Source organism: Protopterus annectens, chromosome 14.part0 (genome assembly GCF_019279795.1).
Source record: "Protopterus annectens isolate FY-2018-M chromosome 14.part0, PAN1.0, whole genome shotgun sequence".
Lineage (NCBI taxonomy): Eukaryota > Metazoa > Chordata > Ceratodontiformes > Protopteridae > Protopterus > Protopterus annectens.
Window position 1 is genome coordinate 101352771 of NC_056748.1, and position 72089 is coordinate 101424859.

The following is a 72089-nucleotide window of genomic DNA, read 5'->3' on the forward strand; positions in this document are numbered from 1 at the left end:
CCAGAGTTCCGCTGTGGCAACCCCTAACCGGGAAAAGCTGAAAGACACAAACATAGCTGGAGGTCATTATGTTGAGCTTAGCACAATACTAGCAGCCCAGGATGCATATACTTAAAGTGACATTATTTCTACAGTTTGAATCATTCTGGTATTCTTCTCTTTATTTTGGTAAGTATATTTGGAAATCTATTTGTTGTTATTTCCATCAACTATTAGACCCTCACAATATGCAACCATTACGGTATTCTACAGCATCACAAACAGATTAATTACTGAGCCAATTGTAATACATTATCAGTTATGTAGCCACTTCATATACAGTGAAATGTGAAGCTGCAAGGCATCTGAGTCTACACAATGTCTTTTCTATTCACTTGAAGTCCCTTTTAATGATTTTAATAGTTCGAATCCTACTTTCTATGTACTTTTTAAATATTTTAAAGATTGTGTAGCTATTTGTTTTTAATTTTACTAATCATTATAGCGTAAATGTGCAAAACATAAGCACTAAGGAAATTGATTGACATCACAGGTCAATTAATTACTATTAAATACTACATGTATTACCAGATACACATCCTTTTCAGAAAAAATGAGAGAGAGGCTTATAATTGCATGTCCCTGAAATGACTTCACTTCTTCTTCTTTTGGCTTTTCCCGGTTAGGGGTCACTACAGCGGATCACTTGTAGGGAAGTAACATAAAAAAATAATGATGAAACTAGAACAAGGAAAATAGCAAATAAGAGTCAAAAAAGAAAAGAAATGAATGTCATGGTGCAGTATAGTGCTTGTGGAACAGTAACTAACAATATGAAAGACATTTTAAATGCTGGTTTTTTGTCCTGTCCCACTAACTGACATACGTCTTGGGTGAGAAAGAAAGTCAGCCAGAGCAGGACCTACTTCTCTGACATTAGTTAAGAACAGGAGGAAGATGAAGACCAGCAGAGGCTTAAAGCAAGTGACTCAAATGGTAATGTCTAGACATGTGCTAAATGTTAAGCACATGATATTCACCAAATAACTGAGCATTGAATACAGAACAAAGGATGCTGGCTTCCATGTTGACTGGGCATTAATATAAGGTTGCAGCAACATGGTAATCTGCATGTATTTGGGATGAAAATCAGGATCTTCGTGGGTGTGTTTTAGGTTTCATAATAATTAGAAAGTCTACCTTATGACCTTACAATTTTCATGGGACGCACTAGTTCCCAGATGAATATAATAACTTACATTTTGGTGAAGTGTATCACCAGTGACAAATAAGGGGTCATGGTTCATAGACAGAATTGCCTGACCTGCCTGTGATCCCATGCACTCCCATTTGTCAGTATAACAGTAAGTGGCTCGTTGTCTCCCTAGAAAATCACCAAAGCATTGCTAAGGCTCCTGCCATTAAACTGGTGATGTTGTAATGGGCTTCAGTTCTAGGAAAATAATGTCGTTCAGACACATCAGTGTGTTAAACTCCTACAACCAAGGAACAGCAAGTCAGCTGTCCCTGAGTTACAGCCCCTTTCCAATTCCTTTAGTTACATCTCTGTATAGCTATATTCAGCTGTGTGCCTAAATGAACTGAAAGCATGACAGACAAACTAAAACCACATTAAAATGTCTTGAGAATTTTTAACACACTTTTGAGTTCTCATTCATGTTCACAATCAGTTTTACCTAGTGATGCACTCTGTGTTTGTTGATTACTGGCACAATATAACTTTTTAGTCAAAGATCTTTCTGGTCAGATTTCATTTTTGTCCTACACATATGTTTATGTATTTATTTACTTATGTATGCATGTACGTATGCATGTAAATATGAATTTCTGTATGTATGTATTTTATTTAGTGGAATTCTAAAGCAGCTCCCTGTCAGAACTAGTATGAGCCCCAAAAATTTCAAGAGTCCTTAATGGACCTATTATCATGCTCTTGCATAAGATAAATGATAGTATCCTATCCAAGTCCTTGAAATGCTATAATTTCTTCCTTCCTATACCTGTTCATTACACCCACCCAGAAGCACAGAGTTATTCAACTAACTCATGGGTCATAGAACCGTGTTATTAAGTCACACACTGTTTTCCACTGCACTACTAAACTTTTCAAAAATGTACACATTATCATGAACCTAATATCAACATTACCAATCCATGTCATAACTCTGAAAAGCAGCAAAGTGCAAAAACACTAGTTTACCATCATGTCTTGTAGACGTCTGAATGCAGATTCACCATCTATTTTCCAAAACTTGTACCCCTTTCTCACATATAATAGCCAACACAACATCAAGAGAAGTGCACTCAAACTGTAGCCTACTGATGTTGACAAAAGCTTCCTCAAGAAGATATGAATGGTGAAACTCTTTCAGTTTACTTGTCCCATTCTTTGAAACTAGGCCTAGAGGAGAAGCACAAAACTTTGTATTTGGTGGCTCAGAAAAAGGGCTTAACAAATTTCACTTCCTCATGATATGTTTCTGGGGTGTGTAGGCTATATGTAACACAGAACTGTACAATGCACCAGGAGACTGCCTTTATTTCTACAAAACTAACTAAAGGGTAACACAGTTCGTAGTGTGTGTGTGTGTGTGTGTGTGTGTGTGTGTGTGTGTGTGTGTGTGTGTGTGTGTGTGTGTGTGTGTGTGTGTGTGTGTTCACATATGTACACATGCATGCCTGCTTGAGTGTGTTGCTGTATTTATGATGATTCCCTCATTTCACTGATGTTAAATTCATTGTAATTTCAGTCAGACAGAGCACCCTGGTTGCAACTTCACATTAATGAAACATGTAACAAAGGAAAAAAAATTAAACATCAGCTCCATAAGGGGGAACGTACTCCGCCACACCTTTCTTACTAACTCCATAGTCATACAACTGCAGAAAAAAGAAGAAAAAAAACCCACACAGACTAATTCAGTTCCTGTATGAAACAAGAAACTGTACCTTCACTGATTTCTTATGGGGAGCAGTGGCTGAGGACTGCATTTTCTGGTAACTGAACACAGTAAACTGTAAATGTACAGAAAGAGGGAGAAAGAGAGAGAAAGAGTGGTGACTCCACATATCTATATATATATTCATTTTTCCACTGAACCATTGTACTGCACTATGCACATACACACACACACATGCACACACACACACACACACACACACACACACACACACACACACACACACACACACACACACACACGCACACACACATGCACACACGTCACAGAATACACAGAATATTCTAGCCTCAAATGTAACAAATTAAAAAAAAAGTGCAAGATTTCTGGTATGTTAAAACCGTTTTTTTTTGTTTTGTTTTTTTATTATTAAGTTTAGTTAGCCATTTACATCCCAGGCATGAGTTTCATCCCCTACTTTTGTCTGTAGTTTTGTTGTGAAACCAATTAAGGCAATTGATAAGCATGTTGGCAGTATACCTCTCAATCTCTTACTGCAGGAATCAGTGATGAAATACAACAATAATAAATAAATTAAATTAAATTAAATTAAATAAATTCCAAGCAAAACCACATCTAGTAACAGGCAGAAAGGCAAGGCTCAGCAGTTGCACGGGGAAAGTATGCATCCACAATGCATTTTTAGTAATATCATTAAGGGACAGACTATGAGGACCTCACATTTATCCTATGATGACCAGGACTTTTGTGAGGAACTATGCCATCCACGGGATGACTTTATGGGTAGAGGGTATGGACATGTGGAAATTGACAAGGCATATAGTAAAACAAATGAGGAAAGAGGAGGGGGGACTAAGCCCTATTTTTTCACAATAAAATGATGCAGTTAAGTACACTGAAAGCAGTTCTATGAAAATGCCCATGGTTATTACCTATGCGTCAGAGGTGAATAGGATTAGGGAAGTGGTCAGAAGTAACTGGCATATCTTACACACTGATGAGAAGGTAAAAGAGCTGGTAGGCCAATAGCCTATTTTTGTGTATAAAAACATAAAGAACCTTAAACAACATTTATGCTATCCTAGATTATATCATAATTTAGGGGTAAGATAATGGGGTACATGTAAGTGTCAGGAATGTGCATACTGTGATTATATTGATCAGTCTATGTATTTTAAGCATCCAGAGACAGGCTATTTATGGACACTTAGGGTTTCAGCAGACTGCAATACACAGAATGTTATTTATTTATTTATTTTATTTTATTTTTATTTATTTTACATTTGTTGACCGGGCTAGTCTAACTGGATATATGTCCATTTTCAGTAGAGGCCCGGGGAGATAAGCTCCCAGAGAATTTAGTAACAAAAAAATGCTAGTACAACACATTAACAAAGGGTGGAAGCTCAATTACATAATTATCTAACAAACTTGTTTTCTGCTTCAAATTTTACATAGGTAAAACTAACCAGAAATTGAAAGAGAGAATGTGGGATCATTTATATGTACGAGAAGAGGGAATGACTGTAGTGCTTTAGCAAAACACACACTAACAAATGGCAACACACATACATTTGTATTTCAAGATTTGCAAGTTGTGACTGAGAGTGTGAGGGGGAGGGACTTGGTAAATTTGACAGAAAATGCAGAATTAAAGTGGATGCTAAGGTTAGGAGTGCATAGGTGAATGGGTCTGAATGACCATTTACCCCTAAAACCAGTCTTAAAGGCAAAGAAAAAAAGATGTATTATTCTGCATTTTTCTGTTTTTACTTGTTACTTTTTTATGTGCTGTTTTTAGATGTTGTTGCTTTAAAAGTAAATGCCTTGTGGATCAGTTAGGATTCTGCATTGTTATGTTAATTGATACTAAAATTTAGTATAAAAGAAGTTAATTTGCTTTACTTTTTTGTCTGATGAAGTGGTGGTGAACACTGCGAAAGTGCTAACTTTTAATAAAACCTATGGATTTTACAACTGCAAAATCCCTTGCCTTTCTGCCTGTTACTAGCTGTGGTTTTGCTTGGAATTCTGTTTGGGTCTGCTGCTGGAATACACTCACTGTCTTTGGGTTTTCTTGCTGCTAAATTAAATAAATAATGAGAAAAAAAATACCTTTCCTGAAACTAGTGTAGTCCAGATTCAGATTTGCTGTATCCAGGCCTGTGTGTAAGCTTCTGAGCCCCCCACCCCCCCACCAAGCTTTCTGTGTTGGAGGGAAGCCTTCTAGCTTATCAGTGCTTAAGCACTAAGTTACCTATCTACCACATATGGAGTGGTTCTGGCCCAGAAATTGTAGTTATTGGCCATTTGGGCAGTTTTTTTCATCTCTCTCAACTTTCTGATTTAAAAGCCCGCGTTTGCACTTGTTTTCCCACTTTCCTGTAACTAGTTTAGTCCAGATACAGATTCTTAGTTTTAGCACTTGAATTTGCTTATTTGTGATCAGCACTTGTTCAGAACTTGTAAGCACTAAATAACCTATTAATTACTACAGCACTCAACCTTCCTCATTACCTAGAGGAAAACAGTTTTGGTACTTACTTTCCTCACTTGCTTAGAGAAAAACAGCTTTTGTACTCACTTTCCTCACTTATCTAGAGGAAAATAGTTTTTTTTTATTCAGGCATGTCCAGGGGACAGCTCCCAGTGTTCTCTCCTGTCTATCTGATGAATCTGGGCATCTTGGGGCAATGTAGAAATTGCCTCATGTACACAGACAACCCTCTCCTCCTACCACCCAACACTACAACCTGTGAGAGATGCACTTATCTAGCCAAACTGGAGGTAAAGCTCTCTCCAATCAAGACTGAACTTGACAGTCAAGAGGACTTGCATAAAGGAGTAAACACTTGCACCACACCACACTCATCACATAGTCTAACTAAATCTACACCACCAAAATCCACACATAGAAACACAAAAACATTCACAGAGGCTCTCAATTATAATCTGCTCAAGCAACAGAGACCTCTGAAGCAGAAATGCAAGCAACCTCCACCCCCCAACACAACCAAAATGACACATAGCCCACAGACTCAGTGTGCCACTCAACCACAGCCAATAAGGCAAAACAACGTACCCAACACACTAGTCATAGGTGACTCTATAGTCAGGCACATTGATGTCCCACTCACCAGGCTAAACAAGGAGAAGGTTACTGTCAGCTGCCTGTCAGGTGCCAGGATCCACCACATAACTCATGCATTCAGGTCACTCCACAACAAGTACAAATATAACTCTGTCATTGTCCATATTGGTGTGAATGACCTGAGATGTCCCTCCCTGGACTACATGAAAAGAGACATGGAAGAGCTCTCCGATCTTGTAGCCCAGGCAGGTATGACCCTAGCCCTGAGTAGCATTCTGCCATCAACCAGAATGATGCCGCAGTACAAGGACAAAATGATTGACTTCAACAATTGTCTAAGCTTCTGGTGCCATTCTAAAGGGATCCAGTATCTGTCTGCCTGGGATGACATGGTCGACAGACCATGATGCTTTGCCAGAGATGGCCTGCACCTGTCAACCCTGGGATTCTGGATATTTGCTAAGGTTCTTGCCGCCCCATATAGTGCCTTTTTTAGGCAAGGTTCAAATGACAAATTCACCACCATAACAGGAACAGGCAAGCAAAAACTGAGGGTGATGCTACTCAATGCTAGAAGTCTAAATCTCAAAATGCACTCACTCGAGGCACTCCTTAAAATGGAGAAGATTGATATCTGTGCAGTGACTGAGACCTGGTTCAAGGCTCCAGAGAGCACCCCTGCACTACCAGGCTATAACTCATACCACACTTTTCAGCCATGTAACCTGGACCGGAACACCAAAGGAGGAAGTGTGTCCATATTCATTAAGGATATCCACACCTCCAGGCTAGCTGCTCAGCATAATGCAGCCGAGGTTATCCAAGTGCAACTAACTCTGGGCAAAACTGCAATCCAAGTTGCAGCTTGCTACAGATCACCCACCATGCCCCAGGATTCCCACTCCTCTTTTCTTGATATACTGGAAAATATTAGGGTTCAACCAAACACCCTAATAATGGGTGATTTCAACTACCCTGCCATTAACTGGGAAAACTACTTATGTACCAACTCCTTCGCTCAACATTTTCTGGAATTCATAAACTCCAATGCCTTGGATCAACTTATCCACACCCCCACCAGGGGCAACAATATCCTAGATCTAGTCATTACCAACATGAGTGACTGGTGTTCCACACCTGAAGTCAACACCTCATTGGTCTGATCTGACCATAAGCTAATTACCCTAGATATCCACATCCTGCCCCCACCCCCTATTAAGGAAACCATGGTAAAACATTTCTCCAAAGCAAACTTCATGCTTTTTAAGACAGAAGTGGTGAACTTCATGACACCCATGCAAATAGACAATACAGTTACGACTACTGAATCCTACACAATTGCACTTTATAAACACTTACGTGAGTGCATGGATCGTGCTATCCCAAACAGAACCAAAATGCTATCCTCCAAAAAAAGGAAGCCAATCTGGTGGTCCCCTGCCATAAACAAACTGTACAACAGAAGGAAGAAACTGTTGCACAAGAGAGTAAAATCCCATGAGTGGAGGAGCTCCCTGGTCAGCCTCAGTAAGAAGCTGTGATCCCTGATAAAATCCTCCAAAGCTAGTTATGAAAACAAAATCGCCACTGATTCTAAAGACAACCACAAAGCATTTTATAGCTATGTCAAGAATCTCAATGACAACACTCAGATCTGCTCTGAGTTACAGCACAATGGCACTAAATATACAGACCCAGCTGATATTGCCAACATCCTGGCAGATAGGTTTAGTGCTAACTTTACCCCCCCCTCTCACCCCATAAAGAGCCCATCTCTATACTGGAAGAATGCAAAGTTCCTGTAATCACAGCTGCACAGGTAAAAACCACACTCTTCAAAGCCAAGAACACAGCATCCATGGGACCAGACAACATCCCAGGCTGCATTCTACATGACCTACAGAACGAACTGGCACCCCACCTAAGTACCATGTTCAGTCATAGCCTCACCTCAGGCTTTGTGCCTGCTGAATGGCACACAGCGACGGTTATCCCACTCCACAAGGGGGGAGCCACCACGGACCCTGGGAATTACTGCCCCATTAGCCTGATGAGCCTGGTCTGTAAGGCCATGGAATGTATCATCAGGGAACTTATAAACAAAGACATTGGTAATCTCCAAACTCTGGAACCCACCCAGTTCGGGTTTGTAAAAGGCAGATCATGTCTCCTAAACCTGATAGACTTCTTTGAAGCAGTCACCAAAGCCATAGACAAGGGTAAGGTGGTTCACACAGCCTATCTAGATCTTGCCAAGGCTTTCAACACCATCCCCCACTCTGGAATTATAGAGAAACTCACTAAACTAGGTATAAATCCTTATGTCACAAGATGGGTTGTGAACTGGCTCACTGACAGAACCCACACTGTGAAAGTAGCAGACTCCAAATCTGACTTCAGACCAGTGACAAGTGGAGTACCACAGGGTTCAGTCCTGGGTCCTCTCCTGTTTGGTATCTACTTTTCTGAAGTACAGGCTAACATAGAAGGTCTTTGGCTAACAAAGTTTGCAGATGACTGCAAACTAGGAGCCATAATCGAAACTCCTAACGATGTGGACATCCTACAAAAGGGCCTCACTGAGACAGATGCCTGGTGTCAAAGCCATGGCCTCAAGCTCAATGCCAAAAAGTGCATTGTCATCCCCTTTGGTAAAAACTCTGTACCCATGAACTACAACATAGGCGGTAGTATACTTAACAACGAAAGTGTGATAAGAGACCTTGAGACACAGGTGGACAGTAGTCTCTCCTTTGATAATCACATCGCCACAGTAGTCAGGAAATCCTTCTACGTGGCACACCTCATCACAAAAGGTTTCTCATCCAGAAAAAAAGAGTTCATTGTTCCCCTCTACACATCACTCATTAGACCCATTATAGAGTACAATGCCCCTTTTAGTATGCACCTCACAAGACATCTACAACAACTGGAAAGGCTGCAGAAATACCTCACAAAGAGGATTACCAGCCTCAAACAGGTGCTCTATGCAGACCTTCTCAAAAAACTCCAGCTTTACTACGTCGCATATCGCCTACTCAGAGGTTATCTCTGCCTAACATACAAAGCTATGTCAAACCCAGAGCTGTTGGATATGCTCCACATAAAAAAATCCCAATCCGTCTGAGCTACACACTCTAGGGACCTAAACCTTGTCACCACAATAAACAGAACATGCCAGAGGGATAGATTCCTGTCCCAGAGACTTCCCATACTCTGGAATAAACTACCTATCTATAGCAAACAAATCTCCTCATTAGCACTCTTCAAGAAAAATCTTGATGATTGGATGGGAAATAGGAAATTTACCCCGGGGATCACCTCTGTGGCTCTGCTCGACAGTGGCAAAGGAAAATAATTTTCTTGGGTAGCAAAAGCCAGGGTACCTTTTTGGCTGGGCTTGTGTAGGCCCCAGGGCTGATAGCCTAGTACCTACCTATGAAGCTATGAACCTAAGATACAAAGCCCAGCCCCACAATCAGGAACAAATTTATACAATTGCTAAAATGACAGGTTTTGCTGTAGTATGCATTTTCTAAAAGATATGGAATCTACAACTCAAATGTCTGTGTTATTTAATGACTGCCATCCTCAGGGTTTTGCCAAAAAAGCCCACAAATTTTACATAAAGGAGAATAAATGTTCAAGGAAACATCATGGAAATTCTGAAAACTCAAGGCTGATCGAGAAAGATGGAGTTGCATTCATGAAGGCACTGTGCTATATACTCAGCCGTGTACACATCGTAGTACCTTTTTGCTATTTGGCAAATACCATTAGATGGTGCTACATGGTCCTCCAACATTTATTTATTTATTTGTTTATTTTACATTTCTTATCCAGGAAAGTCCGACTGGATACATGTCCATTTTCAGCGGAGGCCCGGGGAGAAAAGCTCCACATTGCAAATAAGTGACACTTAAGGATGTGGTTACATAGAAATCTAAACATTTAACAAATCACTAACAATTTATAGTCAAGGTTCCATTTAAATGAAGCAAACTTTAAGGGTTTATGGTACAAATATACAGAGATAACATTATACATCTTTGAAGTGTGTAAAAAAGAAAGAAAAGTATTTTAAGGTTGAATGTAAGGATGATAGTTAAGATAAAAGGTGGTTAGCTAAGAAGGAAAGTTATTGTGAATAGAATGTAGAGGGGAAGAAGAGCATATGCTCAGAATGGGTAGTAAACAAGTGATCTTCCTGAAAATAGAATTCTAAAGATTATAGAGAAGTGAATGTTGTCTGGGTGAGGAATGGTTATTAATGGGTATTTCACCTCTGTGAGATATGTTTATCTTACCTTTGTCTTTCTATTTTTGGGTTAGTCTGGGTGTAGACATGGACATAGCCAATCCCTGTTTAGATACATCTTTAGGGATATTTTGAATAGGGGCAAGTAGGATATAGTGGTTAGTTCAGCAGGAAGTAGGTTCCATTTTTCCAGCAGAGTTGGAGAATAATGATTTACCAGCTGAGCTTGCAGCACAGAACAGGGCTGGCCTTGTGGCTCTACTGAATGGTAGTGAGGTATTCAAGTGGGACAGCCATGTGCAAATTACTGATGTGCTCTCTCCATGGAACCATCTTTAGGAAGGCAGCTATATAGCTGGACAATTCAACAAAGTGCTCAGCAGTGTAGATCACCATGGCCATTCCCACATTGTGGTATCAAACATGGCCAAAAGGCTGTGCTCATCTGATTGATATGAATGGGGGTAGGGAGGACCCACTAGACACCAGTACTAATTTTAAAAGTGGCATAACAGCACTGACATCAAAACAAGGATGGGTGGTGGTGGGGGAACAATGGACACCAGGAATTAATGTATATGTTGCTGTACCAGCAGCAAAATGTGGTGGATACAAACTTTAAAGTGATGTAACAGCACCAATGCACAAATGTTACTAAAGGGTCCAGGGGTGGGAGGATATGGTAGACACCAGGGAAATCTCCAGAAATTGACATAAAGCACAGAACACCATAACAAGGATAGGAGGGGTGACCAGTGGACACACTCTAAAGTTGTCTAATTGCACCAACTGCAATACTGCAATCAGGAGGTGGAAGAATGATTGAACACCATTGATGACACATTAAAGTGATGTAATGGCACCAACATTAAGAGGGCCTAAAGCATAAACATCACAATAGGAATCAGGTCATGGGAGATGCACTAGACACCAGGTAAAGTGCCATACTGGCACCAACATCATAACAAGGATTAACGTGGGGGGTACACTAGACCACCACACACTCATACATACATACTGTAATGGCAGTAAAGTATTATGAGATGAGGGAAATGCATCCCTGGCTTGGCACCTAAGTCTCTAATGGACACAGGCAGCCTATAAATAGTTAATCTCCCAGGCCCCTGTTTGTAAATATTTCATCTCCCAAGCCCCTGCTTACACTTATCAAGGGTACCCGAACTTGTCAGAGATTTGGGATGCACGGCTAGGCTTAAAATGGCCTTTGTGATCATTAGCTTAGTAAACACCTATGAAGTTATGAAACAATAAAAGGGTTAATCCAGATGAAACTTCAGTTCACTCTATGTTCACTTTATTAATAGATGTTACTCTGTATGTATCCTGCTCCAATATTTCTTCCATCCTACTAACATAAACAGCTTGGACCCTTATGTTAGAAGTTCTTAACCTATTTAAGTGATCCTTCTCTGTTACACTAATATTATACTTTAGTTTCCTACCTAAGTATTTATTTTAATTGTTTGTGACAGTGCTTATTTTAACTGTTGGTGAGAAACATTTCATTTTGTGGTGTTCAGATGAGGTCTGTGGCATTTTTTGTGGATTCTGAAACCACAGAATGGTATTTGGGAAAGGTAGGTACAGGGACTGTGGTGTTAATGTGCATGTGTGTGTGTGTGTGTGTGTGTGTGTGTGTGTGTGTGTGTGTGTGTGTGTGTGTGTGTGTGTGTGTGTGTGTGTGTGTTTGTGTGTGTGCGTGCATATGTTCATGTTTGTGCACTTGTGTGTGTGAGAAAGCAATGGGGGACCCACCTGTCTACATGAACAGCAGGTTACTACCACAACATGCAGATTAGCCATAAGCCACATGTCATGGTAGTAACTGCAATTCAGGAAACATGCAGATTAGCCAATAATTGGTCGCCTCCCTCTTTAATATTCTCGCCAACACCTTCCAAACATTCAAACAACAGGCCACTCAAATGCAGTATACAGATAACTCCACACTCATTTGCACATCTGACAACATAGCACACTTCCAAAAAGTTACTCAGAACGCTTTAACAGCAACTGAAAAATGGCTTTGTAACTCAAGCTCAAACTAAAAAAAAAAAAAAAAAAACAAACTACTCCTTTTTTCCTAAACTCCTTCTCTCATGAAAAAAATAAATAAAGTCCTCTTTCTTGATAATATAACCACTGAAGTCACTTCTCATAACAAATTATTAGGGATGATAGTGGATGATTATCTTAAACTCAACCTGCATATCAAAAACTAGGGATGCTTCATGGAGCCATGGACTTTCTCACTGACACAACTAAACCTACATTTGCCACTACTTTTCTCCTCCCCACACTACTTTACGGTACTCCCATCCATACTAACCTTCAGGCATCACAAAAATTAAAACTTGAACAGTGCTATAACAAAGTCATTGTACTTGCCACAAATAACCCTTTTAAAACCCACCACTATATAGCATAAAAAAGCCTAAATTGGTTAGAACTACCCCATCAATTAACATATACACAGCTTCTTACCACATATAAAATTAACCAGAATCCATTTCCTTGTCCAGCACTAAATAACATTCTACACAACTATATTCCTAGTTGGTCATTACAAACCAATGACCACAAACTCATACCATGTTGCTAAGGCCTGGAACTCCTTAGGTCTATCCATCAGGTAAATACTCTCCATACCATCCTTCAAAACCATTCTGAAAGACTTCCCAGCCAAAAGCTGGGTCTCCTCTTGCTTAATACCAGAATAATCTATATCCATAAATGTGGACAGATACCTATTCATACCTTAAATCTCCTTAGTCTCCTTCCTTTACTCACCCTCTTACTACTATCAGTGTCTGTCCCCCAGATTTCTCTCCAAATATACCATAACCATGCTTTTCTCCCACTTTGTATTGCAGTTTCTGTTTGTATTGTACTAACTTAACATTAATTTCTCTTTAAAATGGTTAACATTAAATCACTGTTGTATCACATGCCTCTATTCATAACCAATGTTTTCCACATTATGTCAAATTTGGTTTAATTATTTAAACTGTATTTTTTGTCTGTTTAAAGACGGAAAATGTATTATTCTTAAAATGTTTTGTAATAATTTGGAGATTTTCTTCTCAGGCCTCCAGTGAACATATGCTCCAGTCAGACATTTTTAACCAATGCTTTCACATTGCGTCTAATTTTGCATAATTATTTAAATTGCATTTGTTTTTTGTTTGTTTGTTTAAAGACTTAAACTTTATTATTGTTAAAATGTTTGGTAATACGTTGAAGCTTTTCTCCTCAGTTCTCCACTGAAAACAAGCTCCAGTCAGACTTTCCCAGTAATCAAATGTCAGTAAATAAATAAATAAATAAATCTTATCTCATCATGGCTAACATGTTTCTGAATCAAAAATGGGCACACCTTGCTGGAATGCCATTTCTAGCGTGAGACTTATGACATGTTAGGAACTTCAACAAATTCCTGGGATGTTCTACAACATAAGAAATTACTTTTGAGATGCATTTTTTTTTAGTTATTTGTGTACTTTAAATTATCTTTCATTTTCAACAACCAAAAAGACACAACAATCTGAATATTAAGTTTTACTGTTACAAAATCCAGCATCTCTGAGGATCAGGTATAGCAGAGAAATTAAGACACAAATGCGGATGTTTTAGAGTTGACTCTGAATATATTCAACAAAGGGCCATTCACAAGGCTTCTGCCCCAGCAAACCTTACTCGCCATATACCTTGATTTATCATGTTTACTAAAATGTTATAACGATAATGTTATTAAATTCATACTCCCATAAGAACTAGAGTGAACTTTCATATCAAAACATAGTCCATCCAGTTTTTCAAGAAGGGGTAAGTCATTAGTGTTCCAGAGAGTTTAATAAATAATATGAATAGATTATTTTTTATTAAGTGAAATACAGTTGTTAACCTTCAAGTTCTTAAAACATGTTCTTATTCCAAGCTAGATTAAAAACCATTACCAGAAATGGGCCAAACCAATCGTCAATGCCACCTTGCATTGCTTGAAGACTTATGAATTAATTTCAGCTGCAGTACTTTCACTATAACTAAATCAGTATACCTAAAACATACTGTTATGCAATTGTGGCCACATATATCCACAGCTAAGGTCCAGCAATGTCCAAGTCCTGGTTGTTGCAAACCAAATATATAAGAAATAATTAATTTTTGACTGAAAATGTTGCAATAATATTAACTATAAAAAGCCACATAAGTAAAATTTGTGAATTCAAAGAATTATATAGAAGAGTTGATCGATCTTGATAATCAGTAGTTGCTTAAATAAAATGAATTTAATTGAACAATAATGCATGCAGATTGTAAACACTTCAATATTTAGTTAGCACACCTTTAAAATGGTAACATTTCCAGGTTCTTTAAGACCAGGGCTGTATTTGAGATTGTAATCATCAAGTTCGTGTACACATAGTGGTAACCTTCTGGAATTCAGAGACAGGCCTAACATGTTTTTTTATGGTGCTCTAACATGAAGACATGCAGCACAATGCAGATCTAGAACCCAGATCATGCTGCTTGCTAATGAGGCAATGCAGGGGGACAGGCATATGCTAATTGGCCATGTACCCTTTCTTATGGAACTACCTCCAGGAAGGCATCTACACGCCAAGTGATTTGGGAACTTGTTCAGAACAGCACAGTTGGCCCAGCCATCTTTCACTAGTTAACATGTTCAAAGGTTGTGTTCATATACTGAAAACTAATGTAGTATAGGGATCAGTGGACCCACTAACCACCAGGGATAATACAATTGTGCCTTAATGGCACCAACAGCAGTAAGGAGTTCAGTTGTGTGTGGAGGGGATACTAGACTCTGACAATAATACAATTATGTAGTAATGGCACTTAAAGTACTATGGGGATTAGGGATGGGGGAAACACAAAACACCAGGGAATACTCTACACTGTTTTGCCTTAACAGTACTTCAACTTTATGGAAATTGGGGAGTGGGACCACTAGACACTAGGGATTCCACACTCACAGCATAATGTCACTTCAAGTACAACAGAGATTGGAGGGTGAGAATAAACAATAGCTACCGGGCATACTACACTTGGCACTGTGATGCCAGTGCACTGGCCCAGTAATCAATGAGCCTCAATCCTCACCACTAGCACTAGTGAGGGGCGTCCACATTGGGAGGATAACAAGTACACATACAGTAAAGTACAATTTCCCTTAAGAGCACACAGAGATCACATTCAGTCTGGGGCTGGTTTCTCCCTTTCTCTCCAGATCCCCAATAAGACTCCCCACTGGCACAGCTATAAGGTCAAGATCTCAGCTGAGTGGTCAAGCCAAAATCTCCAGTACATTGTCTGTCCAACCAGTGCTTCGTGTCCCTGCCCAAGTAGCTGACACAAACACACTTTGTGATTTGAGTTATATACAAACACTTCCTGGGGAAGGCTGGCACAGGTTCACTAGCTATGCCCCCTTCTGCCCAGACCATAAGGTAGTACTAACTGCCACCAACCAGCCTTATCAGCTACTATAAAGGCCCTTACCTAAGGGTGTTCAATTCTACTGTGCAATGTTACTGTTACCCAAATAGTTGTCTGAAGGCCAGATAATTACCTACATATGTTTCCTGATCCCTAATAAGTGGAGCAACTCTTCAGGGTGTTTTATTGATGGAATAATTAGTTTGGGTTGATGATTTCTCAAAGGACACTATACTGCATTTCTTTGCATTCAGATTTAACCTGTGTCTTTGGCACCAGCCATTTGTTTTTGTTAGACCCTCTTGAAGGATGCTGGTGTTGTAGATGGAATCAATGATAGCTCCAAATTTACAGTCATCTGCAAATGTGGTAAGTCAGAGGCCTTTGAAATTAGTCTTAACTTCCAAAAGGTAGATGCCAAACAGGAGCAGGCCCATTATGAAGCAGTGGTGTACTCTGCTGGTGACTGGTCTGCTAACAGAGGTGATCTCACCAATCCTGACTTCTTGGGTCCTGTCTATGAGGCAGCCAGCAATCCAGCAAATTATGTAAAGATGTATGCCTAGTTCTGAGAATGTGCCAATAATACCTCAGTGAGATATTTTATCAAATGCCTAGGCCAGGTCAAGGTAGGTGGCATGCATAGTTTTCCCCTCATCCATAACCCTGGTGACCTTCTTGAAGAAGTCCATCTGGTTGAAAAGGCAAAACCTTCTCTTAATAAAGCCAAGCTGAGATGGATCACCAATTTCTTTGTTGATCATTTCCATGATAATTAATTCCATATCTTTGCATATTAGACTTATCAGACTGACGAATCTGTAGTTTTCGGGTCAGTTGATGGTCCACCCTTATGAAATGGGATGATGGTTGTGGCCCTCCATTCACCTGACACGTAACCTGTCTTGAGGCTGTAGTTGAAGAGTGCCTCAAGTGGTCATTATAGGTCTTGTTTTAGGCTATTTAGAAAGCAACCAGTTGTATTGTTGAGGTCCTTTGAAGAAGAGTTTTGGCCTTAGCAAGTGCTGCCAGGACCTTTGCCATGTGGATAGTTGGGAGGGATATGCTAGAAGGGATTTTACTTGAGGTAGTGAAAGGGAGTAGGATGATGAATTTACTGCTAAATTTATCAGCCAGTAGATTTGCTATATCAATCTGGTCAGAGAAGGTTGTCTCACATATGACCAGTTCTGCACAGTGCTGAGTATTACCTTCAAGGTTTCTGACATATCTGAAGAAAGCCTTGTGATTATCCTTAGCCTGGGAGACTACCCTTCCCTTGAAATTGATCTGGTATTCTTTATTCACTCTCTTAGTTTCTTGTTTAATTGAATCAGTGATCTTCTGTCTCGATGAGAGTTAATCTTTCTGATTTTGACAATTACTTTTTTCTTTTCTTTTATACCCTGTTAAGGTAAAGATTCCACCAGTGGGAGGGGTTGTTTTTGGTATTAGATCTGGGATTATTTCTGGTACGTATGGCAGCCTCAACACAGCCATTTCCATGTTTGTATTGGTTTCTGTGAATAATTCTACATATGTAGCTGTGTTCCTGTGCTTTGGGAGATCCATGAATTTTGACAAACTGTCTCTTAATGTGATGTAATTTGCTTTAGAATAATTCTCAACTCTTACAAGTTCAGTTAGGTTTTCTGAATTGAATTTTATTCCACAGGAAACAGCTTTTTTGTCCAACCTCACCAATAAGGACATTACACAAGGTTGGTTGCAATGCTCTCCCATGTTGGTGAGTACTAGTTCCAGTATGTTTTATCCTCTGGATAGAGTGTACACTGTTTTGTCCAGTGTGTTCATGTTGATAAGTCCAAGAAACATTATGTCTGTGGGTTAGAGGCACTGTACATTTCCCAGGCTTTAGAAGATTAGTTAAGTCTCCCATGTATTGGTATTCAGTTGGATGCTGAGTGCATCTAGTAGGTCTAGGTAAGAGTTGTGAGCTTCATGGGTCAGAGAGGGTGACCTGCAGCTGGCCAGGACATAGTTTGGAACCTTGTCTATGAAGACTTGGATGTGGTTTAATTCCAGGGCATCATCCTGTTTAACCAAGTTGGATCTGTATTTGTTGTTAATGTAGATCAAGACACCTCCGCCTTTAGCCACTGTCTGTGCCACTGTTGGCCTACATGTGTTGAATGCACTTTAGCCTTGTGGAGCTGGAGTACTTTTTGTGACTTTAAACCACGTCCTGGGAACAATACAGATGTCCACATTTTCCAGAGTGAGAAGATCTGGTAGGGTGTGGAGTTCATAGGTGTTTACTAGGCTAACTACCACAAGGGCCTTTTTAAGCCTAGCCATGCATCCCAAATCTCTGACAAGTTCTGATACCCTTGATAAGTGTAAGCATGGGTCTGGGAGATGAACTATTTACAGGTTACCTGTTTGCATCAGAGACATAGGTGCCAAACTTGGGATGAATTTCCTGTTTCCCATCCAATTGTGCAAGTTGCACTTGAATTGGATTAGGGAGGAACTCTGCTTAACATGGATGGGGAGCCTGTTCCATAGATGGGGTAGTCTCTGGGATAGATACCTCTCTCTCCAGTAGGTCCTCTTTATATCACACACAAGGTTTAAGTCTTTAGAATGGGTAATTCTGGTATTGTTTATTTTGTGGATATGCATGAGATCCACCAGAGTGGGGTCTGACAATCCCCCTGTCTGCCAGGTATAGATCTCCGCTCAAAATCCTGTAGGAGATAGAATACAGAGACAGGTACTTGAGGCGGTCTGCATAGGACATATTACTTATGCCCTGTATTCTTTTAGTGAGGAACCTCTGTGAACGTTCCAGTTGCTGGATATGCCTGGTTAGTTACATACCAAAGGGGGTACTGTACGCAATAATAGGTCTGATGAATGATGAATACAGTGGGACAATGACCTCCTTGGACTTGAATGCCATACCTTTGTTTATAAGTTGCGCAACATAGAATAATTTCCTCACCACTGTAGACATGTGATGATCAAAGGCTAGATTACTATGTGTGTCCATAAGTCCCTGACTACTGGGTCAACTCTTAGGGGTGTGTTGTCAATATGGTAGTTACCAGGGATGGATGACTTCCCAAAGGATACTATTATGCATTTCATAGCATTTAGTTTTAGTCCATGACTCCGACACTAGTTGTTTGTCTGTGTCAGCCCCTCCTGGAGAACATTTGTGCCAGTGTGAGATTTAATGACAGCTCCTAATTTGCAATCATCTTCAAATTTAGTCAGCCAGAGACAACTGACATTGACCTTGACTTCTGAGAAGTAAATACCAAAAATGAGTAGTCAAAGAACTGATCCCTGAGGGACTCCACTTGTGACTGGCCTCTTTGTAGAGGTGGACTACCCAATTCTAACTTCCTGGGTCCTGTCTTAGAGCCAGTTGGCTATCCACCAGGTGATATATGAGTTTGTACCTAACCTGACTTTGTCAACAATGCCCGAGTGGAGTATTGTGTCAAATGCCTTGGCCAGGTCAAGGTAGGCAGTGTGAACAATTTTGCCCTCATCATTTGGTTTAATGACCTTCTCAAAGAAGTCCACCAGGTTGAGTAGGCATGATCTGTGTTTGACAAAATCAAACTAGGTTGTGTCCAGTGTCTGGAGGTATACTATATCTGTATTAATCATCTCCATGATAATTTTGTCCATGGCTTTACATATAAGACTAGTGATACTTGTGGGTCTATAGTTTCCAGGGTCTGCAGATGGCCCAACTTAGTGGAGAGGGATGACTGTTGCCTTTCTCCATTCATGAGGCACGGAGCCTGTTTGGAGGTTACAGTGAAATAGTAATTCCAGAGGCCCTGATAGGTCATGTTACATGCTATTTAGAAGGCATCCTGGGATATTGTCTGCATCCATTGGTGCAGTGTTTTTGGTCTTAGAGAGAGCATTAAGGACCTGCTCTCTAGTGATAGTAGGTGGGAGTTATATTTGATGATATTTCCTGAGGGAAGGTTGAGGGGAAGAGAGGAGTAAAGTTGGAGCTGAATTTATTAGCCAGGAGGTTTGCTTTATCTTCTGGCTCAGTATAGGTGGCTCCATTTACAATGAGCTCTGCACACAATTGTGTATTGCCTTTGAGGTTGCAGACATAGATAAAGAATGCTTTGTGGTTGTCCTTGGCCTGGAAGATCAAACTTACCTTAAATTTAGCTTTGGTAGACTTTATTTGTCCTCTGAGTTGTTTGCTTAGTTTGATGAGAGTGCTTTTATCCTGCTGGGTGCTGTACCTCCTAATTTTTGCCATGATATTCTCCCTCCTGTTATACATCCAATTGATTCTGTGATTCCACAGGGGAGGCTTGTTTTTTGAGTTAGTTCTATACTTCTTCCAGATGGGTACAGCTGTATCTATGCAGCTATTAATATGCTTGTATAGGGTTTATGTGAACAGTTCTGTCTAGAGCTTCCAGGACGTGGAGTGTTTTGTTTAGGCTCCTAGCATTGAGCAGTAATACCTTTAGATTTTCTTGGTTTTGATTTGCTATGTCAGAAGTACTTTAGGTTTGGCATTGCCAGAAAAAGGCACTATGGGGGAAGACAATGTTTTAACTAATATTCAAAATCTTAGAGAAGAGAGGTGCAGACCATCCCTGGCAAAGCAGCATGGTCTGTTGACCATCTCCTTCCATGCTGACAAATATTGCACCTCCTTAGAATGATACCAGAAACTAAGGCAATTATTAAAGTCAATCATCTTTTGTTCATATTTTGGCATCATCCTTGGAGAAGGTAAACTGCTGCTCAATGCCAGGCTCATACCAGCCTGAGACACATATTCCGAGAGCTCTATGATGTCTCTCTTCAACATAGCCTAGGGAGGTCTGTCTCAGGTCATTTACTCCCACACGGACTATGACTGAGTCATATTGGTAATTGTGGTCCAATGACCTGAGTGCATGCGTAATGTGGCGGATCCTATCCCCTGATAAACAACAGACCATAATGTTCTCCTTACTCAGCCTGTTGAGAGGGACTTCAGTGTGTCTCACAATGGAGTCCCAATGACTAGAATGTTGGATTGTGTGGTGACTTGCCTTATGGGCTTAGAGGTAGAGGCTCCATGAAATATAGCTCATTGTGTGCTGATGTGGGCGTTGTTTTGAAAGAGTGCATTTGGGGCTGCTGCTGGTAATTCTTATGTGTACTTTGTCTAGGAGGTCTTTGCGATTTAGGAAGGTTACATGTAAGTGCCTCAGTATATGTGGGTCTACATGTCTGCTTTGAATTGTGCATGATGCTTGCAGCATGTGTACTACTGACAATCTTTTTGACATTAGGAGCACTTTTATGTTTCTTGCTTAATGTCTTAGCATTGAGCAGTGCTACCTTAAGGTTGCTTTGAGTTTTTGTTTCTATTTTGGTAACTTTGCCATTCCCTAAAAATGCCTCTAAGGGGTTAAAAAAAGTTTTTGGAAATATCCAAGAGTCCAAGGGGCAGGTGCAGACCATGCTTTGCAAAGCAACATGGTTTGTTAATCATGTCTTGCCATGCTGGTAGATATTGGATCTGCCTGAAGCAACATCAGAAACTAAGCAAATTATTAAAATCAATCATTTTCTGTTCATATTATGGCATCATCGTTGGTGAAGACAGAATGCTGCTGACAGCAGTGCATGTTTTGGTCTGTGACACATTTTCAGAAAGATCCATAATGTCTCTTTTCATATAGTCTAGTGAGGAATATTTCAGGTCATTTACACTCATGTGGACGAAGACAGAATAATATCACTACCTGTGGTCCAGTGACTTGAGTGTGTATGTGATATTGCAGATTCTAGCTCCAGATATGCAATTAATTGTTATTTTCTCCCTGTCCAGCCAGCTAAGGTGCATCTGTGTGTCATAAATAGAATCCTCTATGATAAAATTAGTAGGTAAATGTTTTGCTTGTTTTTGTTCCTGGGGGTTTCCTGGATATAGGCTTGAGTGTGGTGTTAGGTTTTGCTTTTGATCTGTGCTTTAGTGGCTGCTGAGAACAGGTGTTGCCATTTAATGACTTAGCATGTTTTTTTTTGAGGTTTGAGAATGATTCTTTTGTATGTCTCAGCACACAAAGGTCGATGTGTGTGGTGAGCAGTATGTGCGAAGGATGTAGTATGTATGTTCTTGACAACCTTATTTGTAGTGAGATTTTTGCTTTTAAGGAAGTTATGTATGTACATCTCTTGCATTCCTGTGTTATTTTCTTTAGGAATTAAACTGGTTGTCTGAATACATGAGATAATTGTTATGGTGTCTCTGGATGCTCATATTTACCAAACTGGCCACAGAGACATCAGGAAATTGCATATCCATGTTGTCAGGGCATGTAGTAGGGCTGGACTCTTACAGTTTAGGGACATGGTTTTACAGGATTCAATTGAGTAGCATCTAGGGTTAAAGCTAGATGTTATATAGTGCTATGATCTGGTATTAGAGCTGTTTGACATGCTAACTGGCTGCCCTAATACCAGATCATAGCACTATATAACATCTAGCTTTAACCCTAGATGTTATGTAGTGCTAGATTTTATATAGTGCTATGATCTGGTATTAGGGCTGTTTGACATGCTAACTAGCTGTCCTAAGCTTAACTTTGCACAAAACCTTTCTGTGTTACAATTTAAAATAAAAAAATGCTAGATTTTTAGGTAATTTATACAAACTAAGCATTTGATACTATACAGGGCATTGCTAACCACCACTGCACAGTGAACAACTCAGGACAAGCATGCTTAATTTATAGCATACAAACCTTAAGACTCTGACTGACCAGGTAAATACCTTATTTTACTATTAGATCAATTACTTATCATTATTAATCATTTGATTAGTGCTTTAGCTGACATCAGAATTTTAGCTTTCTTCTGCTTACTTGTATCTTCTATACTAGATTTGTAGTGAAAAATCCACTGGTAAAATTAATTTTAGTAACTTTGTAGTAAGGTTAAGTGATTTTTAGCCACTCTTGCATCTATTCCAGTCATCCAGTACACATTAGCTAGTGTATGGAGTTTGCCATTATATTTAATTATTACAAATAAGGTTTGGTAACAAACCAATTTGTCCAGGGACATCTTAAAGTGTGGGTCAGATAAAAATAGTAATGGGAATTAAGAGGATAGGGGAAGGAAGCTAATTTGGGGGGGGGGGGGTGAAAGGGTTAAACAAGAATGTAGGAAGATTGGGACGGAATGAGGTAAGGGTAGGGAGGGGCTTAATGGGTCCAAGAGTCCAAGGGGCAGGTGCAGACCATGCTTTGCAAAGCAACATGGTCTGTTAATCATGTCTTGCCATGCTGGTAGATATTGGATCTGCCTGAAGCAACATCAGAAACTAAGCAAATTATTAAAATCAATCATTTTCTGTTCATATTATGGCATCATCGTTGGTGAAGACAGAATGCTGCTGACAGCAGTGCATGTTTTGGTCTGTGACACATTTTCAGAAAGATCCATAATGTTTCTTTTCATATAGTCTAGTGAGGAATATTTCAGGTCATTTACACTCATGTGGACGAAGACAGAATAATATCGCTACCTGTGGTCCAGTGACTTGAGTGTGTATGTGATATTGCAGATTCTAGCTCCAGATATGCAATTAATTGTTATTTTCTCCCTGTCCAGCCAGCTAAGGTGCATCTGTGTGTCATAAATAGAATCCTCTATGATAAAATTAGTAGGTAAATGTTTTGCTTGTTTTTTGTTCCTGGGGGTTTCCTGGATATAGGCTTGAGTGTGGTGTTAGGTTTTGCTTTTGATCTGTGCTTTAGTGGCTGCTGAGAACAGGTGTTGCCATTTAATGACTTAGCATGTTTTTTTTTGAGGTTTGAGAATGATTCTTTTGTATGTCTCAGCACACAAAGGTCGATGTGTGTGGTGAGCAGTATGTGCGAAGGATGTAGTATGTATGTTCTTGACAACCTTATTTGTAGTGAGATTTTTGCTTTTAAGGAAGTTATGTATGTACATCTCTTGCATTCCTGTGTTATTTTCTTTAGGAATTAAACTGGTTGTCTGAATACATGAGATAATTGCTGTGGTGTCTCTGGATGCTCATATTTACCAAACTGGCCACAGAGACATCAGGAAATTGCATATCCATGTTGTCAGGGCATGTAGTAGGGCTGGCTCTTACAGTTTAGGACATGGTTTTACAGGATTCAATTGAGTGGCATCTAGGGTTAAAGCTAGATGTTATATAGTGCTATGATCTGGTATTAGAGCTGTTTGACATGCTAACTGGCTGCCCTAATACCAGATCATAGCACTATATAACATCTAGCTTTAACCCTAGATGTTATGTAGTGCTAGATTTTATATAGTGCTATGATCTGGTATTAGGGCTGTTTGACATGCTAACTAGCTGTCCTAAGCTTAACTTTGCACAAAACCTTTCTGTGTTACAATTTAAAATAAAAAATGCTAGATTTTTAGGTAATTTATACAAACTAAGCATTTGATACTATACAGGGCATTGCTAACCACCACTGCACAGTGAACAACTCAAGACAAGCATGCTTAATTTATAGCATAGAAAACTTAAGACTCTGACTGACCAGGTAAATACCTTCTTTTACTATTAGATCAATTAATTATCATTATTAATCATTTGTTTAGTGCTTTAGCTGACATCAGAATTTTAGCTTTCTTCTGCTTACTTGTATCTTCTATACTAGATTTGCAGTGAAAAATCCACGGGTAAAAGTAATTTTAGTAACTTTGTAGTAAGGTTAAGTGATTTTTAGCCACTCTTGCATCTATTCCAGTCATCCAGTACACATTAGCTAGTGTATGGAGTTTGCCATTATATTTAATTATTACAAATAAGGTTTGGTAACAAACCAATTTGTCCAGGGACATCTTAAAGTGTGGGTCAGATAAAAATAGTAATGGGAATTAAGAGGGTAGGGGAAGGAAGCTAATTTGGGGGGGTGAAAAGGTTAAATGAGAATGTAGGAAGACTGGGACGGAATGAGGTAAGGGTAGGGAGGGGCTTAATGGGTGTTATTGTAACTGGTTAAGGAATCACATTTTGCTGTGAACTTGCTACCCTACCTCCCTCCCCAATTTTTTTTTTTTTTTTGAGCATTGGGGATTGTGGTTATTTTATAAGTTTAGGTAGGCGGAGAAGATGGGCAGGCTGGTCCCTCTTCTGTTCCCCCCTCTGGTGTTGGATGTTCATTTCAATGAGTTGGGAAAAGAGAGTGAGGAGTTGCATGCTACACGATAAGCAAAATAAGAGAGTGGAAGTAAGGACACGGCTTATTTCATTTATGTGTAATTCAATAAGTGGGAAATGAAAGTTAGCAATGGGATGCTGCTTGATAAGTAAAATAAGCAAGCAGAGGTATGAACGCTACTTATTTAGTCAGGGTAAGTGAGGTCACACTTCCCTATTTAACAGTAATATGGATGTTTATGGTGTGATTAGTAACCATATATGGATGTTTGTATGCTGTGATTAATAAATAATATTGGTCAATAAAGTTACCTTCATCAAAGTTTAATAAAGGTCATCAAATGTCATTCAGTGTGATGTGTTTATTGAAGGGGCCTGGGACAAATATATACATTTCTTTGAGATCATTAATGTATTCCATGACCTTACTCATTACAGTAGATTTTCTCCAAAGTATAGCAGTTCCTCTCCTTTTTTTTGTTAAAAGGAAACAATAGCATTTCATAACTTAATTAAATATTGTATATCTTTATCTATCAAGTGAGTCTCTTGCAAGAATATAATGTCTCCTTTATTTAATTTTAGATATCCCATTAATGATTTCCTTCTGTTGCCATTATTTAATCCATTTTCATTAATAGATAATACACTAAAACTATATATTCTGTGTATTTAAATAGATTTCTTTTAAAAGATAATATGACACATTTATCCATCATATTAATTTAATTGTATATACAATTGTAATGCATTCCTCCAACACTATCTTAAAATTCTACATATTTTGAATTCTTCCTTTCTATAAGCTGAACAACTAAAACACATAAATAAAAGCAAAAACAAGTCTGCAATTGTAACTATATATATATATATATATATATATTGGTAATAAAACACAGCCTGCCATGGATACCAAAGTTCCTAGCTTGAATATAAAATAGACCAACTCCTATACTATCTCTCTATATACTAATGCTTAAAACATCATCAAAAACTAGCCAAAAGCTGCTGTGGCTTACCAATAATTAATACAGTATTATAAATTAGTTAAAAATAATAAGAAACTATTAATTTAGTTATATATTTTGCCCTTTAAAACTATTCCCCATACTACATAAAAGTTTACTAATCCTTTTCTATTATTCACAAATATTAAATAATCCAGAAATGTAGTTATTTTATTTATTTATTTATTCCAGTTTGATTACCGGGGAGGTAATCAAATAAATATTAATGAACAGAAGTAAAGTTAGATGTTTGTTACTGATTACAGCTGTTTAAAAGAATTAAGAAGAACAAGAAACTTACAACTTATAATAAACAAGAAATAGTTTATTATATATCTATTTATATAATAATAGTATAAATTATGAATTAAATATTCCTCAATTATTTACACATTCAGCATTATTATAACTAAATCTCTAAACAAATAATTAGAACAAAGTGGGACCTGATGAGATAAAAATTTCTTTAAATGCACAGGTGACAGGTAATCTTATCTTGCTGTACTATTATACAAAAGGAAAATCAATACACATATATATTCATCAAGCTAAAAGATCTACTCATGTTTTCTTGATGTAACAAAAGCTCTGAATTAATGTTAAAAGTACAAGTATCTATATCATAAAATTTTGTAACACTCTTAATATGATAAATATCAAATATTTAAAAATCCTTTAGCTTATTAAACAAATACATATGTACATTACTGAGGTGCAAGAGAATGTCTTGCTATTTCTTTGGTGTCAAAACAAATTGCAGTCCGCAGTCTATTCAGAATGTTACAATGTGCTTAATTCAAATCCCTTCTCCCCTCCCAGCTTCAAACATATTGAACAATCTACTGTGCTTTCTATCAAAATAGATGTACTGATTAGGCAATATAACATTCATACAACACTCAGATTTCAGCTCTGACCTATGAAATTAGTTATTTCAGAAAGTATTAGTGAATCTAATAACATGCAATATGTAAAAAGCTACAGAGTTCACATGACCAAGCTTCATATTTCAGCTTTCAGGATATTTCTAAACATTTTTATATGATGTTCTATGCAAATTATATGAGATCTTGTGCATTCATATTCCTGTCACATGTAGGTATATGTAATACATATCTTTCTTATAAGCAGTTTGTTATTTAAATACAACTTTTCTGTCTTATTTGTCCATTAATGTTCTACCTTATTCTATATAACTTGTGCTTCTAAAATCTCCCATCAAAGAGATGTTTAATCATCAACTCTTTATTAGATATCACAGTATGTATATACATTTTTTAACTTACCAATACTGCTCTTGTATTAACCTTACATAGTAGATACTTCATTCCTTGTTCTTTTATTAATCTTACATGGTAGATATTTCATTCCTTGTGAATATGCATATTATTCATAAGACGTTTATTCTTCTTACTAATTCTAGTATTACATGCAATCTTGACTCTGTATAAAAGAATTCCTGTTTGTTTAATTTGAATGTTTTTTTTTAGTCCTTATGAACTGCTGTTCTCATCTAAGTTTCACATCCTAACATTAGAATTTGATCACAGCATGTGAAAATGACAACTCACAGCACACAGTAATTGCTTATTTCCTTTGTAAGTTTCTTGTTCTTCTTAATTCTTTTAAACTGCTGCAATTAGTAACAAATATCTAACTTTACTTCTGTTCATTAATATGTACAGTTAAAGTTAATAATACTACAGCATAATATATTAATATTCAGCAAAATATATGCAAATTATATGTCAGCAACAGCTTAATATAAAACATTACTATAGGTTTTGTTTTCCCAATTCTTCACTTCTAAGAAAAGTAAAAATAAAAATATGTTATTTTAAGAGCTTAATTGCATATATACTTAAAAACAAAGAAAACTAAGTTCCTTTCCTGTTTTTACAGACATCAGTGATGCAGTTTGACCTAGATTTTCTTTCAGAACAGAAGCAAAGAAAACAAGAATCCAGCATACTGACACAACTGGGCCATTCTGTTGTTCTTAAGGTTTCTTTAAGTGTTATTTGCTTCATAAACAACTTGCAAAGGCATGTGTTACATAGGAACAAAGAAAACAAAATTGCAAGCACTTTAACATTTCTAGTTAGCATATTGCTTAGATCTGACATTCAGTTAACCGAGCAATACATATAATAAGCAAAGTTAAACAAATTAAAAAAAAAAATCTTAACTTATATAGGCCTAAATTTACCAATTTCACTGCTTATAATTTAATGGCATTCTTTTACAAGAAGTATTTGTTTAACATTTATAAACATGTTTATAAGTTCAGTTAAATGAAATGTATTAAGTCTTTCACAGTAAACCTAATCATGTATATTCCTTATCATGAAAAATTTTTTACTTAAAATATATATACTTACATATATTTTGAAGCTTAAAGTCCAATACAAATATTTTACTTAAAGGGAAACTTAATTGTTTCAGAAAATAAAAAGTCCTGCAATCAGAAAAAAGTCACTTGTTTTTAAGCTTTTTAATTTTAGAAGCAGTTTTCCAAGAATTCAGCTAACTCTCACTCTTTAAGGAATATATTGTTTCCATCCATTTATTCAGTATTATAAAGGATTTTGTTATTGCTGGCAGAATTAGATATCTCCTCTAGCGTGTTACATATTTTACTTTCTTCAGAAAGAAATAATTTGATCTTTTCAGAAAACACCAACTTGGTTTTAATATTGTTCTTTTTAAGTTTATTTATGAGTGGTAAGCAGAATTGTCTTTTACTCCTTGCTTCACTGGAATAATCATTGCCAAATCTGACTAGATGTTCTCCTATTTTAATAGGTGGTCTGGACCATGCTATTTTTAATATATATATTTCTAAGCTAGACATAAACTGAAGTATAATTGAATACAGTGGTGAATATTTTCTTTCTTCAAAGGTGCTTCTAGGGATCAATGTGACTTTTCAATTCCAAAAGATAAAGTTTCAAGTAAATATAATGTGTTATGTAGCATGGTTGTTAAGTTTATTATATTGTCTCCCTCATACTTTCCAGGTATACCATAAATTCTAATGTTATTTCATCTCAGTCTATTTACTAAATCATCTGCTTTATTTATGAGCTAGTTATTTTGCTTAAAAAGAAAGGCAGCCTGAGACTCACCTTCAGTTATTCTCCATTCATAATTATTTAAAGTTTCTTCCACACTACTGATTTGTACACTTTGCTGTTTTATAAGAATTTCTAAATGTTTCATCTCCTGTCTGGTCTCTTCTTTGAAATTTTTTATTTTGGTAACCAGTTTGCCTGCTTTAAGTAATATATTATGCAAACTAGATAATAGTGATTGGATGTCTTTATAAAACAAGAATGCTGAGTACCATTTCTTGAGTGGCTTATGTTGAAGTCTCTTCTCTCTTAATCAAACAGTTGAAATATTGACAGGAAAATTACAGCTTTTGAAGGGCTTGAAGCTATAAATCATTTCTCTATTACTGAATAAAATTAGCTAACAAGTATCTTCAAATTTTATTTTTTTTATTATATTTTCTGTCAGAGAAAAGTTTTCAGTGACAGACATTTCATCAGTTGTTGCTCTCAGGTAGCCATCTTGGTCATACCCTCAAGCATGCACAGCTATCCTTATGTGTTCTGACTGAGCAGAAGAAAAATATTCTTGTAAGTCATTGTACTGATTATCACAAAATAAGCATGATGTTCTCTGAAAAAAAATATTATATATATATATATATATATATATATATATATATATATATATATATATATAGCTGCATCGAAATCCATTTGAAAAAAAAAAAACTTCAAAGACAAAGTTTTTTATAAACTTGGATAATTTTCCACTTATGTCATCAGATTTTATTTCCCTTCTTAGCATGGCCCAGCACTTGAGCAGACCTTGTTCCTGTGTAAGAATTTGAGAGGTATCAGTAATGTAAGTTTTCTTCATAAACTCATCCTTTAATAGGAGTTGGCTCTCTACTCATTGATGTTTTAATGCATTACAGACTTAAAATGCAAAGCATGTCTTTTGAGAATACATTATGTATTTAGTATCTACAGAGAAACAATAATTGTGCAAAATGAATAGAGGTTGAGGTATTTGATGAATAGCTGAGCAACGTTTTCATTAATGAGAAAGAAAATGGTGCCATATTCAAATTATTATGTATGAGCAAATAGATTTAGTGCAGTATTGGCCTGCGTGTATGTGCAAGTATACATGTTGCTTTAGAGGGTTGCTGTAGTTGGTCATTATACAAATGAATAAACAATCATAAAAAGCTTCCACAATAGTCTTGTGTTTGCATGGCTGAATTCCACATTCATTCAAAGATAAAAAGGTACAAGTACAGCAGAATCTGGTGACTATGCTAACTGAGCCATACAGTCAGTAAAGTTGTATTTTTTTCTGTTTTGTCAACAGCAAAATACTGGCAAAATTTTAAAAATGCATGCCAGACACCCTAGTGTGTAGGGATAAAGCACTGACCACACCATCAGCACCAATTATATATTGATGTTTTACTTTTTTCTACAAGGCAAAATAAAAAGACTGGTTCTTGCAACTGCTACTTACTGCTTCAGTATATGTATATTTTGTTTTATTTTATATCATTTGTTGACCAGGTTAGTCCCAGTAGGCAAGTAGCCTCTTTTCAGGGGAGACCCCAAGGTGGTATTTATAGTACTGGGGGGATTTTAGCTGGTGCATTGGGGAATGTCTCCTACTCTTTGGTGCTGATACATGGTGCAAAAGCATTCCTACAACAGAGAGGAAGAGGCTTAATGGAATCAGCAGCATGGAGGAGAAGAAAAAATGGCTGGAGAGTTCGGAGGTGGAAAGTGAGAATTTTGAGAAAGATTTGTTCAGTATAGAGCTTTAGAATATAAACAAAGATTCCTGTGCATTGGATCTTAAAAATTAGCAGTGTTTACCTGTCTCCACAGAGAAAGAAGTAAGCTCTTGAAGCAGTGCAGATAAAAAAAATGGCATCAGGAGGGCTTGCATATAGAGCACTGTTAGAAATAATCAGGCAGGATGATGCATGTGACAGTTCTGGTGTTTTATTTAGTAAAATGGAAGATAACTTTTTCACTAGTGCTGAGGATAGATTTATTTACAGTGTGTTGCTACTCTTTTTCTTTTTTTTCCTGCTATCAATACAGTTAAACCTTATGCAGCAGTGATAACACGCAAAAAAACAAAAAAACAAAAAACAAAACAGCAACAAAAAAACCCCACCATAATAGACAGATATTGTATCCAGGACAATGTGGTAACTGTTTGGGTTTTAAAGCTCAAGAAATTTGGTCTTTTATCCATATTGAGACAGAGATGTTTTGTGAATTTGAAACTGAGGGATTTTTGGAATTGTATAGCAAAAAAAAAATGTATTTGTTTCCTGGTAGCATTTAAATGTTAAAAAATGTTACTTTACAGTTTAGAACTAATGAACTGGAAGACAACAATGTAAAGAAGCAGTCGTAGCTTTCAACTCCACCTTCCTTAGCATCTTAGACTCACTTGCTCCCCCTTGCAAAGTCCAAATTAAGTCCACAATATCTCCATGGCTTTCAAAAGCCACTTGTACCCTTATGATAACTAGAGACAAATTATGGAAAAAATGGTCACAAACTAAGCTCCCTGCAGACTTGCAAAAATATAAAGAATTCAGAAATTTGACAAAAAACACATAAACAAAGATAAAAAGGACTTCTATAACAAACCTCCCACAGCCCTAAAATTTAATCCTAAAAAATTCTGGAACTCTATTAACCAAATATTACATCCCAGTAATCTTAGCTCCCCCAATCCATGCCCAGACAAGACATCAGAAGAAACTGCCACTATCTTCAAGACCTATTTTATAGATTCAATATCTAAGCTACTGAACCCTAACCCAAACTCCTGTACTACTAACATCTCCAACTTTTCTGAACCTACTCCTAATACTATCTCCTCAAATACCTTTTCCCTCAAACCTGTACTTACTAGCTACATCAAAACTCTACTCTCTAAATTAAAACCACGATCAGCATCAGCTGACAATATTCATTCCAGTTTTCTTCTACTAGCAGCTGACTCTCTTCCTCTCCCTGTATCTATCTTAATTGCTCTATCTCTGAATCTAAAGTCCCTTCCATATGGAAACAATGCTACACTTTACCTATACACAAAGGAGGTAACTCTTCTGATATCTCCAACTTTAGATCTATCGCAATCCTCTCCCCTCTCTCTAAAGTACTAGAAAAATGTATTCATAAACAAGTTATGCAGTATCTAATGCAGGACAATCTGCTTATACCCACTGAATACGGCTTCAGACCCAAACAAAGCACCGCTACAGCTGTATTATCCCTCCTCAACACTATTGCTATAGCCATGGATGACCTTAAACTTATTTCTTGCTTATTCTTGGACCTCTCAAAAGCTTTCAACACTGTTTCACACTATCTTCTGCTGCACAAACTGCATAACCTCAACTTCTCCTCTGATACTGTTGCATGGTTCTCCAGCTACCTCACCTACAGATCTCAATCAGTGAGATGGCACTCTGCACTCTCCCCTCCTCTCCCTGTAAAAATGGGTGTACCTCAAGGGTCTAGCCTAGGGCCTTTACTTTTTAATATATTTACTAATCACCTCTATACCTCATGTCCTCAGTCATCTTAAGTGCAATATGCAGATGACTCTACAGTCATCACCACAGCCAACTCTCCCTCTAAGCTCTTCTCAGCTACTCAGGCATCTTTTAACTTAGTTGAAACATGGCTCTCCAACAACCAGCTCACCATTAACCCTAAAAAACAAAGCTATTACTCTTTCTACCTCAAAAGTTCAACAATATTAAACCCTCCTTCTCCATACAGTCCCTTAATAACACTCCCATTCAGGTAGAATCCAGCACTAAGCTCTTAGGCGTAACCATCGATGATCAGCTTAAATTGACTTGCATGTTAATAACTGTATCAAAAAGACTCATTCAGAACTAGGGCTCCTTTACCGTAACAAAAGATTCCTTACCGCTGAAGCCAAGATTATTCTATCTCTTACCTACCTTCAACCCAGTCTAATGTACAATTTTCAAATTCTCATAAATTTCAACCCAGCACTCCTGACCAAACTCGAATATACCTACAACAAGGTAGCTAGATTTTCTGTCCAACAGTCCTGCAAATCCCATCACTGTCTCTCTCTAAAACACCTAAACTGGCTTGAATTACCCCACCAACTTCTTCTTTCTCAGCCCCAGATAATCCATTCTATCCTATACCAGTCTTCCTACTGCCCAGCACTATCCCCTGTCATCTCCCATTATTCTCCCTCCAGATCTCTCTGAAGCTCTAACCAAGACCTGCTACAAATCTACAAACCCAAGTTTAAATTTGGATGCAGCTATCACCCCACTATTGCCTGGAATAGGCTCCCACTAGAAATCAGTACCCTTACACATCCTAAACAATTTAAGACAGTCATCAAAGAGCACTTTAAAAGTCACTGGTCCTGCCACTGAACTCTCCCTCCGTAAACATCTCCTACTTCTCATACCACAATCTACTTTCTGCCCTTAACTCACTCTTCTCACTAACTCTCTCTCTCTCTTTAATCTCCCTTGACAACTCTTTCTACTGTCTTCTAAAATCTATTAAGCAAATCACCTCAGAGAAACACTCTATTGTAATTGTCTTGCCTTCATACATCTACATTATGATAAAACTGGGTTTTTGTAACCACTTACCCCCAAAACTATATTCATCTTAATGACATATTTATTTTTATACATCTTGAAATAGTTTTGCTATACTCCTGATTATTGACACTGTATAACACTGTATTGCTACTTAATGCCTTCTAATAATCCTGTAACATTGATGTTTAACGCTAATTTATAATGAAAATTGTATAATATGTTGAAGCTTTTCTCCCTGGGCCTCTGCTGAAAAAGGGCTCTTCAGTTCAGTCAGGCAATCCTGGTCAACAAATGTAAACTAACTAACTAAATAAATAAATAATGCATATAAGGTCTGTGTGAAACTGTGAAACTGTTGATATTATTATGAAAATTAAAGATGTGAGCAACTTATGGAACTGGGGTGGAGGCTTGAAGCTGTTTTTAATTGTGAAAAAAAAATATGGTGAAACACATATCAAGGATTATTTTTGTGGCTAGGCATAGAGAAACATTAAGATATACTGACCAGCCTAAATTATGTTTCCTTTGTGTGAACTTTTCTCATTTAATTAATAATTGTAACAAGATGCAACATAACCAGTGAGTGAAGAAAGGATATACAGCAAGAAAAGGTATGCAGGCTGTGTAAAAAAAAAAAAAAAAAAAGGACATGTTTGAATATTTTGTCATTTTGTCAAGAACAAACAGTAAATAATGAAAAAAGAAGGGGAAAGGGAAGAAATCATGCATGATAAAGGACAACAAGAGGTTGGGAGGAAGATGAACTACATGGAAACAAAATTGTAGAAGAAGAAAAAATATGGAGGGGAAAATGAGGACATGTGCATGCAGGAAGAGAGATCAGGAAAAGGAAGTTACAGTAATATTTTTTTAAGTTCTGGCCAGTGATAAATCTCATTCTGAGGATCAAGAATTATATATATATATATATATATATATATATATATATATATATATATAAAACATTCATCTGGGGAAAGAGTAAAAAGTAAGGAAATAAAAAATTAAAAATATTTCCTATACATTTAAAAAAAAGGAAACACAACAATTTTAGAGTACTTTCAATAAATGTGTGCAGTATTATTAACACTGTAAGAATGATAGGGATTCTGGAATGGTTGGCTAAATGTAATGTGGATGTTATTCTGTTAAAGGATGTAAGATTCCTGACAAATGAAAAAAGATTGAAAACAGAAAAATTGGGAGTGGAAATATAATGGGGGACTTAGGAAATGAACATTGTTCTGCAGTGGCTGTGTTGTGCAGAAAATACTAGATGTAATGTTATGAAAAGTTGGGAAGGTTAATAGTTCTGGATGTGAGGTGGAGACAACATTTTATACAATTATAGCATTATGTGCATATATATATATATATATATATATATATATATATAGCAAGGAAAGAGAGAACCACTTTCATCAAATATTAGACTATGTGGACTTAGCATAAAAATAATAATTGTAGGGGACTTTGATTGTGATTTGGGGGGAAATGTAATAAGAAATATTAAGATATAAAAAAAAAAAACAGGAAGTGATAAAATGTGGCAAATTAGCTGTATAGAAAAAATGTCAATGAACTTATAGAAGGGGTGTCTTGGATCTGAAGTTTATTATTATGAATTATCAGATGGCTTGGGGGGTAGCAGATGATTACAGAGTTATGGTTTTCTTCAGACCATTTAGTAACATGGATGGAAGTTATGGAAGAAAGGGAATATATTAACATAGGAAAGGTAATAAAAAGAGTAAATGAGAAATTATGGGATGAATTTGGAAAGTGAAAATTACTGCAGTTATGGAAGGATCATAAAACAAAGAAGGACTTCTATAAATCTGCTATGAATGTGGTATTGAATTAATAAAGAAGTATAAAAAGTGCTTGATTTTCACTGTCAGGATAATGTAAGTAAAGAAGAGAAAATGAAATATGGGAACATATACAGGCATGTATTACAGAATTTGGAGAATTACATAAGAGAGTATTATAATATATAAAAAAGAAATATATAAAAGAAATCAATAAAAATTAAGGCTTTACTGTTTAGGTGGAGAAATTATTTGCAAGGGAGGCAGGAAAGTTATTTACAAGGGAGAAGGGATGAGGTATCTGCATACTTAGGTAAAATGGCAAATGAGTATATTGATATAATGAGGGAAAGAAAAATGTAAAATGAACAGTAAAAAGAACACACTAGCAAATTATGACTATTGTAGTACAGCATGTAGAAAATATGTATAAAAGTAAAAAGAGAGAAAATAAGAGAGAATGGCAAGTAAAAAAAATCCAGAACAAGTTAAGGAAGAATTTGAAAAAGAAATTAATAATTAGTGAATTGGATGAAGTACTTGGAAAATAAATATTAATTGAGTATCAGTCTCAGGTGGTATAGGGTATGGAATGTAAAAGAAATTAATGGATTGGCATATAGAGCATTTTGTAAATGTACTGAGTGAATAGTTGAAGGAAAAGTTTTTTATGAAGAGTTATATAGTGGAATATTACATTTTATATGAAAGAAAGATTAGAATAATGAAATAAAATAAAAATTTGAGACATATCACAATAAAACAGATTATAATTTTATGAGAGTAATGTAGATGACAGTAGAAGGAAGGATGAGGAATATTATGGAATAAAATGTACATGGTATAAAGGGAAGAGATGTCAAGAATTGTTATTGGTTGCAAGAGAAATTGTGTATGATATAAATAAAAGGGAGGGCATGAATCCTATGGTATGTGATATTAGCAAGGCATTTGATATATATATATATATATGTGTGTGTGTGTGTGTGTGTGTGTGTGTGTGTGTGTGTGTGTGTGTGTGTTATGGATAAGTATTAAATAAGTAATACAATTATGAGATTGTGTATGCCAGCATATCAAAATAACATAGTGAGAGTGTTAGTGAGTGGGTGTCTAAGTAAAGAAATATAAATTATAAGACAAGGATATCCCATGAGTAGAATATTGTTTGCATTCGTAATGAATGTAATAGTGAGTGAAGTAGTTTATAAACTGAAAGATGCTAGATATGTATTGCAAAAGGAGGAGGTGATTTCAGTAGTTTTGACATAATGCAGACAATATAGTTGTAGTTGCTAAGAGCAAAATGTGGATGAGGAAAGTTATTGATTTGTCTGAATGGATGTTTAAAGGAAATGGGAATGACTTTGAATAAAGGGATATGTTTTTTTTTTCAATGAATGGAGTGTCTTTGCTAGAGGTAAACTTTGGGGAAAATGCTGTAGTTATGATGCAATAGGAGGGCTTTATAAAAGAAATGAAAGAAATGTGTATTCTGAGGGGACATATTGATTTGCATTTAGGAAAAAAATGTTTTATGAATTCTGTATAAAAAAGAAAATAGCATATATGCTAAATGTTTATATGATCCCAGAAAAATATGAAAAGGAAATTGTGCAATTGTTTTCTTTCATATGACATTCAAGATTATTCCCACTGGTGTGTTGTATACAAGTGAATATGGAGGGGGGGCTTGAGGTTGCTTAGTCCAATTGTTTATCCTGCTTCTTTAAACTTGAATATCATGTAAAAGATGATAAAATATAATAAAGGAAGAGAATGCTAAATTAATAGAGAGAATTTTTAAATAGATGTACAAAATGTTCTGTGAGATGATGAGAATAAGAAAAAGAGAAAAAAGAATATGCAAATTAAGAAATTAAAACCTATCAAGAAAAATGCTAACATGGAAAATAGAAAAACTGTGATATAGAGAAAGACTGAAGCAGTATTATTAAGTAGATCCATTGGAAAATTTACCAGAAGTAATGACATTTATTAGAGAGATGAAAATGTAGTGTACCGAGATAACAGAGTGTCAGGATTTCATATGTAGACTGGTAATAAGTCACCAGTAAAGGGGTGTATGCCACATAAAAAGACACTTAAAATAGTTTGGGCTGGATTCATAACCATCTGCATGATAGTGCTCTATTTGGTATTCATTATGCAGCACTACACAATGTATAGAGCTGCCAAACAGAGGAAAATGCCAGAATATGCAAATGAAATCATAAAGAGCTGAAGTGCATGCTAATTAACCAATCCACCATGGTGGAGCTGTTCAGGAAGCTATAAAGTAATTGTGTACACTGAGTGCAGACTTTTCCCTTGTACACCAAAACTGTTTGGAATAGAGAGCAATTGCCCTTAGAAAATGAAGCATGTTAGTGGTTGTGGCTGTGATTATTGCGATGTTTGTGTAACAGGCTTTAAATTAAGTGCTGCTTCTGCTGCCAGACCTCTACCAACAGGAAGAATGGTGTTTAGACACCATATGACTTATCATGGTCTGCATGACACAAAAATTATGGCAAGATACAGGGTTGCAGGGAAACACTGGATGAAATATGCAACTTCTACTGCTCCTACCTCAGACCACAGGAAAATAATGGAGAACCCCTTCCAGTGGAAACAAAGATGCGTGTAGCATTTTGTAGACAAAGGCATGTTTTGCATTGTGTATAATAGCTACTGGTGCATTCCAGAAACCCACAGGGATATATTAGGGGTCTGACAGACAACTGACTGAAGAATATTACATAGGTTTTTAAATGCAATGCTACTACATGAAAGGGGGCATATCAGCCTCCCTTGTACTCCACAAAAGACAGTAAGAACCATGCAGGAATTCTACACAGTAGAAAGCTTTCTTGCAGTATTGGGGTTCATAGATGGCACACATATAGAAATAAAATCCCCACCTGGGGAACAGCGAAGGAGGTACATCAACAGAAGAGGTTTCCACTCTATAAACTGTCAAGAAATGCCCAAGAAATCATCTACACTGTCTGTGCAGGGAACCCAGGCAGTTTCCATGACTCTACATTTGGCACACTTGTGAGCTGTATGCCAGGTTTGTTATGAGTGATATTCCTCAAGAGCGTGAAGTATGGGATGCAGGTTGGATTGCTGACGTCAATGTTCTGTTGTCTAGATATATCAGGAGGTACACTGAGTATGACCCCAGTAACTCTGCCGAAATACTTGCAGCCTGTGCCATGTTACACAAAATGTTTTTTCAGTGGTCAGTGCAACACACCTTTTAATGTTAAACTAAAAGCATTATGTAAGAAATAGCAAAATATATTGGCAAAACAGAGTATAGATAATTCTCCAAATGTTTCATGTCTTTATTAGTTTTGAGCTCTCTAGATCAAAACAGTCTCTCCAGTACAATACAAGAGCATTAGCTACCCAATTACCTTTTTTTTGGTCTTGAGTCAGCCCTTTGAGCACTATGGCTACACAAATGAGGTGTTAAATTATTAGCATTTCTAAATACCATAATCTGTACTGTGTAGGTAATGCAAACATGATGTAAGGACCTACATGATTACATGCACATCCCTTAGCAATGCAAGTATGAGCATTGAAAAGTGTTCCCTGCTAATGGCTTCCAGGTATCTGTGATTACTTTGACTGCATGAACAATCAGCTTTCACAGTCTCCCCTCTTTGATATACACCTACTGAGGGTGTGTCAAGGAGAAGAGACTTAGCAAAAAGTCTGAAAGTAAATTAAGTTATTTAGCAGAGCAGCATTCCTAACATTTAAATGTTGGCTTTAATGACAACAGTTACTGACCCTTAATAAGAAATATTGATCATATTGAAGGGAGTACCTTAAGCATTGATAAAGATAATGTATACAATAAGACAGAGACAGAATTGCTATTAAGAAAGCAAAGATGCGGGAATGAGGCACCATATAAACAGAAAGGAATATACCTGCAGCATTTGCAGTCTTTGCTTAATATTGAGTGAGTACATGGGTATCCTAACTGTTTGCAGTATCCCAGTCATCCAGACATGTACTGTCAAATGAGAAAGGACAACTTTCAAAACGTGTTTCCATTGGAATTTCAATGTGACTTTATATAATGTCACATTATCATTATATCTAAACATGTTTTCTCCTTGATAATACATGTCTTTGTATATGGCAAATATGGGAAATACTCTTAAATAATTGTTTTCATTATCCTTATTTGAGTATTAAAATCCATACAACTTCCTGTTTGCAAGATAAAAAAGATTGCTTAAACATGTGAAATTTACATTTAAAGTATTTGATGAACATTTTTTTCCTTGCATCATTTGACTGCCATTTGGCATTGTGCTTGGTTGACTGGCAGCAGTCAGCAGCATTGAATGGCATTTCACTGCCCAAGGTGAAAACTGACACATTTTATTTGATCTGTCATCAACAGTGCAGTGGAGAGTAGCACTGTTGCACTTTCCTCGGCAGTCTGAACAGTACTGACTGAAGAAATTCAAACTGTCATACTCCTATCTCTATGACATAATGTGTAAAGGTACTGAGCTTAGACACACACTACAGGTGATGCAGGGATGTAAACATATTCCCAGATCATTTTCTGAGGGAGGTCATAATAAATATTGACATTCTTTATGTCGTATGATTTTCTTGATGTGGGAAACTAAAGTGAGGTCAGTATTGACTAAAACCAACAGACAAAAAAGTAATTTGAAATGATGCCCATATTAATTGCTTGTGCTGTGTGAACAATGAAAGCATCTCTGCTGTTCCCTGTGCCTTTCTCCAGTCCCAAGACATTAGCTAAACTCCTGATATTGTGATGCATACATCATAGTACTGGTATAGAAATGAGATGTGAGATGGCTGATATACACTATGACTCATTTCATGTGCATTCAGTTATTATTCCCAAAAGAGTTGTTTGAATGCCTGTGATAAATATTGCCTTATGTATTTGCACACTGCTTGGCAGCATGAAATTCACTTTTATGGCTTAAGGAAGAAAGTGAAAATTTTAGTTCTGGATGATTTATGTAGTGCAAACATCCTGGTGGCATTGCATGGTTGTCAGAACTCTGGATGACACTCATTGAAGACAATACACCTGTCATGTAACTTTCCCTGTGCACAAATTGTAAGTGCAGTGAACTTAGAGAAAAAAGATACTTGATGTATGGTTCAAACCCACTTCATTGATAATTTTACAGAGGGTGGTCTGAATACATATTTAATCACATTTTGTGATACTATTGCAGTTTTGTTTAATAAGCAACTCTCCACTTTCACATTATTTATAATTAACTACAAGTCTGATAATGTATTCCATTAAGTACATTTCTGTTATTTCTGTTATTTCAGTGAGAAGTGGGATGGATGAATGTGTCAACTGAGTCCACTTCTTGCTCTGGACATTGCTACATATACCCATTGATTGCATTTAATTTTCTGTCAGATTTTTTTCTCTGTCATATATTTTTTCTAATGCCTTTTCCATTTGCTCTCCACTCAGCAGCACATAGACATACCTTACTGCCTAAGGAAAATAGTGACAATTTTAGTTTAGGTTGCATTATGTAGATCAAATATGCCTGGTGTCACTGTGCAGCCCTCCACACCATGGATAGTGCTTACTGCAGAGAATACATCTGACAGGTGTTCAATTCTATGGCACGAGATGCAACTGAAGTGAATTGTGAGAAAGAGGACACATTCAGCTTTGTTCAAATCATGTTTTGAATCACATTGCAATTGTTTAAAATATGTAATTTTTTTATGTTTTCAATTCACTTTCTAAGGAGAAAAGTGAAAAATGTAGTTTTAGCTGCCTTATGTAGTACAAAACTGCTTTTAATGGTGCACTTTCCTTACCACTCTGGTCAAAACTGTGTAAAGAAATTCCACCTCTCCCATACCTTTATCTGTGGCACCAGGTGTAAGTGCAGTGAGTTTAGATAAAAAACACAACAGTTTAAGAGTTCAAATCCAGCTAAAAGATGTTTTACAATGGTTGTTAAGAATCACATTTGTTACTGCATTTTTATTAGGACTGTAACAGTAAAGAAAATAACACTATTACACATTTCTTGCAAGCAATGTATCAGTAATGCATGCATGAATAAACTTTTCTATTTAACAGTTATCTTTAATGTTTCACATATAACCTAAGGCTAATGGGTGTCCAGTTTCTTAAACCTGGCATTGATAACATTTAATATAAAATTCACTTACATCTATATGATGAACACAATAATATTGTTATAGTCATTATGACTCATTACATATCCAAACTATGTTTTTCCAACAGAAAGTTGGAATCTATGCAAAAAAACTTTCAAGCAGAGCTAAAAGCCTGCAATTGGTCACCCCTAAAATATCTACCTCTCAATGAAGCAGTCTCTTTTTTTAACAATACATTCCTAAAAATCCTTGAGCACCATGCCCCCTGTCATACTATTAAAATTAGGACCAAACCTGCTCACTGGCTCTCATATGAGACAAGGCAAAAATTGAGACTGAGAAATAAAATCTGGAATATATGGAGAAGTACCAAAGACCCTATTGATCATTTAAACTTTAGACGGCTTAGGAATGCCACGAAAAAATCAATATTCCTCGATAAAAAAAAAATATTACCTTTAATTCCAACAAACCCAATATCTTAACCCACAAAAATTCTGGTCAGGAGTAAATAAATTACTCCATCCTGGACAAGCCAAAACATCTACCCCCTCTAACTTGACTCAGAATTCTCCCAACCAAATTGCTGATATTTTTAACAATTTTTTTTCAGAAACTGTTTAATCTTTAGCAAATACCTTACCACCTGTTACCACCACTGACTCATCCATGCCAACCACTGACTCATCCTTGCCAACCACCCTACTCCAAGTATTACAACTGCAGCCTGTCCCAACATCTCTCATACACTTCCCTACTTCTTAAGCTTAGACCATGCACTCCATCAGCTGACCTCCTCCCAGCTGAATACCTTCAAATGGCAGCTGGAGTGCTTACCTACCCTCTTGCCATTTTAATTAACAGAACCATTAGAGAAAGTTCCATCCCATACCTCTGGAAAGTCTCATATATTATCCCACTGCATAAGGGTAGGAACTCAAATGAACTCTCAAAGTTCCACCTCATAGCCCTACTTTCCCCCTTAGCAAAAATTATGGAGAGATGTATTCACTGTCAGCTACTTGATCATCTCCTCCAAAACCACCTGCTAGTTGACTGCCAGCATGGTTTTAGGCCTTTCCATAGTGCTACAACTGCTCTCCTATCCTTTTCTGACTGCATTAATAAAAATCGTAATAACAGCTTACTGTCCTCAGCCCTCTTTATTGACCTCTTAAATGCATTTGATATAGTTAATCATCAATTACTGTTAAAATCACTCAAATCACTTTCACTAGATACCCAGACAGTTAATTGGTTCAAATCCTATCTAGGAAATAGACAACAAGCAGTCCTCTGGGAAAATAAACTATCTACTCTTCTCCCTATAACTCTTGGAGTCCAACAAGGCTCTATTCTGGGACCCCTTCTCTTCACTATTTTCATAAATGATCTGAAAATCTTCCTTCCACAAACCACTTGCATACAATATGCTGATGACTCAACATTAATATGTTCAGTCTCCTCGCCAGCTGGACTTCATCTGAGTACCCAAGCAGTATTTACCTTAGTTAAAAAACTGTTTCCATCAACGCTGTCTCCTCCTTAACCCCCAAAAAAACAAAATTGGCACTATTCTGTCCTAAAATAAATATTTCCACTGACCAGTACAATAAAGGTTGTCCTCCACAAATCTTTGAAGTGATGATACTAAATGAAAGAGAATGAAACCTGCTTAGAGTAAGCAGGTTTCCTTCTCTTTCATTTAGCATCATCACTTCAAAGATTTGTGGAGGACAACCTTTATTGTACTGGTCAGTGGAATTATTTATTTTTGGTCCTGAGTGAATTGCGAGGTGGTTTTTGGAGTTTACTATTCTGTCCTACTCAGAAGTCTCCTGCTATCAACTTCACAATTACATCTAATAATGGTACTGTAATAACTCCAGACACAACCACCAAACTTTTAGGTGTAACAATTGATCATAATCTAAACTTCAACACACATATCAAACTAACCATTAAATCAGTTAATAAAAAACTTGGTTTCCTCTACAGACTTAAACCCTATCTCACACCTCTAGCTAGGACTGCTATTGCCCAAACTCACTTAATCTCCACCCTTCTCTATGCATCCCCAATCTATACCAACTTATCCAAAAATAATCTTCATAAGTTGGAAACAGCCTATAATAACATAGCTAGATTTGCCACTGATGCCCCTTTTCGAACCCACCACTGCCAAAATCTTAAATTGCAAGGATGGCTGGAATTGCAAAGCCAGATTCTTTTCCAGCAACTTACTACTATACAGAAGATCTTACACCATCCCACAGATACACCCATCCTCTCTACCCTTATCTGCCCAATATAAAAATCTAACAACCCTTCGATCAGCTAATAAGGTACTAGTAGCTACCCTAAAATCCAACAACAAATCTGGATATAGCTTGTTCTCAAACTCTATTGGTAACTTTTGGAACACTCTTCCAGCTGAACTAACAACCCTTTCTTCTACCCCACTTTTCAAGAAGCAATTAAGAATATTCCTTAAAGCCCAATGGCTTTGCCCATGCACAAATCCTGACTGACATTTTGTCCCCTAGCAGAACCATTCTTTACTATCTATCCTTAACATGCTATTTCAGGTGCTCTGATATTCTCTCTTAATTCCTACTGTAGTAGCTCACCTCCTAAGGTTTGGTAAACTTTATAAACAATGCTACCCTCAAAAAAATGTTTTATTAATCCTTTTACTCAAAATTTCTAACTTATTTAGTCGGGTATGTTGGTATGTTACTGTAACCGTACTATATAAATGTTCTTGTATTTGAAATGTTTTACCTGTCTGACATTATCTGTATTGTATATGGTCAAGATTTCTGTCTAGTAAATAGTCTTAATGTGGAGCTTTTCTCCCCAGGCCTCCGCTGAAAATGGACATACATCCAGTTTGACTATCCTGGTCAACAAATGTAAAATAAATAAAATAAAATTTTTAGGAAAGTTATGTCTTGTGAAGTAAGCATGTAATATACTCCAGTCTGTATTACACAGCTTATTTAACTGCATTCATCTGAAATATATTTACAAGCCTCACTTTTGTGCAAAGCAGCTCTTTATGCAGTGGTGGCAGTTATTGGTGCCTTGTATATACATAAACACCAGAAGTTGAAATGTCTGTATAAAAAACACCTTCATTCTTTAACTTAGTCCCATGTTACTCATGGGGAAACAAGTTTGTGCATTTAGATTATTTATGTCTACCACACCTTATTATAAAATCCAGTACTGTCTCTGCTCAGACAGCATTTGGTTTGGGTACTGCTTAGCATCACTGGTTAAGTTAGCTGTAGATTACACCAAGTAAGCACTCTTCCATTGTCTGTTTAAAAACACCTGCCAAGCATATCCCTTGCAAGTACACATTAGGTCTTGCAACCATGGATGGGTACTTTTCTGCTATCTCTGCATACAGCTTGGTGGACATTGGTATCCTGAGGCCATGTAACAACTGCTTTATATACACTGACAATTGCTTAATTCTCAAAGAGACAAATATAGTATGTGAGAGATGTAGTTACATATTGACAGTGGAGGCTAGATTCTCACATACAAACACAAAAAGTAACAAAAATGTCGTCAGCGACTCACACACATCACTTACCACATCCACAAAGGCCCACACACATAGAGTCATAGGTGTCTGCTATCCTAATGACCCCAAGGGTCTTTTTAAGCCTAGCCATGCATCTCAAATAGTCCTGGTATCCTTGATAAGTGTAAGCAGGGGCTTGGGAGATGAATAATTTACAGGTTTCCTGTCTCCATTAGAGACATAGGTGTGAAGCCAGGGATGAATTTCCTGTTCTCCATACAATTGCCCAAATTACACTTAAATTGGGTTTGGGAGGAACTCTGGTGTTTGTTTTGTGCAAATGCTGAAGGTACATCAGAGTGGGGTCTGACAATGCCCAGTATGTCAGGCATAGATTTCCCATCAACAGCCCGTATGAGACAGAATACAGGCATAGGGCCATGAGACAGTCTACACAGAACATTTTACTTGCACCCTGTATTCATTTAGTGAGGAATCTTTGTGAACATTCCAATTGTTGGATATGCCTGGTTAGTTACATACCACAGGGGGCACAGTACTCGGTGAAAGGTTCATAGGTTGGTACTAGGCTATCGGCCCTAGGGTCTATGCAATCCTAGCCATAACAATTCCCTGGATATTTCTTCCCACAATATTTATTTCTCTGGGCCCCTGTCTAGCAAGGCAACTGACATGATCCCCGGGGTGAATTTCCTATCTCCCATCTGGATACCAGATAGATCTGATGAATGCCAAATACAGTAGAACAATGACTTCCTTGGACCTAAATGCCATACTTTTGTTTATAAGTTGCACAACATAGAATGATTTCCTCACTACTATAGATGCATGGTGGTCAAAGGCTAGATTACTGTCTATGTGTGTCCTTAAGTCCCTGACTACTGGGTTAACTCTAAGGGATACGTTGTCAATATGATAGTTACTACGGGTGGATAACCTCTCAAGGGATACTCTTATGCATTTCTTGGCATTTAGTTTTAGTCCATGGCTCTGACACCAGTTGTTTGCCTGTGTCAGCCCTTCATGGACAACATTTGTGTTGTTGTAGGATTCAACAACAGCTCCTAATTTGCAATCATCTGCAAATTTAGTAAGCCAGTGACCATTGATGTTGGCCCTGACTTCAAAGAAGGAAATGCCAAAAAGCAGTCTTCCTGGGACTGATCCTTGAGGGGCTCCACTTGTGACTGGCCTCTTTTTAGAGGTGGACTCCCCATTTCTAACTTACTGGGTCCTGTCTCTAAGACAGCTGGCTATCCACTGTGTAAAATACAGGCTTGTATCTAACCTGTTGAGTTTGTCAACAATGCCCAAGTGGGGTATTGTGTCAAATGCTTTCTCCAGGTCAAGGTAGGCAGTGTCGACCATTTTGTCTTCATCCATTGCTTTGATGACCTTCTCAAAGAAGTCCAACAGGTTAGGTAAGCATAATCTGCCCTTGATGAAAAAAAACAGGGTTGTATCCAGTGTCTGGAGGTTTACTATATCATTACTGATCATTTCCATGATGATTCTTTCCATGGCTTTGCATATAAGACTAGTGAGACTTATGGGTCTGTAGTTTCCAGGGTCTGTAGATGGCTCACCTTTGTGCAGAGAGATGATTGTTGCTTTTGTCCATTCAAGAGGCACAATGCCTGCTTGGAAGCTACAGTTAAATAGCAATACCAGATGGCCTGATAGGTCATGTCTCATGCTATTTAGAAGGCATCCTGGGATATTGTCTGGGCTCAACAAGGCTATGTTCCTGGCCTTAGAGAGAGCATTAAGAAGCAAGGGGAGTTATATTTGATGGTATTTCTTGAGGGAAGGTTGACGGGGAGATAAGGGAGTATTTGGAGCTGAATTTGTCAGCCAGTAGATTTGCTATATCGGTATATGTATATATATATATATATATATATATATATATATATATATGTAGGTGGCTCGATTTACAATGAACTCTGCACACAATTCTGTATTGCCTTTGAGTTGCAGACATAGCTATAGAATGTCTTGTGGTTATCCTTGGCCTGGGAGGCCAAATTTGGCTAACATTTGACTTTGGTAGACTTTATTTTTCCTCAGAATTATTTGTTTAATTTGACAAGAGTGCTTTTTGCCTGTTGGATGCTGTACCTCCTAATTTTTGGCATGATTTTCATCCTTTTGTTATACAGCACATTAATTTTGTGATTTCACCAAGGTAGCTTGCTTTTTGTATTTTTTTGAGATAGTTCTGTACTTCTTCCTGATGAGTACAGCTGCATCTGTGCAGCTATTAACATGCTCGTATAGGGTTTCTGTGAACAGTTCTTCATAGGGAGCAGTGTTCTCAAGGTTTATGGGGGGGCTTGAAAATTTTCCAGGTTACCACTTGATAGCAGATAAGTAGCCTTAGAATAGTTCCTGACTATTCTGGGTTTAGCTAGAAGTCCAGGTTTTATTTTTACTTCAAAGGAGACAATTTTGTGGTCTGACCTTACCGGAAAAGGCATTACACTAGGGGGTGTGCAGCACTCACCAGTAGTAGTGAGGGTCAGATCCAGTATGATTGCACCACTGTTTGGTATATTGACAATCAGGTCCAGAGAGTTTTTGCTTACAAAATCCAGGAAACTCTGTACATGTATGCTTGGTGTCTTATAAGATTCCCAGATAATAGTGTGTTGATTAAAGTTTCCCATGATTATGCTATTGGGTTAGATGGTGTGTGTCTCCAATAGGTTTAAATACATGGTATGGGTTTCCTGGGTCAGACGTGTGGGGGGGGGGGCTATAGTTTGCAAGGAAGTGGTTAATATTTTACCTATGTTGATTTGAATTGAGTTCAAGTGCATTGTCCTGTTTGACCAGCATTGAAGTATATTTATTTTTGATGTAAATCAAGATACCTCCATCTTTAGTCCCTGTCTGTGTAGTAGCCAGTTTAAATATGTGGAAATCATTATAACCTTGCACTGTCAGTGTGCTCTCTGTGGCTTTAAATCATGTCTCAGTGACAGCACAAACTTAAGCATTCTCTAGGATGAAGCAACTTCTAGGAAGTGAAATTTTTTTTCTCCTAACTTTGAGCAGTACTACCTTTAGATTTTCTCGGTTTTTATTTACTATGTTGGACATATTTTCAGTTTGGCATTGCCTAAAAAGGGACTATGGGGGAAGACAATGTTTTAACTAATATTCAAAATCCAAGGGGGGAGAGGAGCAGACCATCCCTGGCAAAGCAGCATAGTCTATTGACCATTTCTTTCCATGCTGACAAATATTGTGCCCCCTTAGAATGATACCAAAAACTAAGCCCATTATTAAAGTCAGTCATCATTTGCTCATATTGTGGCATAATCCTTGGTGAAGATAAAATGCTGCACGTAAACCCACATATGGAGAGGTGCTGACATGTAATTTACCCAAACTTCAAAGGCCTCTCAGGCACAGTCCTTAGAAATTCTGCATGCACACAAACAAGACAATTCCCATCACAGCACATAAAGCCACACCTCATTTTATCTCAACTGCCAAGCCCATAAAGTGAAAATCTCTACAACCCAATATTGTGGTTATGGGAAACTCCATTGAGAGACACACACTAATGTCCCTCTAACCTGGCTGGATAACGAAATAGTTACAGATAGTTGCCTGTCAGGGTCCAAGATCCATCAGATCGCACAAACACTCAGGTCACTTACCCTAATGTACCAGTATGAGTCAGCCATAGTCCATGTGGGTATGAATGACCTGAGATGTACCTTCTCAGACTATATGAAGACAGAGAGATGACTGAGATGAGCTCTCTGTATATCTATAGCAGACAGGTATGTGTCACAGACAGGTATGTTAGGCTCATACCTGTGAGAGTAAAGAACAGGTCAAAATAGATTTCTGTGGATTTTTCTGAAAATGCAAAATAAATGTTCTACATTTCAGTGTGTAGAGTGCACTCAGATTAAACTCAGTTAGCTAACTTGGCAAAAACATATAGCTTGCCATTTATTATTAATAAGAATCAGGAGTAAAATATTTTATCTCTTATAAACAATGCAGCTTATGTAACATTATTATCTACAAGCAGGTCAAGATGAACTCTAGTATGCAGTTGTCTTGACAACATGATATGCAAGATAGGCCGAGGATGAAAGGAGTTATTCTTCAGGAACAGAATGTTTAAAATATGGAAAACAAACTGTCAGCAAACCAGCTTCAAAGGAAAGATTTATTATTCTGGCAAATTCTCTAAACTGCTGATGCAGGCAGAAAAGACACTATAAAGATTGGGACTTTTTCTTTAGTATCAGAGACTTTGATTATTCTAGTCTTGCAGACCTGATGCTGTAAGCTGAAGTACGTTTTTGATGTATATAACTTTCATTGTTAAGATAGATGTAAACCTCGTGTGCAGTAAATGAATGTCATAACAGCAGAACTGTCTCAGTGTTTTCATTGAGTAAAGGTAGAGACTACCTGCATAGTGTAGTTTAACAGTGGTGAGACCAGTCCAGTCCAAACAACTGGGGGGGTGACCTGAAGAGGTGCCTCTCACAGTGCGACATTCCAGTGCAGACATTCTTAGAATCAATTCTTCTCTTCCTAAACTTTGTCCATTGACTGGAGAATGAAACACTACAGGGCAGTACGGTAATTTTTCTTCAGACAGTTGGTGACCCACGAGGTATGAAAATTATACTGCCAAAATTTTCATCTCACCAGCATCTAGTGAAAGACAGCAGAGAATTTTCCCACAACTGATCTTCGTGTCAAGACAAGCCACCTTGTCACAAACATTTGTGGTAAATATTTTCTTCTGTTTTTCTTTTAACAATGAATGAAATTTGTGAAAATGCCAAGAAGTGCCCTCAGTCTTTTACTTTTGATGTGTCTGAACTATATATAAATGTGTGGAATTATTTAAATACATGGTATGATCAGCATGTTAGCAACTGTAAGTATTTGTTAGGGAAAACTGATAATCCAGCATTATGTAAGTGGATCTCTACCTTTGATTGGTATGTACGCAAGGCTAAAGTGCTACAGGATGTACATAAATATTCTATCTGCAATGATTTAAATGTTGCTTTTTACATGCTTTGTCATAAACGTATTGTACAAAACCTGGAACACAACCAGGATAAAGTAATGCTTGAAGTACACACGATTCCTGTTTCTATATATCCTGTTGCAAAAGATTTGTTAGACAGTGATGCAGATGTCAAAGTTTGTACATTACATTCTGATTTGCAGGAATTTAAAGATTGGATAGCTAAAGTTATCAACAAGCAGGATCTTGACATCAGGGGTTATTTTCAGACTTACTGTGATAAATGGAATGCGTCTGGCAAACTGCATGCTGACACCCCTGAAGGTACAAAAGAATTTTCTCAGGTTTTGAAAGTCTCACAGACTGAAATTAAGACTTTTACCACAAACTACTATTGAACAGAGAAGTAAAGCTATTGGTAAGATAGAAGGGTTATGAGTAAAATTGTGTGTTTGCAAGAAAAATATGACAAACAGTTGCCTGACACACAGAGTGATGTAACTGTTGCTAGGGAGGAAATAAACACATTATGAGCTCAGTTGGAGAGACAGAAATCTGAGGCTGCTAGAGAAACAGACTTAGCTAATCAAGACCTTTTAAAATTACAAGACCTGTTAGAGGAATATCAATCTAAAGCATTACAGACTACTGTTACAAGTCATATCATAGCCTCAGCAGGCTTTTCTGCTGAAATTTATCATCAGTCTAGGATATTAGAAACTCTCCCTAAGCGGGATGAACAGAAGGCTATTTTTAATAACATGATTACATTTGAAGCTTGGGTTCTTAAAACTGTAGGCACTGTATGGAATGATACACTTGAATGCTGTTTCTGGAATTTTATTCCACAACATTTTATGGCTTATATTCAGCAAAAATAGTATCCAATACAAACTAAACACCTAAGAATGACAGCAGTATTGTTAGCATACACTAGGGGGCAAATTCTTACAGCAATATTTTTAGATCAGTTTCAAATGACAGTTTGTGACTCTTTAGAAGAGCAAGCTGAACACTATCAGCTGGCATATATGCTAGTCAATGGCAGTGATGAAAAAGGTATGAAAGATGTCAATTTTCAAAAAGCTGTTATGCGCTCCTTTTTGGATCATTTGGAAGGTATCCCAGGGGATATTAAGCTTATTTATGAAGAATCTTCAAACACACTCACAGAGTTAATAGATAAATTGCTCTGAGCATGTATTATGTGTAAAGATAATGCTATTCATAAGCAAAAGATTTACACTCCCCATTCTGCACCCATTGTTAGTGAGGTAAGGGGAAAGGACCATGGGAGATGGATTAATCAGGGACAGCAAGTCCCACACCAAGTAGCAGGACAACCACATCAAGGGCAAGTTATACAGGGGCAACAAAAGCAGCTTCAGCTCCCCCATCAACTCAGTTAAATTCTCAAGTTGCTCAATCTATAGAGGGTCCTCAAAAGATACAGCCTATTTGTTATTCCTGTAAACAGGTAGGTCATACTAAAAATGATTGTAAATATTACTGCAGATGGGGCCAGGAAGAAGTGGCAAAGGGTAAGTTTCTTACCGTAAAAAGATTTGATGAGCCACATGTACCACGACAGCAACAGGTAATGCAGCCAGAAGTACAAACACAGCAGTACATTTCACAGCAATATGTGACAGAGGTAATGGGGGACTACAGCAGCACCCCCTATATACCACAAACACTCAACAGTCAGTATTCCCTGTACAGCAAAGGGATGGTGTGACACCTAGTGTCAATTTACAAGGTAATATTGTAAACACACAGGATACAACTGTCCCTTCTCACTTTGTTCTTGATGGTCCAACAAATCCTAATTATCAGCAGCAAATAGCCTTGCATCAGGAACATACTCCATCTTCTTATGTTGACTGTGAAGAGGTTGAGGAAACACTGCAATTATGTCCTTTGCAGTCCAATAACACCAATGATTCAGGGTGGGAAGTAAATCTACTATAGGGGTGTGACCCCCCCTACCCAAGTCTTTTTCTTGACTAACTTCAAGAAAGAGAAAGATGGACGACCACTTATCAACATTTGAGTAGAGGGGAACCTGTGGGAAGACATTCATCTAGATACAGGAAAGACTGTCTCAGTGACAGGTAGGCATTTGCCTCCTGACTTTTCTAAATGTACGTGTATTTCAGGTTTTAATGGCTCTGGATATATAGCTATAGGTAGTAAACCTGTATAAGTACAATTCTCCTGTCAAGGGGAACCAGTGAAAGGGATATTTTGATGCATAATTCTTGCACATCCACAATCCTGGGAATGGATATATTGTCCAAAATAGGAATTGTCATAGACCTTCCTAATGGTATTATATGATAAGGACAAGGTCCCATGTTCATAGGTTCATAGGTAGGTAATGGGCTATCTGCCCAAGGGCATTTATAAGCCTAGCCAGATTGTGTCAGCTTTCACCACCCCATTGATTAATTAAATGAGCCTCTGTCAAGAAGAGCCAATGAAGTGATCCCAGGGGTGTATTTTCTGTTACCCTTCCACTCGTCAAGGTTTCTCTTGAAGAGTGTTAGTGAGGGACTCTGCCTAATGTAGTTAGGAATTTTGTTCCAAAGCATGGGGAGTCTCTGTGACAGGAATCTATCCCACCAGCATGTTCTATTTATTCTTGTGGTGAGGTTTAGCTCACTAGTCCGAGTGGCTCGCAGTGACTTGGATTTCTTTAGGTGGAGCATGTCCATCAATTCTGAGTTGGACATGGCTTTGTAAGTCAGGCAGAGATCACCTCTGAGTAAGCGATATGCCACTAAGTACAGCTGGAGTTTTTCCAGTCGGGCTGCATAGGACATATGTTTGAGACCAGTAATACTCTTGGTGAGGTACTTTTGTGGTCTTTCCAGCTGTTGGAAGTGTCTTGTGAGGTACATCCCAAAGGGGGCATTGTACTCTATGATGGGTCTGATGAGTGATGAGTAGAGGGGAACTATAACCTCTTTATTTCTAGATGTGAACCCTTTAGTAATTAGATGGGCTACATAGAAGGATTTCCTAACTACTTTGGCAATATGATTGTCAAAGGAGAGATTACTATCTACCTGAGTCCCCAGATCTCTTATTACCTCTTCTGTATTAAGGGGGCTGCCACCTATGTGGTAATTCATGGGTGTTTTGTTTTTCCCAAATGGGATGACTATGCATTTTTTGGCATTTAGCTTGAGACCATGACTTTGACACCAGGTATCTGTCTCAGTAAGGCCCTTTTGGAGAATGTCCATGTCAGCCGGAGAGTCAGTCATGGCTCCCAGTTTGCAGTCATCGGCCAATTTGGTTAGCCATAGTCATCCTGTGTTTGCCTGTACTTTTGAGAAGTATATGCCAAACAGTAGGAGTCCCAGGACTGAGCCTTGTGGGACACCACTTGTGACTAGTTTAGAGTCGGACCTGGAGCCTGCTATTCTTACTATGTGAGTTCTGTCTGTAAGCCAGTTGGCAACCTATCTCGTGACGTAGGGGTTTATGTTCAGGCTGGTGAGTTTTTCTATAATTCCCGAGTGGGGAATGGTGTCAAAAGCCTTGGTGAGGTCAAGGTAGGCTGTGTGAACTACCTTCCCCTCATCTATGGCCTTGGTGACTGTCTCGGAGAAGTCAACCAGGTTTAGTAGGCATGATCTTCCCTTAACAAAGCTGAACTGGGTCGGGTCAAGTGTTTGGAGGTTCCCAATGTCTTTGTTAACGAGTTCCATGATGATGTGCTCCATAGCCTTGCAGACCAGGTTAGTCAGGCTTATGGAGCGATAGTTACCAGGGTCAGTTGTGGCCCCTCCTTTGTGGAGCGGAATAACCATTGCTGTGCACAATTCTATGGGCATGTAGCCTGTGGAGAGGCTGAGGTTGAACAGTGTGTTTAGGTGGGGGGGTTAGTTCATTCTGTAGTTCGTGCAAGACACAGCCTGGGACACCATCTGGCCCCATTGACACTGTGCTTTTGGCTTTTGAAAGGGCTGTTTTTACCTGTGCTTCTGTGATTTCCAGGACACTACACTTTCCCAGTATTATTGTGGGCCCTTTTGGGGGTGAAGTTTGCACTGAATCTATCTGCCAAGATGTTGGCAATATCAGTGGGTTCAGTGTAGTTTGTGCTATTTTGCACTAGCTCAGAGCATATCTGCAAGTTGCCACTTAGATTCTTGACATAGCTAAAAAAGGCTTTGGGGTTATCTTTCGAATCCTTGGCTATTTTTCTTTTGAAGTTAGCCTTGGAAGATTTTATGAGGGACCTTAGTTTCTTACCGATACTGATCAGGGATGTCTTTCCTTCTTGGGATTTGCTTTTTTTCTGAACTAGTTTCCTCCTTCTATTGTGTAGCCTGTTTATGGCAGGGGTCCACCAGACTGGTTTCCTTCTCTTAGGAGAGTGAGTCTTGGTTTTGCTCGAGATTGCATGATTCATGCATCCTTGTAGGTGCTCATAGAGTGCATTTGTAAAGGTTTCTGCATCTTGGACACTGTTATCCTTTAGCGTGGGGGCTGTGAAACTTACCACCTCTGTCTTAAGTAAGGTGAAGTTTGCTATAGACAAGTTTTTCACCGTGTTTTCCTTGGTTGGAGGTGGTGATGTGGTGTGGACATCCAGAGTGATTAGTTTATGGTCGATCTAACCAGTGACAGATTGACCTCTGGTGTGGAACACCCATCGCCCATGTTGGTGATGACCAGGTCCAATATGTTTTCACCTCTGGTAGGGGAGTTTACCAGCTGATCTAGGGCATTTGAATTGATAATTTCCAGGATGCGCTAGACCTGGGAGTTTGTACTTGAGTAGTTTTCCCAGTTAACGGTAGGGTAATTGCAATCACCCAATAGCAGGGTGTTCGGTAGGACCTTCATATTTTCCAGTGTCTCCAGAAAGGCGGAGTGGTGGTCTTGAGTCATGGAGGGTGATCTGTAGCAGGCCACAATTTGCATTGCAGATTTGCCTGATGTTAGTTGCACATGGATGATCTTGGAGGTATCATGCTGCGCCACTAACCTGGAGGTGTAGGTATCCTTGATGAATATGGATACACCCCCTTCTTTTGTGTTTCATTCCATGTTCTGTGGCCAAAATGTGTGTTATGAGTTGTAGCCCGGTAGTGCTGGGGTGCTCTGTGGAGCCTTGAACCAGGTTTTATTTACTGCACAAATGTCGACGTTCTCCATACTGAGGAGTGCTTCGAGCGTGTGCATTTTGAGAATTAAATTCCTGGCGTTGAGTAGCATAACCCTCATTTTTTTATTTGTGCTGTTTACGGAGGTGGGTTTGACTTTTGAGCCTTGCCTAAAAAAGGCACTATGGGGGCAACAAGAACCTTGGCCAGTATTTGAAAGCCTAGGGTTGACAGGTGCAAGCCATCTCTTGCAAAGCAACGAGGCCTATCGAGCATGTCGTCCCAGACTGACAGACACTGGATCCCCTTTGAATGACACCAGAAGCTTAGCCAATTGTTGACATTTTTTCTTTATATGGCGGTATCATTCTTGGGGAGGGCAGGATGCAACTCAGGGTCAGGGTCATACCCGCCTGGGCTACATGATCAGAGAGCTCTTCCATGTCTCTTTTCATGTAGTCCAGGGAGGTATGTCTCAGGTCATTCACACCAACATGAACAATGACAGAGTCATATTTGTACTTGTTCTGGAGTGACCTGAGTGCTTGTGTTATGTGGTGGATTCTGGCTCCTGACAGGCAGCTAACAGTAACCTTCTCCTTGTCCAGCCTAGTGAGTGGGACATCAGTGTGCCTGACTATAGAGTCGCCTATTACTAGTGTGTTAGGTACGTTATTTCACCTTAAGGGCTGTGATCGTGTGGCACACTAATTTTGTGTTTTATGTGTTGTCTGGTTTGTGACGGGAGGTACAAGTTTTTTGGGTGTCTGCTTTGGAGGTCTGTGATGCTTTTGCAGGTTTTTATTTAGAGCCTCCGAGTATGATTTTGTGTATTTATGTGTATTTTTTGCCAGTGCTGGTTTAGTATGTCTATGTGAGGCTGGAGGTGTGGTGCAAGTGTCAACCTTCTCCTCATGACTGCCTGTTCCAGTCTTGGGTGGAGACAGCTTAGCCTCCAATTTAGCTATATAATTGCATCTCTCGCATATGTTAATGGTTTGTGGTAGGAGGAGAGGGTTGTCTGTGTACATGAGGCAGTTGTAACATTGCCTCAGGATACCCAGGTCCACCAGCTGGACTGGAGAGTATACCTGAAATTGCCCTTTGGTCATACCTGAATAGGAGGGTGAGCTGCTTAGTCACTTGGTTGGTGAGGGGTGAATAATGAGCCTTGCCCTATTGGGCAATCAAGTCTTGGGCTATATTGGTGCTTGCTATTAGCTCTGAGAAAGTGCTGGACTGTAGGATGCTTTTTAAGTGCTTAGATGAGAGTTAGACTACTTTCAAAGGAAAAACTGAAGAGGAGACTTGGTGGAGCTGGCATAAATTTAGCCCTAGCTAACCGGCTCTGCCCGGATGTGCAAAACCATGCAAACACAGTTGTTACAGCAGGGAAATGAAAGAGATATAAATTAGCCTAAAATGGTCTATAAACTACTAACTTATGGGCTGGAACCACTCCTCCGGGGACAGATGGCTGCTCAAAGCTCCCTCTCTCACAGGTGAACAGAGAAGCCTCCATCTATCCAAGTAAGGTATGGGCAACTCAGAAAATTGTAACACAACCCTAAATTCAGCACTAGCCTGAAAACTGGACTATACTAGCTTAGAAAGGTGGGAAACAAAGAAAAATGTTTTTTTTAAAGATAAGGCAAAAACAGTAAAAAAATACACTTAAAACAGCTTTAAACAACTACAAACAATATAAAATACACTTAAAACAGCTTTAGATTACTACAAGCAATCAGAAAAGGCTTTTAAACAAATTACCCAATTAACCAGTAAAAAAAAATCTCAAAACTGAGCCCTGTTCCTGTAGTCTTCAATCAGACAAATTCTAACTGCACACTCCTGCACTGGGGTGCAGGGGAACCTTCTCCAAAAAGAAGGCCTGGATTAGTGCTCAAGTTATGCAAACAAAGCTAGATTCAGCAGGCCTGGATCTAGTCTATGCTACAGAAAATAAGGTGCACCAATTTCAGTAAGAAACAGTTCAAATATGCAGGCACTATAAGCCTTTAACCAGAAATTCCCAGCTGAGAAGGACAGATTCCAGCCTCTCCTCCCACAAGAGTGCAGACCACGAACCTTATTAATGTAAAATAACTGGCCTGAAGCCCAAGTGCTTAAACCAGAATTAATACACTTTTAGAATAACAGACAATGAGCCTTCAATCAGCAGTTCCCAACTTAGAAGGATGTAAGCTACCTGTCCTGCCACAACAGTGCAGACCACAAACCTTCTTAATGTAAAACAACTGGTCTGAAGCCCAAGTGCTTAAACCAAAAGGCTGAGAATGATAGTTACACCAAGCAGTAATAAATACATTTGAGTACTTTTAAGATGACGCAAAAGCAAAATAAAGTAGGAAGAAACACAAATACAGTAAAAGCAGATGAAAAAAAGTGCAATTTTTTTTTTGAGTGAACAAATCAGATGGGCCCAGGAGGAGTATCCAAATTCAAATTTACAAGAGGGGCAGGCAGTTTCAAAGCCACCAAGATTAACACCAAAACAAAAGCAGAGAAGGTGTGTGGGGAACTAACTGAAAAAACAGAGCCACAACTTCCAGCTAGATAGTATTCAATGGAATACAAATAAATCAATTTAAATGCTGTATTATTTGAAAAAAAGTGCAGATACCCCCACTTATCACTGGCTATTCAAGAATTCTAACAAGCATTAACTGAAAAAAACAGAGCCACAACTTCCAGCTAGATAGTATTCAATGCAACACAAATGAATCAATTTAAATGCTGTATTATTTGAAAAAAAAGTGCAGATACCCCCACTTATCACTTATTGTATGACTGAGGCAATACATGTATCAAACAGTTTGGAAAAGAGCCATACTGTCAGCCCTACTGAAAATGAAGTATGGTTAAAGGAAAAACAACAGTTCCCTACGTTGTGGTCTCAAGGGCCCACAGACTGCGGGAAGCTACAGGAAGCAGTTTCTGTAGGTAGTGATGAAGATTTTATTCCACAATTTCAAAAACAGTATCCGATCCCAAAGGAAGCAGAGACAGACATGCAAAATTGCATACAACGATGGCTTGATGTGGGAATAATTCAAAAGGGGAATAACCCTACAAATTCACCCATATGGACAGTTAAAAAGAAAGACGGTACTTACCGATTGGTTATCAATTTATGAAAAGTAAATCAATTTACGACTCCCCAGGCTCATCTGGTTCCAGGGGTCCCAGAGCTAGCAGCAAGAATAAAACCACAAAGTCAGTGGTTTACGGTCATAGACTTAGCTAATGACTTCTTTGCAGTACCACTGCAGGAAAAGGATTGGCAAAGGTTTGCCTTTACATTTCAAAATGAACAGTATGTCATGACGCAGTTACCGCAGGGATTTCAAAACAGTCCAATTATATTTCACCAAATATTTGGATGAATACTACAAGGTCTAGAATCTGATGATTCTGTTTTGCATTACATCGATGACATACTAATACTGTCTAAAACAAAAGGACAGCATTTAGCTAAAGTGACACAGGTCCTTCAAACACTGCAGGAGGCAGGGATTAAGGTTAAAAGTGAGAAGTTATGATTCATGTAATCTGAAGTAAAATTTCTAGGTACAATTTTACGTCCTTCTGGGCATACTCCTTGTTTGGGGAGGACATAGGGAATCTTGCAAATGGATAAACTGGTTACTATTCTGGATTTGCACAAATTTCTGGGTATCATGAATTATAATCAGAAATTTATAGAGGATTATGCCAGCATGGCAGCTCCTCTGTATGATATGCTTTCTAGCCAGAAAGAATTACCCTTTCTGGAGTGGGGACCAAATAAAAATACAGCTTTTTGTGATTTAAAGGCAACATTGGCCAAGGCTACAGAATTAGTAGCTCCAAGTCTAACACATCCCTTTATGTTGCAGGCAGTAGCTGGACCCAACACACTCTCTATTGTGCTTTTACAGGAGTGGCCTCAGGGCTCTGATTCTAGAATAGAAAAGACTTTATGTCCCATTACATTTTTCAGTAGGAAGATGACACATTGAGAGGGGATACCACCCATGCATTCAGCAACTTTTGGCCATTTATTGGGGTTTAAGACAAACTGAATACCTAACAGCTTTCTCTAAAGACATTATAGTGCAGACATCGCATTATGCCATACAGGCTTTGATAAATTAGACTCAGCTAAATAAACTGATTAATGACATCAGTCAAGCAGTGATTGCAAAATGGTTGGCATTATTTAGTGTCAAGCAAGTTACAATAAAGGCAGGAGATAAGTATTACTTATCTAACTTCATGGGATAAGAAGGAAAGTGGCACAAATGCATTAAGCACATTTCAAATCTAGAAAAGCCCATTCTGTCTCCTGATTTTCAGGAAAACAGGCCATCCGTCTTTGCTGATGGTGTTTGATTTTGGGACAATGGACAATATTGGACTGAATTTGCAGTAGTACCAGAAAACCCTTCTATGGGACAGCCGACTGATTCAGTTACTGGGACATATGTCTGCTCAGCAAGCTGAACTGGAAGCAGTTCTTTATGTGTTACAGCATTTTCCACCTGTCAGTATTTTCTCAGACAGTGCATACATAGTTAATTCTCTGTGGCTGCATATGTCTACGTGGGCAAGGAGAGGGTTTGTTGATAACATGGGCAAATCACTCGGCATGCTTCTGTGTTGCAGACTATTTGGAATTTGGTTCGTAGTCAGTCCCTTGTGGGTTGCTACAGTATTTTAAAGGTAAAACCTCATCAGAAAGCCAAGCTACAAATGAAAATTTTCAGTTAAATAACTATGCTGATCAGATGGCAAAAAAGGCAGAAAAGGAAGGAATGCAATTGTATCCTACAGAACACCTTTCTAGTGATCCAGATCAAACCACTGCAGCACATGCCATATAGACATTTTCAGTTCAGAATTTGCAACATGATTTTCTGCAGATCCAGACTAAGTTTGGACTGCATGAAGTGCTACAAAAATGTACTCTTGTAGGAGAAAGTCCATGGCAATATTATGCAAAATGCTTTGAAGACGGTTCTAATCTTCCTTATATACCGTACCAACAGGGATGACAGTTAGTGAAATTTAACATTCAGGTATTGGGACATTTGGGTACACAAAGTTATGGCCCATTGTAAAGAACAAGTACTGGCATCCACAGTTAAAGAAAATCTATGATTTAGTGCATGCTGAATGCTTAATATGTTTGCAGGTTAATACTCAATTGAATAAACCACAGTTACTAAGGGTAACTCCAGTGGATGGACCTTGGTATGCCATCCAGATTGACTTTGCATGTCCATTACCCCCAGCTAAAGGTGGGTACAGGTATCTTCTAGTGGTAGTTGATGTTTTTTTCAAAATGTGTAGAAGCAATTCCTACAAAAACAATGATGGCTAAGATTACAGCAGAAGCCTTATGGAAAACCATTTTTTATCATTGGGGATGGCCACGCATTATCGAATCCGATAACGATCCACAATTTGTCAGTAAACTGATGAAAGCTTTGTGTGATTTGCTTGGTATCCAGCAATGATTTCATGTTCCTTACCATCCCCAGTCTAATGGGATAGTTGAGAGAGTGAACAGAACTCTTAAGGAATGCCTTAAGAAAGCCTGCTTGGAAAAAGGTGTAAATTGGGTAAAACATTTGCTTGGAATCTTTCTGGGTGTCAGAACAACTCCACAAAGTAAAACAGGGATTTCACCTTTTGAAGTCATGACAGGTAGAAAAATGGCTGTACAATTGCCACTCAATCCTACTGTTAGTACAAACAGACCATTATTAGAAATTGCAAAGCATCAACAATGGTTAAAAGATATTTCTAAATTGTGTCAAAGCCTATCAGAAATGCAATCATTCAAAGTACGGTCAAAGGATCCTGTTATGCCAGAAGAAAACCTTCCCTTTGGGACACAGGTATTGATCAAGACGTTTGAGGCGGATGGTCTGTGGGATAGTAATTGGCAAGGACTTTTTGAAGTAATTGCTCAGTTAGGATCTCTAGTGTACAAAGTTAAAGGAAAGAAAAAGAACAAAATAATTCTTGTTCACAGAGATCAGTTAAAAGTCATTTAGTGACTTCATGTTTTGTGTTTTCTTTTTGTAGACTCAGTGCAAATGCCAAGTCTGAAACAGTTGAAAAGCATCTATCAAAACAACTTTTCAGATTAATACCACTTATATGGAAAGGTTATATTATTGTACATAATGAAGATTCTGTTTGTTATTGCACTGATTGTACTCATGGGAGCCCTTGGGGTAGGGTGTCAAACAAGAAAAATGCAAGTTTGGAAAATAAACAATGACAATAATATTGTAGAGCTAGGTTGGAATGTAAATAATTTTCGTGAACAAAGATAATTTTATTTGTCCATATAATGCTACTTGTATCTTTGGGTAAATAAGGATTTCCAGCAATGTTAACTTTTGGCCCACGGTTGAGGGTCATCCTTATATTTGACCAAATAATCCTAAAGTATTTGGGAAAAGGAGAAAATTCAAAGAAATATCCACAATCAATACAATGGCTAATCTTCACCTGTGTGAAGAAGTGTGGTAATCATAGTATACAGGAATTAGTATTCCTCCTAATAATACAAAAATATAACTAAATTTTACTACTGGAGTTTCTGTAATATGTACTAATGTCACAGTCATTACAGCCCGCATACATTGGGCATATGTTCTATCAATATTAACCAGTAAACCTACCTCTGTTCATATAGATTATTTGGTTAAAATCCCTTCTACCTGTAAAAAGATAGGCAGACAGTATCAAAAGTTTGTAGTACATTTTAACATCACATTCCCAGACACAGGCAGGTGCCAATATAAAAGAGCATGGTATGATACTCTGCTAGGAAGCCTAGGTACAGGCATGGGAGCTATTAATGCAGCTGACATTAAAATTTTGAGTAATCGATTAAAAGTAGTGGGGGGAATATATTTCTCAGAGTGTGCATTTACAAGCATCTTGGAATCCAGAAATATGGAAGACACACCTGCACAATATAAATTATCAGCAGCAATTTTTTAGATAATTATGATTCTATGCAGCTACATCAGTTGAAATTTGATGGTAACATGACAATTTTTGGAAACTGGACAAAATGCACTATGCAATCTTTGTATGTGGAAATTCAGAAAAAGAGAGTACAAACTGAACTTAAGTTACAAAATGAAAATGTTGGCGACAGTTGTTTAACAAATGGATACCTGATACCAACTGGATTAGGTTATTCACTGAAGTAACACACTGTACTCCACAATATTGTACAGGAAATTTATGCATTATAATGTTACTGATACCACTATTATGTGTCAATTTACTGTGTTCCCTGTGATATTTCTCGTACCAGAAGGGTATGAGTATTGGTTGCCACAATTTAAAGGTAATCATATAGATATGAGAGGAAAAACACATAAAACTGAATATTGTACACAGACTCAAAATGGACTATTTCTGGACAGCACTCACCTGTCTATGAGCCATGCTTACTGCAGCATTCTGTTAATTTGTGTAAATGGACTGTTACGCCTTCTTCTTTTCAAATGTTTATAGAAGTGGCTCCTTAGTATATTAGTCTGGTTACAGATCAAGACGTAGGTCATAATTTAAAATTACCTTTTGTAGGATGTTTATCACATGTTGAGTTACTTACATGGAATAATAAGAGCTGTGTTTTTATTGAACCCATAGAAGTAAATATTTCCAAGAACTGGAATTATGACTTAATACAGCTTCCAAATATATCTGTATCCTTGGATAATTTAAAAAACATAGAGAGCAATACTAAAATTCTCAGAGAGTATTTGGAAAAAAGAAATAAAAGTATTCTGTATTATGAGGCATTAAGCATCATTGCTAAAGATAAACTACTTAGTTTGGCTGAAAAGACCAAAAAATTCACTGCTCACAATTGGTGGGATATCTTTACTGCTTGGTCAAAATCAGGAAAAAATCTCTTAAATTGGTTGATACATCCTGTATTAGTATGTCATATTAACTATCTGGAATTGCTACCTAAGTTGTCATTTGCGAAAAACGTATAGAGTTCATCAAATCATGATGGTTAACCTGAATAAACTGGAGAAAGTTTCGATGAGTACCACTGAAGAAAAAATTGAAATGAACAGCCATTTTCTACTTTTTAAATAAAAACTGGGAATTGTGATAGTAAAGAACAGGTTAAAATGGATTTCTGTGAATTTTTCTGAAAATGCAAAATAAATGTTCTGCATTTCAGTGTGTAGAGTGCACTCAGTTTAAACTCAGTTACCTAACTTGGCAAAAACATATAGCTTAGCATTCATTGTTAATAAGAATCAGAAGCAAAATATTTTATCTCTTATAAATTTGATCTGGGACACTCCTCCCAGTCTAGTGTTATTACCTCATTCTACCTAATACAGGGAGAACATTTGAGAAGGCCAACCCACTTAGTTTCTGATCCTTCTTTCTCTCATTCCACTTAAAAACAAAAATCTAAGCTTGTTTCCTGCCTTTCCTGTGGGTAGTCTAGTCCAGATACAGATTTGCCGTGTCCAGGACTGTTTGTGGGCTTCTGAGCCCCCAAGCCTTTCTGTGTTGGAGAAAAGCCTTCTAGCTTAATTTTGTTTCTTAGAACTAGCCCGTTTTTTTTTAGTTTCAAGCACTAAAGTCTGTTTCTTTGAGCTCAGCACTTGCTCAGAACTCGTTGTAAGCACTAAGTAAGCTACAAATTACTACAGCACTCAACTTTCCTCACTTGTCTAGAGGAAAACAGTTTCTAGTACTTAATAAATAAGCACCTATTCAGGCATGTCTAAGGGTCAGCTCCAGGTGTTTTCCTCTGTCTACCTGATGAATCTGGGCATCTTGGGGCAGTGCAGCAAATGCCTCATGTACACAGACAACCCTCTCCTCCTACCACCCAACACTACAACCTGTGAGAGATGCATTTATATAGCCAAACTGGAAGCAAAGCACTCTTCACCCAAGACTGGACTAGACAGTCAAGAGGAGAAGGTAAACACTTGCACCAGGCCACACTCATCACATAGTCCCTCAAAATGTACACCAACAAAACACACAGATAGAAACACAAAACATGCACCTACATTCATGGAAGCTCTCAGTAAAAACCTGCCCAAGCAACAGGGACCTCCAAAGCAGAAAGACAAGCAACCTCCACCCTCCTACACAACCCAAATGACACATAGCCCACAAACTTAGTGTGCCACTCAACAACAACCCATAAGGCATAACAACATACCCAACACTCTAGTCATAGGTGACTGTATAGTCAGGTACACTGATGTGCCACTCACCAGACTAAACAAGGAGAAAGTTACTGTCAGCTACCTGTCGGGTACCAGGATCCACCACATAATGCATGCACTCAAGTCACTCCACAACAAGTAAAAATATGACTCTGTCATTGTCCATGTTGGTGTGAATTACCTGAGGCGTACCTCCCTGGACTACATGAAAAGGGACATGGAGGAGCTGTCCGATCTTGTAACCCAGGCAGGTATGACCCTAGCCCTGAGTAGCATCCTGCCATCACTCAGAATGATTCCACAGTACAAGGACAAAATTATTGACTTCAACAATTGGCTAATCTTCTGGTGTCATTCTAAGAGGATCCAGTATCTGCCTGGGATGACATGATCGACAAACCACGATGCTTTGTCAGAGATGGCCTGCACCTGTCACCGCTGGGATTCCAGATACTGGCTAAGGATCTAGCCACCCCTGTAGTGCCATTTTTAGGCAAGGTTGAAATGACAAATTCACCACCATAACAGGAACAAGCAAGCAAAATCTGAGGGTTTTGATACTCAGTGCTAGAAGTCTAAACCTCAAAATGCACTCACTCGAGGCACTCCTTAAAATGGAGAACATCAAAATCTGTGCAGTGACAGAGACCTGGTTCAAGGCTCCAGAGAGTACCCCTGCATTACCAGGATATAATTCATACCACACCTTTCAGCCACCTAACCTGGATCGAAACACTAAAGGCAGAGGCGTGTCCATATTCATTAAGGATATCCACACCTCCAGGCTAGTTGCTCAGCATAATGCATCTGAGATTATCCAAGTGCAACTAACTCTGAGCAAGACTGCAATCCAAATTGTAGCTTGCTACAGATCCCCCACCATGTCCTAGGATTCCCACTCCTCATTTCTTGATACACAGGAAAATATTAAGGTAAAACCTGACACCCTAATAATGGGCAATTTCAACTACCCCACCATTAACTGGGAAAACTACTCATGTACCAACTCTTGTGCTCAACGTTTTCTGGAATTCATAAATTCCAATGCCTTGGATCAACCTATCCACACTCCCACCAGGGGCAGCAATATCCTAGACCTAGTCATTACCATCATCGACAACCAGTGGTCCACACCAGAGGTCAGTTCCTCATTGGTCAGATCTGACAACAAGCTAATCACCCTAGACACCCACATCCCTCTCCCACCCCCAATTAGGGAAACCACTGTAAACATTTCTCCAAAGCCAACTTCACGCTTCTTAAGACAGAAGTGGCAAACTTTACGACACCCAGTCTGACGGACAATAGAGGTATGACTGCTGAATCCTACACAAATGCACTTTATAAGCACTTACAAGAGTGCATGGATTGTGCAATCGCTAACAGAACCAAGATGCTATCCTCCAAAAAAAGGAAGCCAATCTGGTGGTCCCATGCTATAAACAAACTCTACAACAGAAGAAAGAAACTGTTGCAAAAAAGAGTAAAATCCCATGATTGGAGGAACTCCCTGGTCAGCTTCAGTAAGAAGCTGAGATCCATCATAAAATCCTCCAAATCTAGTTATGAAAACAAAATCGCCACTGATTCTAAAGACAACCACAAAGCATTCTATAACTATGTCAAGAATCTCAAGGGAAACATTCAGATCTGCTCTTAGTTACAACACAATGGCCCTAAATATGCAGAACCAACTGATATTGCCAACATCCTGGCAGATAGGTTCAGTGCTAACTTTACCCCCCTCTCATCCCTTAAAGGGCCCATCTCTATACCGGAAGAATGCAAAGTTCCTGTAATCATGGCAGCACAGGTAAAAAACACACACTCCATAGCCAAGAACACAGAATCCATGGGACCTGACAACATCCCAGGCTGTGTTCTACATGGCCTACAGAATGAACTGGCACCCCACCTAACTACCATGTTCAATCATAGCCTCACCTCAGGCTATGTGCCCACTGAATGGTGCAAAGTGACGGTTATCCCACTCCACAAAGGGGGAGCCACCATGGACCCTGGAAACTACCGCCTCATTAGCCTGACAAGCCTGGTCTGCAAGACTATGGAATGTATTATCATGGAACTTATAAACAATGACATTGGTAATCTCCAAACTCTGGACCCCACCCAGTTCAGGTTTGTAAAAGGCAGATCATGTCTCCTAAACCTGACAGACTTCTATGAAGTGGTCACCAAAGCTGTAGATGAGAGTAAAGTGGTTCTAGATCTTGCCAAGGCTTTTGACACCATCCCCCACTCTGGAATTATAGATAAACTCACTAAACTAGGTATAAATCCCTATGTCACAAGATGGGTTGCCAACTGGCTCACTGACAGAACCCACACTGTGAAAGTAGCAGATTCCAAATCCAACATCATACCAGTGACAAGTGGAGTACCACAGGGTTCAGTCCTGGGTCCTCTCCTGTTTGGTATCTACTTCTCTGAAGTACAGGCTAACACAGAAGGTCTTTGGCTATCAAAGTCGCAGATGACTGCAAACTACAAGCCATAATCAAAACTCCAAAAGATGTGGACATCCTACAAAAGGACCTGGCTGAGACAGATGCCTGATGTCAAAGCTATGGCCTCAAGCTTAATGACAACAAAGTGCATTGTCATCCCTTTTGGAAAAAACCCATGAACTACCGCATAGGCGGTAATCTACTTAACATCAAAAGTGTGATAAGAGACCTTGGGACACAGGTGGACAGTAGTTTCTCCTCTGGTAATCACATCACCGCAGTAGCCAGGAAATCCTTCTACGTGGCACACCTCATCACAAAAGGTTTCTCATCCAGGAAAAAAGAGGTCATTGTTCCCCTCTACTCATCACTCATTAGACCCATTATAGTGTACAATGCCCCTTTTGGTATGTATCTCATAAGACATTTACAACAACTGAAAAGGCCACACTAATACCTTACAAAGAGGATTACTGGCCTCAAACAGATGCCTTATGCAGACCATCTCAAAAAACTGCAGCTTTACTCCATCACATATCACCTATTCAGAGGCAATCTCTGCCTAACATACAAAGCTATGTCAAACCCAGAGCTTTCAGGCATGCTCCACTTAAAGAAATCCAAATCCCTCTGAGCTACACGCTCTAGGGACCTAAACCTTGTCACCACAATAAACAGAACATGCTGGAGGGATAGATTCCTGTCCCAGAGACTTTCCATAATCTGGAACAAACTACCTATCTATATCAAATAAAGCTCCTCATTAGCACTCTTCAAGAAAAATCTTGATGATTGGATAGGAGATAGGAAATTCACCTTGGGGATCACTTCTGTAGCTCTGCTCGACAGTGGCAGAGGAAAATTATTTTCTTGGGTGGTGAAAGCCAGGGTACTTTTGGCTAGGCTTATATAGGCCCTAGGGCCAATAGCCTAGTACCTACCTATGAACCTATAAACTATGCAGCTTGTATAAAATTATTATCTACAAGCAGGTCAAGATGAACTCTTGTATGCAGTTGTGTCTCATCAACATTGTACACAAGATAGGCCAAGGACAAAAGGAGTTATTCTTCAGGAACAGAATGTTTAAAATATGGCAAACAAACTGCCAGCAGACTAACTTCAAAGGAAAGATTTGTTATTCTGGCAAATTCTCTAAAGTGCTGATGTAGGCAGGAAAGACACTATAAAGATTGGGACTTTTTCTTTTGTATCAGAGACTTTGATTATTCAGTTCTTGCAGACTTGATGCTGTAAGCTGAAGTACATTTTTGATATATATAGCTTTCATTGTTAAGCTAGATATAAACCTCGTGTGCAGTAAATGAATGTCATAACAGCAGAACTGTCTCAGTGTTTTCATTGAGTAAAGGTACAGACTACCTGAATAGTGTAGTTTAACAATACCTGTCGGTGACACATATTCTGAGCTAGCATTAAGCATCATTTTACCATTACCAAGGATGAAGCCACAATACCAGCAGGAAATAGTCAACTTAAACAATTGGTTTAGCTACTGGTGTCATTCCAAAGGGATCCAATACTTGTCAGACTGTAATGACATGGCTGACCAGCCACTCTGCTTTGCCAGGGATGGCCTGTCACTTTTAGACTTTTTGATAGTGGAAAAAACATTATCCACCCCTATAGCATCCATTTTAGCATTGCTAAACAGACAAATCTTCCCACATAACAAAGCTACTCAGGAAAACTAAAGTTGTTACTGTCTCAACAAGAAACTGCACTCCATAGAAGCTCTCCTTACTCTGAAGAATGCTGACATCTGTGCAATTACTGAAACATGGTTCAAAGCCATGGAAAGCACTCAGACAGTATATGGCTATAACATCTTTAATATGTTCTGACTACCCACTAAACATGAAAGAGCAAAAGGTTTATCTATCAACATAACAGATTAGTACACCTCAAGGCTGTTCAAACAATATGACATTCTTGAGTTACTCCATGTCCATCTTGCCATGGGAAACATTCATTACCATATTCTTGATAGCTGCAGTTCCACCAGCATGAACCAGGAAACCCATACATCACACCTGACTTTACTAGAATCACTCACCATCCAACCCAATACCATATTCATGAGTGATTTGATCTCCATTAAATGGGAGGCATGCAGGCCCAAAGATTTCTTGAGTTTGTAAATTCAAATGCTCTGCAGCAGCTAGTCTGCACTCCTACTAGTGGAGCAAATATCCGAAATCTGGTATTCACACACATGGGAGAGCACCGAACTTCCCCCTAGTGTGATGCCTTCACTGGTAAGATCAGATCAGAAAGCGCTCTCCCTTGAAATAAAGGTAAAACTAGTCACCCACCTAACCCCCAAAATTATAAAAACTTCTGTAAGATAAATTACCCCCTATTAAGGGAAGGCATAGCTAGTTCCCAAGCCCCCCCAAATCCAAAAAACCCAGAAGCCTATGCAGAGGTATACACAAAAGCTCTTTATGACCATACAAACAACTGCATAATTTCATATATTATTAGGCTCATTTCCCTTGTGGGCCATTTTATATATAGATAACTTTCCCATGTTAGAATCAAACCCTGCACCTTCCATCTATAAAGTAAACATCTTAACCATTATGACAACTTCCCACCTGATGCACTAAGTTATTTTTGCAAAAATCTGCCTAAATCCACTGAGCTATGAGAATGCAGAGTAAAGGCAGACTAACGGCAGTACTGTGTGACATTTAATGTAGCAGTTCTTACACTGCTGGAAGCAATAAAGTAGGAGTTCCTATACAGTGTGTTGACATTGCTACTCCTTTTCTAGCCTGATATTTCTGCACAGTGTCATAGGTTCAATTGCAGCTGTTGGTCAATTTATTATTCATGACATTTCATATTCCTGTCATATATTTAACTGCAAATGTCTGTATTTCTTTTCATATGAAACAGTTCATTAATATACCATATGAATAGTGCAGCAGGATGGCATTTGCAAAAAACAGTGCAGCCCCAACAGGGAGAATTATAGAGTGTATGTATTCATGTTTATTATACTCTCTTACCTCTTATTTCTACCTATAACAAGAACTGCATTGTATAGAGCCTGAGAGATTAATGACAATTTAATAAGACTAACACACCATACAGATGTTACTACGTGTCCCACAAAACATATTGATACAATTCCTCTCTGCATCCGTCTCTAACTCTCTCTCTCTATTCATTCTTTCTGCTTCAGTAAGTTGTCACTGTGTTTCAATTTTGATAGTTTAGTGGTGTGAAGTAGTCATTCCTTTGTTGAGTGATGAGCTAATACTGACATGTACAGAAAAAATGTTATCTAATTTCAAGGGTTCTAATCCAGCCATTAACAAACTGTTACTGACTGTTTTTGGTGCAGTATTTTATGTGCACCAGCTGGCTATGTGTTGTTATGAGCCACCGTTATGCATCTTCTGACATTATTTTCTTTGTTCCTGCCTCTGTCTCACCTTATCGATGTGTCTTTTCCCTTCTGTATCATTAATCTTCCACCTCTGCATTCGTGCAATGGCAGGAATCAGGCAACAGATCCAACTAAAGCTGAATGGAAGTACACAGCTTAAGGCAATAACTTGTGATTTTATTGCCTTTGGATGGCACTGCTCTGTTGCTCTTCATGCCACTGTACTAAGATATGTTTATTCAGTTTAATGTACTTTTCAACAAGCTAAAGAGTTTGATGTACAGATTAAAATGGTCAATAGTGTTGTTGTTGTCTTTTGGCTTTTCCTGGTTAGGGGTCGGCACAGCGGAACTCCAGTCCGCTAATGATTGGCAGTAGATTTTTACGAATGCCGAGGTGCCAGCTCAACATTCAACCTTCAGTGAAGGCACACCCATTTAAGCATGTCTTTCGAATGCCCACCCAACCGCGGGGAGGACATGCAGACTCCACACAGAAGGCACTCCCTGCACTCCAGACGAGAATCGAACGGGAGAACCTCTTGCTGTGAGGCAACAATGCTACCGCTGCACCACCGCTGAACTAAAATGGTCAATAGTGTAATGAAGATGAATACATACATTCACATTTGCTTAAATGAGGTGTCAAAAGTTATCTAGCAGAAGTATGTCTTCCTAAGTGGTATGCTTAGATAATACTCAGGTATAAATGTTTTTCTTGGAATGCTTTAAAGGTTCAAATACAGATATATCAAACAAATGTTTCTGGACATTTTGTCTTATCCCTGTGGATGTAAAGGTTGGATACACATTTACTTAACACATCACTATCCTGCTACTATATTAATGTGCCTGCTACCTACTGTGTGGCCGCTCTTGTACAGATCTTTTCATGAAAGTTAGCAACATAGACTACTGCTAATTCCCATTGTAAGTTCAAAACTTCAAGGTATTACACATGTACTAACACTTTGCCATCAGCAATGCAATTCAGCCTGGCAACGCTGTGCTGAAAGAGTCAAAAGAAAAGAAAGAAAATCAAATAATTATTATTTTAGGTCACATAATGTTTGTACATCTCTAGTACATTTGTCAACAAGTGATCTTGATTTTAGAATGATGTTGACTCAGTTAATTCAGTTGTTTAATATATGTCTGCTCTGCAATGTTTACAACTGTAGCGGTGTTACAAGATGGGTTAACCTTTTCTCATATAATCCACACAGCTCCCTTAGCCCACTTTTTAATAAACTATCTTCTGTGAAATACATTAATGAGGTCATCCTGACAAAGTGCACTGTCTTCCCTTAAGAGACAGACGTCTCATGTGGCACTTGTAACTAATACAGTTCTCTCTAGATTGTGTAGTTAGATAGGTAAGAGATCTGATGCCCAACATGGAAAATGTGTGTGCGTGTATCTGTGGCACTGTGTGCAACACTTGTTTCTGTATCCACTCCAAGTAAATAATACATCCCACTTTTTACTGAAGCATCCTCTATGAAACACAATGATGAGGTCATCCTGACAAAAGTGCACTCTCTACCCTTCAGAGTCAGACTTCTCTTATGAGGTTAGTGATTAATGCAGTGCTTCTTACATTGTGTAACTAGATAGGTATGAGGTTTGGTGATTAA